Source organism: Rosa chinensis, chromosome 6 (genome assembly GCF_002994745.2).
Source record: "Rosa chinensis cultivar Old Blush chromosome 6, RchiOBHm-V2, whole genome shotgun sequence".
Taxonomy (NCBI): Eukaryota; Viridiplantae; Streptophyta; class Magnoliopsida; order Rosales; family Rosaceae; genus Rosa; species Rosa chinensis.
The window spans coordinates 59,164,513-59,225,460 of NC_037093.1; the positions used below are offsets into that span (position 1 = coordinate 59,164,513).

A 60,948-nucleotide genomic window follows, 5' to 3' on the forward strand; every position below is an offset into this window, starting at 1 on the left:
TCAGTGACTTGAGGTTAACAGTTACCTGGTCAGTGACTTGGCTAGTTACTTACTGACTTTGACAGTTAAATGGTCAGTGACATGTTCATGACTGTAACATGGCCAAAGACTTTGCAGTAATCACTTGAGGTTAACAGTTACCTGGTCAGTGACTTAGCCAGTGTCACGCCCCGAATTTTGAATAACAAATTCAAATCCGAAACATGAATAATAACCAAAACAAATAACGTCCTGAATTTTTTTCTTAACTAGCGTCTCGCAAACCATAAAACAAACCTCATAGCAAACTATCTCTCGAGTCAAATATTACAATACCACCATAAATAAAAGTTACGCTCAAAAGAGTCTACAACACACCAAAATAGGTTAAGTGCTGACGTCAACCCCGCTGCTCTACTCAGCTCGCTCTCCACCCTGATTATCCTGACCTGCAGGATTATCCGCTACACCGTTTGAATAGTATACCGGGATTGCAACAACACAAAACTCGGTAAGCTTTTTGCAAAGCTCGTGAGTAAAGAAGAAATGAACGGTTGATTTAATAAATCACAATTCTTTTAATTCAAGTAAAACAATCCAACAATCCGAACACACACAACAACCCCAACAATTTAATCACCAACCCAACTCACGTGACACAAAGTACTCACAATGCAATAACCTAGTTACCACCATGACCGTACTCCCACAACAGACTAGAGCTCTATCTGAATCGTTACTTGTCACCTTGGCCCAGGTGCAAGCATCCGATATACTTCGGTTAATACTATAACCGTCGAACTTTGGGCATTTCTACCCACTGAACAACATACTTCGTTTATCACAATGATAACCGTCGAACTTTGGACATTGCTGCCCTCAGAACAAAACACTCTGGTTATTATAACCATCGAACTTTGGACATTTCAGTCGGCAGAACGAAATATAAACAGAATCCCACCCGTTTCACAATATCACGTCTCCACCCAAATCATACTCACAACAATACCAATTATCATAATAATCATGGCAAATAAATCCTTCATTCAAGTATAAAAACGAAATCATAAAAAAAAACACATATTTCATTGTCACACCATTCCGTATAAAATCACGTAAATATATATATATACGTAATCATCCACTCAGGAATGACCACTAATACCAACTATAGTTCACACGTAGTAAAACCAAGAAATTCATTTTCCTATATACTTTAAATTTCATTTTCTTAAAACCATTTTCTCACACATAACAAATAATTGTGCAATAAGGAAATTCGGTTCGTAAATGAACCATGTGAGATTTACTCACCTCCAATCCCGCTACATCTTCTCAACAGCTTAAAATACGGTTTCCAATCGTCCACCAACTCAAACCGTCAATCACCTAACCAAATACGATAATTAACTTAGTGTACAATTCAAGAACGCACTTATATGAAGATCCAACAGTCGGATCTTCACCCGTGACCACACAAAGTCTTTGGGATAGTCCTACGATCATTATATCAAAACTATAAGTCTATCGGACGGTCCGAATCTTCACAGATCACAAATCGAACGATAGAAATAGAACGAAATCGTAAAATTCAAAACTAAATCATACGATATCCAAAATTCACATGCTATATATCGAAATGATTGTATGAACACGTAGACCATAAAAATGGGCAGAAACTACCCTTGGGATCCCCGGAGGTGGCCAGAAAAGGCCGCCGGAGTTAGGGACAGATCCTCCGTCGACCACCGCCTATGGTGTCAGGGCCGAGCTTTTCCTCTTCGTTTAATCATTTTGAGCAACTTTCATAACTAGCTCGAAGTCAGAAAATGAACGCAAGTGATCGAAAATACCTCAAACAGTCCAGTTTGGCCGGAAAATTTGCAGAAAACGGCGAAGCCTCCGACGAGCGTGAAATCGATCTCCCCAGGTCCGGACCTTCTTGGTGCTTGTTCAGAAAGTTTAGGCGAGTCTAATGAGCCAAGAATATCGAGTTTTGGTGGCCAGTAGCTCGAGATATTCACTTCGCACTCAAAACGGCCGGAAATGGAAACAAGCTTCCTGCCGCCGCTACAAGCGTTGCCACGGCGCAAGGCTGCCACAGGCAGCTGCGCAAGGTCAAGATGAAGCCGTGGGAGGTGGTTTGGTGTGGTTTGGTGGCCGGAGGAGGGAGAACGGAGCCGGAGACTCCTTGCTCTGTTTTCGGCTCGGGCTCGGGAGGGAGAGAGAGAGAAGAAAACGGTGCGGCTGTTAAAAATGGAAACCCTAGTTATTTTTTGGAAATTTCCAAAAATAGCTAGGTATATACCCAAAATGGAAATTTTTCCAAACGTGATAACTTCTTCGTATGAACTCTGATTCTTGCGTTCCGCATATGCACGAACTCGTATCGACGAGCTCTGCAACTTTCGTGAAGGAAGTTTTCCCAAATTCCGTACGTACAAAATGTCAATTTTAGTGACCCCCCCTAAATAACGTTTGTTTCGAAAATAAACTCATTCGAAACCAAATTTCTCATGCAACAACATACGAATCATGCCCAAAATTCATATATCATATAATTGAACAAATATTGAATTACGAAATATTTAACTGAGAATTTCGGGTCTTCACAGCTAGTTACTTACTGACTTTGACAGTTACATGATCAGTGACTTGTTCATGACTGTAACATGGCCAAAGATTTTCAGTAATCACTTGAGGTTAACAGTTACCTGGTCAGTGACTTGGCTAGTTACTTGAGGTTAATAGTTACATGATCAGTGATATGAGGTCAACAGTTACATGGTCAGTGACTTGAGGTTAACAGTTACCTGGTCAGTGACTTAGGTAGTTACTTACTGACTTTGATAGTTACATGGTCAGTGACATGTTCATGACTGTAACATGGCCAAAGACTTTGCAGTAATCACTTGAGGTTAACAGTTACCTGGTCAGTGGCTTGGCAAGTTACTTGAGGTTAATAGTTACCTGATCAGTGACATGAGGTTAACAGTTACATGGTCAGTGACTTGAGGTTAACAGTTACCTGGTCAGTGACTTGGCTAGTTACTTACTGACTTTGACAGTTACATGGTCAGTGATCATGTAACAGTTACCTGGTCAATTACATGGTCAAGTCACTGACCATGTAACAGTTACCTGGTCAGTTACATGGTCAAGTCACTAACCATGTAACTGACTTGAGGTTAACAGTTACATGTAACTGACCATGTACTTGAGGTTAACAATTACCTGGTCAGTGACTTGACTAGTTACTTGAGGTTAATAGTGACTTTTCTACTTACTAGTGATTAACACTGGAAATGGCCAGTGACCTGGCCAATGATAATGACTTGGCCAATTTATAAGATGCCTAAAACTTGAATTGTTACAAAAGATCTATAAAGGAATTTTTTTCTTAAGGAAAACTAAATATAACAGTGACGCCATAAAAAGATACAAAAAACTAATTAATTTAGTAATGTTCTTCATCACTCTTCCTAATTTTTTCTTTTATCATTGCTGGAACTTCTTCTTCTTCTTCTTCTTCTTCTCACTTTATTCCTTATGTTTTCTTTTATCCCGGCACGTCTTCTGTTTGTAAATCCTGTACAAAGTTGTGAAATAAGATCATCATCAGTGACTTTGACAGTGACATATTCATGACTGTGACATGACTATTGACTTGAGATTAATAGTAATCTGGTCAGTGACTTCACTAGACAGTGACATGGCCAGTGATTTAAGATTAACAATGACCTGGCCAGTGACATAGCTAGTGACTTGAGGTTAACAATGACTTGGCCAATGACATTATATGAAAACTGGTCAGCATATATTGGACCTCAACACCATCACATCTAGTTTAGCAAAGCATATATAAGACAACGTCACCAATATAAAACACCATCACATCTACTTTGCTCAAAGCATAGAAACTAAACATTAACTGTCACCTAAAAGGTGACCTCAAATGCCTATGTCACTAGCCAGTGGCCATGACTTCAAAATGTGACTTAATCAAACCAAAACCAACTACAAATTTACAAGTTATATGACATCTACAAAACCAACTATGTCATTGTAGGCTTTATGTCACCCAAAACAGAGCCAGCAATTCTTACCAAGTCACACTTGATTTAGCAACTGTTCTGGAATTCAAAAGAAACTGATATAAATACTTAAATAATCAAATGTGTAATTGACCAATGACAACTGATCTATATCTGCCAATGTTAATGCTCAAGTCCGGCGGTAGCCGACTCTTTGTTTAACGCGGGTCCGGTGGGCGGACCACTACTCCAAGGATTAGATGACTTCCGTTTACTGCAACACGAGAGACAGGGCGTCAGAGGGAGACCGTGTTGGGCGGTCTTCACTTCTCCGATACCTAAGTCAGTCACTGTATATGGGCAGCATGACAATAAATGAGTAGTAATTGCGTAATTAATGAGGAGAGAGGAGAGAACCTTTTATAGGTGAAGAAGAGGTTGATCTTCTTCTTGTTTCCGATGTGGGACTGATGTGCTTCGATTCCCAGCATCTGGAGCTTCTGATGCCATCTTGACGCGGCGCGTCAGCGGTGATCTGGGGGCGATCCAGGGCTCGAGCGGTAGCCCGCCTGGCCGTGCCTTCGTAAGTTACCCCCCTGGTGGGAGTCGGTACCTCTGGCGGTACCATGAGCATGGCTCATTATAGCTAATTATGCTCGTTCTGGCACATGTAGGTACAAGTCACCCAAGTCCCCAGTCAAGGAGGGCAATCTTGGTTGGGGAGTTGATTGGCGGTGTGAAGCGTTAGTTCCACTAGACTTGCAACAGCATTATTAGCGTCAGTGCGTTGTCAACCATGGATTTACTGAGCGAACGCTTTATACCCTTTCGGGTGGGCCCCTGCCAGGCCTGCCAGGGAGTCCCCCACTCCCTAGCCAAGACGGACCTCCGGATGGTCGGCACATTGTTTGTTGAGGGGAAGCTGCACGGAGCAGAGGGTGTTGGGCAGCGAGCCCAATCTTAGTACCCGGGTGACAGGGGTCAACGTACCTGATCAAGGTCGTTGTAGACTGTTGACAAGTCCCCATGTCCCGTAGGGACGATCTGACCGTAACGTCGCGTGGCGGTCGTTGTCAGAGTGAGGCGTAGCCTCGGGATTCACCGCTGGCGGATACCCCCCGCTGGATGTAGCAGGAAACAGCGTCGCGTAGACGTGTTTGGTGGTAGTTAGTGAGCAGAGTTGCACTCAGCAACGCACATGGTTTGCAAGATGGAGGGGGTTCTGCCGGCAGTGCCACGTATAGCTGAGGTTGCCCCTTGCGAATTGACAAGTAGAAGTTTTCTAGCGGGGATCCGCTCATAGGAGACTTCGACGAGTGTCAAGTGAGAGGTTCCACTGGCGGGGTTTCGCTCAGCGGTGATCTCGACACTTGGAAGATGACAAGTGAGAAGTTTCGCTGGCGCGGTTTCGCTCAGCGGACTTCGATACTTGGAAGATGACAAGTGAGAAGCTCCGCTGGCGGGGTTTCGCTCAGCGGGCTTCAACGCTTGGAAGATGACAAGTGAGAAGTTCCGCTGGCGGGGTTTCGCTGAGCAGACTTCGATACTTGGAAGATGACAAGTGAGAAGTTCCGCTGGCGGGGTTTCGCTCATCGGACTTCGATACTTGGAAGATGACAAGTGAGAAGTTCCGCTGGCGGGGTTTCGCTCAGCAGACTTCGATACTTGGAAGATGACAAGTGAGAAGTTCCGCTGGCGGGGTTTCGCTCATCGGACTTCGATACTTGGAAGATGACAAGTGAGAAGTTCCGCTGGCGGGGTTTCACTCAGCGGGCTTCGACACTTGGAAGATGACAAGTGAGAAGTTCCGCTGGCGGGTTTCGCTCAGCGGACTTCGCTGACTATTTTCCTCCCAAAAGTTGTGGCTTCTATCAGACGCTTCGTCTGATAGTGGTTGAGACGTGGCGAACCCCTAAAGGGTTAGCGTGCGGAGGCGTGCTTCCTCCGCCTAGCCGTCTCCTCGCCATTAATGTTAGTAATGATGGATTTCGTAACCGAGGCGACGTCTAGGTTAATCCGGAGATTAACTGTAGTTGTGGGACACGTGTACGGCTGACATTTGATGTCATTTTTCAATGGACGGCGTAGGACTGTTTTACGTTGACATAAAAGGGGGGGGGAGTTAGCATATTTGGCACTTTGCTCTAAACTTTGAACTGTACATCGTCGTCTTCAAGCTTTCTGCGTCTGAGATCGGAGAAGAAGGTTGAGGCGATACTGTTGAGTTTTCGTACGTGGAAGAACTGACGACCTCTGGCCCCGAAGACAAGTGCTTTCATCGCTATCAGAGACTCCATCGTTGAGGTTGGTATTTTGACCTATATCCCTGTTTCATTGGATGTCTGCCATGGTGATTTTTTGGGTTTTGGGTGTTCCTGTGGTATGTTCTTTGATGTCATGTGAGGGTGTGAGTGGGTTTGGGGATGGGTTGCTGTGTTTGACAGAATTGGGGTTTTTAGGGATTTTCTAGATGGTCGAATTTGAGTTGAGTGCGTTTGTTCTTGTTTTGGTATTTTCTGGGTTGAGTGTTGTTGATGTTCTTGGGCACTGACTGATATAGGGATAGGTTAGATCTTGTGTGAGCTAACTGATTTGGGTTTTAGGGTTTTGGGATGGGCGACGTCATAGAGATTTCGAGCAGTGAGGATTCCGGATCTGAAGTGTCGTTCAGCGCGGCGGATAGAAATTTTATTGACTCGTTGCGTCCGTCTGCCCGTGTAGGAACCTCACTGCCAGAACAGCTAGAGGTCGAGCAGCTACAGACCATTCCGTGGGTCGTAGTTATGGGTCGTGCATCGCGTCCGGAGAGTTCTAGGGTGGGGGAGGCTGGCGGGGGAGTTGTAGCGGGGGAGGATACCGAGTCGGCATGGGTGTTCGAGGACGGCACCCCTGTTGACCAGGTGGGAGGTAGGATGACCGCTGTTGCCGTCAACCGGCTGAAGCGGGTGTTCCGGTTGCCCGGCGTGGTGAAGCTGCATCCGCCGATGGTAGAGGAGAAGGCTTCGATCCTGCCAGTGGGCCACGCCGCGGTGCACGAGGCTATATTCCGAGAGGGAGTGACCTTCCTGCTGGTGCCCAACCTACAAATCCTGGTGTGCGAGTTCGGCATCGCCTTTGGGCAAGTGTGCCCCAAATGTGGCGGTTACTGCTGGCGCTGAACTCTTTGTGGCGGTTGACTGGTTGCGAAGGACCGACCGTGGCGGAGGTATTACATTTCTACAAATTGGTGTACGTGAAGCGCCAGGGTTGTAGAGGGCAAGTAAACCTCAGTCGTCGCCAAGGAGAGCCCAAGCTGATTGAGAACCTGAGGGACTCAATGTCGTACTGGCGAGGTTCCTTCTGCATTGCCACGGCGGGGTGGGAGTACCAAGCGGGGTCCAACGAGGGGGAGCCGACGTTTAGAATTAAGTCGGAGTTTCAGCCCATCCGAGGTTGTTTGTCGTTTCCGCTGAACATGATTGGCAGGGTTTCTGTTTTTTTTTTTTTTTGGTACTCTGTACTGATAATGACCTTTGCTGTGCAGCGGGGTTGCGGTACAACCTGACTCGTGAGGAAGAGTGCCGCGTAGCACGCATCAGGGGTTGCTGGCGGAATCGCAACTTGCTGGACTTCTGTCTCCTTACCGGGTGGGAGTTGTTGGTAGGTCAATAACTGACGTGTGCCGTTGGTAAGTACTCTCCTCCGCATCGCACCTTTTGTGAAGTTGCCTCATGCTGACTGGCTTGGCATTATATATTTTTTGTAGAGACTCCACCAGGAAACAAGGGGAGCCGTGACGCTTTTACAAAAGCTATGGACCGCGCTGAGATCGCCAATTTCCTGGAAGCCATGTACGCGTCTGGGTTGGCGGCTCAGAAGACGGTGGTGAACCCGGAGACGCTGGCGTTGAGCCCGTCCGAGGTTCCGGTGCAGCTGCCAATGCTGCACCACTCTCATCTTAGTGGTGACGGGCTGCCTACCGTTCAGGCGGGGACCGGTACGGTGAGTGAGCCTGCACCGCTGAAAGAGAGAGCGCCGGCAATATGGCGCGGGGTGCCGAAGAAGGCGGTGCCCCCAACGGAGGGTGTCACCATAGAGGGGTTGGAGCCGCCGACGGGGGGTTCGAGGCCTGCTACTGCTAGAAGCACGCGGGTGCTTCAGCGGAAACGCCGTCAACCCGGCTCGAGCTGGGAAGAGGAGGAAGTGGAGGTAACCGGGACCCGCGAGCAGCCGAAGAAGTCGAGGCAGGCTCCGCCCGAGGCTCCCGCTGACGTGGCGAAAGCGGTGGGTACAAGCGGCCTGGACTCATTTGCTGCTTACGCCGAGTTCCTCAACTACGGTGAACGGGACTTCCTGTATCATCTTTGCGAGCGGTTGGGGTTCGGTGGCCTGGAGGGTATTGTTCGGTCGACCGCCGTCAGCGAATCGCCCTTCAGCACAGCCTCTGGGCACGTCGCCGTTGGGCTAAATGAGATGTTCCAAGCGGCATCAAAACAGCCCTTGGTTGAGTAGGAGCTCAGGGAGGAGGTGGCGGTCCTACAGAGGGACTTGGGGAAGGCCCAGGAAAAGTTGGCTGATGTCGAGCGACGCTTGACAAAGGCCGACTGCGTTGCGGCAGACGCCCGTGGCTAGCTGAACGTTGCCATTGAGCGGCACTTGGAGCGGAACGAACAGTTCTCCAAGTTAGAGCAAGACATGTCCCTGCTGCGGGATCGGGTGGCCGCCAAGGATAAGAAGGTTGAGATTCTCCAGCGGGAGTCTGCTGCCAAACAGGCCGAGGTTAAGCGGCTAGAGGGTGAAGTTGCTCGCCTGGAGGCTGAGGGGAGCCGTGCTGCAGCCGCCGCTATTGAGTCATACAAGCAGTCGGCGGAGTACAAGAAGGCGCTGACCAAAGCAGCGAAGGCCGGTGCCCTGGCTAATGTGGAGATGCTGCAGCAGAAGGGCACCATCAACTGGGCGAAAGCGTCGATGTCGGTCGTCCAGCCATCGAAGGAAGCTCCGCCTACAACAAGCACCGTCCCTGGTCAGGTTGAAAGAGCCTGCTCGGGTAGCGGGGAGAGTGGCGAACTTTCGGAGGGCGACTCTCAGCGGACGCCTACCTAGTCCGAGGTGTCTCGTGCTGGATTCTTGGCGGCCCACACCCGGGCGGATGGCACAGTAGGGACCCCCAGTCCCACAGCCCGAGGGTCCGACCAGACGAGCAGTTCACATCCTCCACAGGCCGCCAGTGGAGATGCTGAAGGTAGCGGAGCCGACCTCGCCAACCCTGCCAACCCCGCCGACCCCTGAAGATAGGAGTAGGAAAGTTTTTGTAGCCGCTGAGGCATAAATATTTTATGTAATTCTCTTTGGGATATGAATGAAATTTTGGAACCTAAGCTCCTATGCTCTGTTTTTTTTTTCTTTTGTTTGTGATGATGTGTGTACTGCTAAGGGTCTTGACAATTTCGTTTTTGGCCATGAATGAAACATTAAAGGAATTAAAATTGGTCCAAGTGCACAATGTAGCCGACGTAGTCCGCTGACTGGCGTTGCCAGTTGCCCCCAGTGCTAGACTTGGTAACAATGGTTTGAATAATTCCTCATTTCATTGGTAGCTGTCTGAACAGCGTTTACAAAAGCGGGGTCGTACTCGTTGGGTAGCTTCCCTTAGCTAAATATTGAACAAAAATTTAGCTAAGTCAAGATGCTCTTGGGTAGCGGTATGACTATTTGTAGTAATACCGAAGGTGTTCGGTATTCCAAGGGTGGGTCGTTGTGGCGCCATCCTTGTCCATTAAGTAGAAGGTGCCTGGGCTAATGACCTCTACAATTTTGTATGGACCTTCCCAAGTTGGGCGGAGTTTTGTTGGCGGGGTTATGACTTCTTTCATTACCCAGTCCCCCAGTTGGAGGTTGCGGGCTTTGACCCTGGCGTTGTAGAAACGTGATACCCGTCGCTTGTTCTGGAGATTGCGCAAATGGGTTGCGTCTCGCTTTTCCTCTAGGAGATCTCTGTCGAGGTTGACGCCGTCGCTGTTGGTCTCGGGGCAATAGCCTTCGACTCTAGCGGTTGGTTGGGTTACCTCGATAGGCAGGACAGCCTCAGTTCCGAACATCATACAAAAGGGGGTTTCACCTGTGGAGGAAGTTGGGGTTGTTCTGATGGCCTATAGGACTTCCGGGAGCTTCTCCGCCCACAAACCCTTGGCCTTATCGAGCTTCTTCCGTAACAGCTTCTTGATTATCTTGTTTGCTACTTTGACCTGGCCGTTGGTTTGGGGGTGAGCGACTGATGCAAAACGCATCTTGGTGCCCAGGTTGGCGGTGAAAGAGATGAGTTCCTTATTCTTGAACTGTGTGCCGTTGTCTGTGATGATTGCATGCGAGACACCGTAGCGGCAGTAGATGTTCTTCCAGAGGAAGTGAATTACCTTGGCGGTAGTTATTGCCGTCAAAGGCTCCGCCTCTATCCATTTGCTGTTGTAGTCGATGGCGACAATGATGTATTTGAACTGACCTTTGGCGGTTTGGAATTTTCCCATCAAGTCCAGGCCCCACGTTGAGTGAATCCAGGGACTGACGATAACCGACAGAGGTTCCGCCGGGGCATGTGGAAGATCAGCATATTGTTGGCATTTGTGACAAGATTTTGATATCCGTCGGGCGTCATCACCAAGCGTAGGCCAAAAGTAGCCTAGTCGCATTGTACAATTAGCCAAGGATCTGGCGCCTGAATGATTTCCCCATTCCCCGCCATGTATTGTTGCCAGCACGACCTTTCCCTCCTCTGGGGTTAGACAGCGGAGGTTGGGGTGAGTGAATCCTTGGCGGTAAAGTTTGCCGCTCTACATGTTGTAACGGGTTGCTCTTCGCTGGAGCTGTCGCGCCTTGATCTTGTCTTGTACTGAATAATTTCGTCCATCCAGCTAGGATTGGCCTCAATGTTAAAGATCTCCGCTAGGGTTTTTGTGATACTTGGCCTGTCCAGAGACTGTACCCTTGTGTCCGCTGGACTCTGGTGTGGCTGGGCGGTTGCCAGTCTTGCCAGTGAATCAGCCTTGGCGTTCTTCTCCCTGGGGATTTGTGTGATGGTGTGGAACTAGAATTTTTTAAGCAGCGTCTTGGCATACCCTAAGTATGCCGCTAATTGCTGGTCCTTGGCCTGAAAGCTGTCGTTGACCTGGTTAACGACCAACTGAGAGTCGCTGAAGATGTTGACACTATCGGCCCCTGAATCAATGGCGAGGAGTAGGCCGGCAATGAGTGCCTCATATTCCGCCATGTTGTTGGAAGCTTTGAAGTTGAATTTCAACGCGTATTCGATGCTATGCCCCCTGGTCCTGTTAAGATGATTCCGGCGCCGCTGGCCTTGGAGCAAGCTAAACCGTCCACGTGTAGGTTCCAGTCTGATTGTTGGGGAGCCGGCTCCTCTGCTGCCACCATTTCCGTTCCGGGCGGTACATCTGTCTTGGATTCGGGCTGACGCTCGGTGAGCTCAGCAATGAAGTCTGCCACCGCCTGGCCCTTCATGGAGGTTCGTGGTTTGTAATCAATGTCAAACTCGCTAAGCTCGATGGCCCACTTGCTGAGGCGCCCCGAGTGTTCAGGGTTCTGCATTACTTGTCTCAGCGGTTGATTGGTTAACACTTGGATTGTATGGGCTTGGAAGTACTGGCGGAGGCATCTGGCGGCAACGATGAGTGCGAGAGCAAGCTGCTCCAAGGGAGGATACCGTGTTTCTGCTCCGTTCATGCCCCTGCCGGCATAGAAAACTGGGAGCTCGTCCTGGCCTTCCCGCCGGACGATGGCGCAGCTCACCGCTGACTGAGATACCGCTAGGTAAATGTATAATATTTCTCCTTGCACAGGAATGGAGAGGAGTGGAATTGCGGCCAGGTATTCCTTCAGGCCTTGGAACGCCACCTGGCACTCTTGGTTCCAATCGATGACCTTCTTGTGGGTTGTTTTAAGGACTTTGAAAAATAGGGCGCACCTGTCGGTCAGTCTGGAGATGAATCGAGACAGGGCGGTTAGCTTGCCCTGGAGGCATTGGACGTGCACCTTCCATTCCGGGTCCTTCAAGTTGAGGATGGCTTGCACCTTATCAGGGTTGGCCTCGATGCCTCGCTCACTGACAATATACCCCAGAAACTTGCTGGCGGTGACGCCAAAGAAACATTTTTCTGGGTTGAGGCGCATACCATAGGTCAGGAGGATGGCTACTATGATTTTTAGGTTTGCCACATGTCCGCTGGCTTTTATACTCTTGACCAACATGTCGTCTACGTAGACCTATTATCTTGCCCAGATGTTCCTCGAACATGGCGTTCATCAATCGCTGATAAGTTGCCCCTGCGTTCTTCAAACCGAAAGGCATCACATTGTAACAGTACAGGCCTTTGTCTGTAGTGAAGGTGGTGCACTCCTGGTCGTTGGGATGCATCCTGATCTGGTTATAGCCGGAGAACGCATCCATCATGCTGAGGAGTTCGTGTCCAGCGGTTGCATCGACGAGTTGATCGATGCGGGGTAGTGGGAAGCTGTCTTTCGGGCATGCCTTGTTAAGGTTTTTGAAGTCGACGCACATCCTCCACCTGCCGCTAGCCTTTTTGACCATAACCAGGTTGGAAATCCACTGGGGATAGATGACCTGGCGGATGAACCCAATGCCCTGGAGCTTGGCGACCTCTTCTCTTATAGCACGGTACTTCTCTTCGTCGAAGGCTCTGCGTTTTTGTTTGATAGGGTAGAAGGATGGTTTGATGCTCAACTTGTGTGAGATGATTTCAGGGGAGATACCTGGCATGTCTGCATATGACCAGGCAAAGACCGTAGCGTTGTCACGTAGGAACTGAGTGAGCTCCGCTGCCAGCTCTGGGTCTAATTGAGCGCTTATGCTGACTGTCCGCTCAGGGTGCTCGTCCGAGATGCTGACAACCCTCAATGATGTTTCTGGGTTGACCGGCTCCTTCTTTACGTACTTCTTTTCGTCTTCCCTGGGGTCCTCAAAAATGTTTGGTGGCGGTGCCTGACTGCCTACCGCTAGGATCTCATGGCGGCGGGTTGATTGTGCTATAGTAGTAGAATAACACTCGCGTGCCAACTGTTGACTTCCCTTGACACAGCCTATGCCATTGGGTGTGGGGAATTTCATGAGCAGCATGTACCCGGCGATGATGCACTTGAGTTTGTTAAGCGCTGGCTGACCAATGATGGCGTTGTATGAGCTGAAATAATCGAGTACCCGACGATGATGCACTTGAGTTTGTTGAGCGCTGGCTGACCAATGATGGCGTTATATGAGCTGAAACAATCGACAATTATGAACTCTGTATGTATTTCAGCCATACATGGACTGGTACCGATAACTAGCCGCATATAGTCAGAACCCAGAGGTTGCGTGACGTCACCGGAGAAGCTGAGTAGAGGTTCATGATCTTGGAGTAATTTTCTGTTCCGCTTCAGGTCGTTGTAACAACCACTGAATATAACGTTGATAGCGGGCCCGCTATCAACCAGGATTCTTCCCACTGACATTTTGCCGAGAATGGCGTCGATCAAGAAAGGATCGTCATGGGGCAGATGTACTCCGCGTTCCTCCTCTTCTGAGAAGGTAATGGGCTCCCAACCAGCCCTTGGGAGTTTGCTTGCGGATCTTTCATAGCGGATGTTGTAGACTTCCTTTGGGTGATTAGCTCGCGCATAACGCTTTCTAGCCCGGTGAGACATGTTGGTGATTGGAGCACCTCCGTCGATTGTGTTGATGCGGCCCATGGGCTCAATGTCGGCGATCACAGGTGGCGGTTGGCTCACCTTGAACTGCTCAAGCTTGCCGTCACGGTACAAGGTCTCAATGGCCGTTTTGAGGGCGTTGCAGCTGTTGGTATTATGACCGCTGTCTTTGTGGTATTTGCACCACCTGCCGGTGTTTCTTGGCTTTCTTGTTTTTGGGTACTTTCCCGGGGGCGGCTGTGGGATCTGATCCTTGCACTGATTGTATATTTCTTCATACGAGGCCGTGAGGACTGTAAACACTGCGTACCGCTGGGAAGACTCCGTATGTTTGTTGCGGTTGTCCCCATGGGATAGGCGGTTCCCCTTGTAGTGTTGGTCCTTCTGTCGCTTGTTTTGGTACTGGCCCTGCTGCCACTCCCTCTTTTTGTCAGTTGGCGGTTTGTTGGAGGTTTTGTTAGCGGTCCCCTGCTGACTGGAGGAGGGTTGTACCGACTTTGCCAATGCTGTTGGTGGCGGTGGGGTCTCCCCATATGTGATGAATTCTGCTTGGGCATGAATGACCGCCTCACTCATGAGGTGGTCGTATACCGCATTTGGATGATTGTAGTTTAGGTGATAGAGAAATGGCCCTTTGAGGAGTCCCTGCTTAAAAGCCGCCGAAGCCATTGTTTTATCAAGATCACGGCATTGAGATGCCGCCGCTCGCCACCTTGTGACAAACGCCTTCAGTGTTTCCTCCGTGCCCTGCTTGACGTTGAACAATTGGCTTGTATTGTGGTGCCCGGGGGACAGTAGGATGAACCGGGAAAGGAAAGCGTGCGATAATGCCTGGAATGAGTCAATGGATCCCGGCGGGCATTCGAAGAACCAATTCATTGCCTCATTGTCCAGCGTTTCACTGAACAAGTGGCACAGGGTGGCGTCATCGAATCCCTTGTTGTTGGTGACTTTCTTGAAGGTGTCCATATGGACGAAGGGATCAGTCTTACCGCTGTAATGTGACATTTTTGGAGTCTTTGCATACGCCGGTCTGACGGCCAGCAAAATTGCAGCGGTAAATGGTCCTGGCCTGGACGCGAAAAGTGGATTTGAAGTTGGTGCTGGGGTTCCTGATTCCGCCCGGATTAACCTTTGTTCCAATTGCTGCATCCTTTCCAATATTGTCAGCCCAATAGGTGGTTTCGATACCAAAATAATTTCCAAAATAAATTCCTTCACTTAAATTATCTTGCGGAAAAATCTTATTGGCGAAAAATTACTTTCGGAAATTAACTAAAATTTTCAGGGGCTCATACTCTACCCCCCTTAAAATAAATTTCGTCCTCGAAATTTGCCCAATGCATGAATGAGAGAGGTTACTTCTTTTCACCTCGGACTCGAGTGTGCACAAGATATGGTTTTACCTTCCTCTAATACTTTTTGAACTTTTACCTTTCACATGGTACATCTTACTTCTCTTACGGGGACGAGCTTTTCAAACTCCATAACCACTTGCTCTTGCAAATTGCAATTTTCCCTTCAATCACATTGTGTGTGTATAGGCATACATTTGATTTCATTGTCTCATCCAACTCCTCTTAGCTCAATACCATAGGCAATGGCGTTATTGCTTCAGCATTTCTGAAAAATTCAAAGAGCCTTAAAACAAATCGGGGACTAACACTTAGTCACCCAGAAATCTCAATAACAGCATACTACAAAGTAGTGGTAAGTCCACTTATCAACCTCGTTTCCACAAGTAGTTGACCAACATATTAGAGTAAGAATTTCTCAAGCATTACTTGTAAACAATTTGCCTGGAATGCCCCATCACGTATCAAGTTACGCAACATGATGACATTCGTAAAACTTCCACAATTTTGTGCCTCCATTAGCCACATATCCAAATTTCAGGGCTATTCTTTCCACTTCACCAAGTGTTCCTATTATACTTTTCATAGGATACACTTCTCTCCATGAATCATGATTCTTTTCGATAAGCAACTTGCTGAATAGCAACTTCGTTGCAGCCATGCGATAATAGCTTACTTTTCAAAATAAAACCGGAAACAAATTGATGTCTACACCAAACCTCCATTTCAACGAGAGTAGAAAAATTACTCGGAATTGTAACCTTAAATATGAGTAGCAACCAAGAAAGAAAACAAAGCTTTCTTTGCATGTCTAACATAAATAAGTTTCGTAGAACATCACTACGAATGACACGTCAACGATGTCATCACTGACGTCAGCCTCATAGTTATCAACGATCTTGGTCATCAACCTCAAACACCCTTATTCATAACTTAGCAGATGTTGTTTATTCCATGAACGAACAATTGTGACAGCTTGTCCATATGATGTAGAAACCAAGCACAGCATTCAGTAGGCTTGAGGTCACATTGTAAAATCACAATAACTAGGTATCTACTACACATCATGAGACATCAATCAATAGGTCGCTTGGCATTAACCGAACAAACCGTTCAATGCTCAAGGCGTCAAGTTGCAACAATACCTTTTGATAAGACTCAACGAAATTCGAGGATCACCAATCGAAGTTGGCTCCTCGGGATTTGTAAAGCTCGTAGCATTTCCATTCTCGAACTCGACCTTGAACTATCATTTTCACCCTACGAACTATTCGATGTCAAAACTCAGAAATCAAGTCATAGCGCTCCTTCGATTTTTGGTCAAGCCAAAGCAGTTGAATCGGTTACAAGCACTTTATTTTCTTGTGTCCTCGTCCGACAACAAGAAAAAGTAATTTCTAAATATTCTGTTCTAAAGTAACTCTTTACTTTCAGAATGAGTGTCCTGAGTAAATTCGTAGGTGAACAAACATTCTTCCAACCACCAGTTTTACATAAAAAGAATAACCAAAGAGAAAAGAAAACCACAACGGTTTAACATTTCAAGTTTCCAAGAAGTTGAAAAATAATTTTGGAGTTCACTACTAAAATTTTGGATAAGCAATTTCAACCAAATCCCTAGATTCAAATCTAGAAATGCTGACTGAGACCGTCGTCAAAATTTTAGAAATTTAAAAGTAGTAGAGGTCTGATAAAACTACATTTTAAGTAGCTGCAGAGACAAAATAGTAAAATTCTCTAAATTTCAATTTTACTTGAAAACAGATTAGGGAAATTTCCAACTTTTGTACTTTTCAAACGAGATTTGTTGGCAAGAACTTTTTGGTAGGTAAGGGAATAATTTCAAATGCATTTTGCTGAAACAGTCTTGAAGATAGTTTTGAGTTTGTTTTCAAAGTCTAGGCTACAGAACTTCTAAAGAACCTAAATTGTTCGGGCTTCGTAAAACAAAACACTTTAGTAAGGAAAACTCGATTGTTTAAGGAGTAGTCTCTTGACTTAGGAGGAAAACATTTTGAGTAATGCAAGAGACGAAAATCAACGTTTGTAGTAAGAGGCAAGAATGTAAAACAGGTAATGTAAACTCCTGGTGGGGAAGAAATGTTATGAATTCCTTGTTTCAAACACGAACACGTGAGGTAAATGTGTAAATGGTCACCTAGATTTCTGAACTCGTACTCATCTTCTACCTTTTCATGCCTCGAATCCCGGTGTAGTGGATTTCTCCCCAAGCAAAACTAGGAGATACATCAATCCGGGAGCTCTACTGTTGACTTGCGAGTTTTCTTTCAATTCGAGTCTACAAAGGTTCATACCTAGTTTCTTGATTATGGTGTACCTCTTTAAACGAACCCCACACCAAGGTATCGAACTGAAGCTTTAGGCTCATCCACGCTAATCATTGTCATCAAGAGGAAACTGACTCGAACTCCGATCCTTTAAGGTAACGAAACCTTTGGAACTGTTGTCCCAATAGTAGACTCATGAGCTCGCCAATCGCGCAAGTATTTACATTCAACTTTCCCCGACTTTTCCTGTTCTTGATGGCGATGCCGCGACATGTAAGTCTACATGTTACGTTGATCGCCTTCCTCCACACCCCTATAGAGTAAGGCATTAAATCAATTTTTGAATTTTCTAATACTCTTTGACGTCACCGTTTCAACTTCATTCTAACCATGTAATCAAAGTTGTCTTTCAAGAGTGTGCTACCAACTTGTCCACGTTCCGAAATTCGTAGCGTTATTTGACTTCAAAGCAATCAAAGATTCTTTGAAGTAAAGAAAACTGGCTGCTAAAGTTATAATCCTTTAAAGATCTTTTCTTGACCACTCTTAGAAACGTTGCTGGTACCGCAATCATTTATTTTCCCAACAATTTCTCTTATTAGGGAACACAATTTCTCAACTCTCTGCGGACCAATGGCAACCTAAGAATAGTTTATGTGACTCTACTAGTCGTTCCTCAATTTTGTGTGTTTCCCAACAAAATAATTTTGTCAACACAACAACACAATATTGGATTTTCCAAAGCAACAAAGCTTCATATCGTTCCACAATTTAACAACAAGATTGGGGAGATGCCGCCAAGCTCAAGCAATACTTAATTTCATGTTTGTGTTGCCATTATAAGTTTCCCTATCAGTCTACTACTTGGGATACACTTAAGAGGTGTCTACCTTACTCGAATGTCACACCTTCTTTCCGTAGAGCATCGATGGGGAACCGCTGCAGTCGGGCCATCGCTCGGAAGGAAGAAGAGGAAATCGAGCGAAAATATGAACACCATTGATCCAAATGACTACATAGGGGTCATTATCTCACTTTTTACTCAAATTTTCACTTTGATCCGCCCAACACTCTATATTTTTCAATACGTGCAACAATCTATGTAGTACAATAACTTTAATCCATCTATAAAATTTACTCTATAACACTAGCATGGGGGTACACAAATATTCCTTTCAACTTCACCTCTAACCTTCTTTTCCAAGAATCAACTCACCCAATATAACCTCGTAACTTCTTAATGCTCAATCCCCTAATAATTTATCCAACACTTTATCCAATCTTCACACTTACTACCTTTGGAGCGTTCTTGGTCGAGTGGCATCATGACGGCATTGGCAATTTTAAAACTTTAAACCAAACTTTAGAGCACAACAAAAAGACAAACTAAATAATAATTTTTTTTTTCCAAGGAATCACAAAGGTATCCTTACTTTTCAAATCCAATGGTAGGTCTTTGAACAACTCGAAAATAGCCTCAAGGAAAAATATTTGTAATTGAAATGAGGGAAAAGGTAATCAACCAAAGAGAGTAAAATAAAAGAAAGGGGTCAAAAACATATTTTTGCCAACATTTTTTTTTAAATGCCCAAGAAAACCGAGTATTTTGCTCAACCAAATTCGACACTTGAGAAATATGAGAAGGGTTGCTAGTTTTTGCAAAAATGATTTCAAAAGTACTTCGAAACCTAGAGCTCTGATACCACTTTACTGTGGTGACCCGAGAGGGGGGTCCCACAGCGTCGTGACTCCGATCCAATGAGGAACCGACATGTCACGAAGGACATCCCAATAACTCATCAACCCGAAATCGCAAGGCCTTTTGGGTTCAGACTATTGGTTTACAAAACACTTTCTTGGACAAGTCGTTCTAGCAACCAAGCAACACATTTTCAAAAGCAGAATTTGAAATGGGCTAAGAGTTTTGGGCTTGCAATCGGAGCCCAATTGGAAAATAAAACAAAACACTAGGTAATTACAAGCATGGGAGACGCGCCCCAGGGTTACGGGTCTCCCGGAATTTTTGTAAACGATTAAGAAATAAATAAATAGAAAGTAACCAAACAAGTGATTTCAAGACCCAACAAGGGGTCAAAACCTCCTTTCAACAGAGTCAAAGAGAAGTGCGCCAAGCCGGACCATGTGCCTCCCAAGTACGCTTCCTGACCACACGCTCGAAACCTGCACACTATTGTAGGGGTGAGCTTTCGTCCTCGCATGCCCAATAGGGGCCGACCCAACCATGCTAGGTTTGGAAATAATAATATGCTTGAAAATATTTACTACATAATATTGTGCACGTTTATCGAAAATACTTTATAAAGAGGCAACCACAAACATTTATTTCTTTTATAAAGCATATGCAGTATGCTTCACACAATTTGGAGCTCCGAGATACTTACCTGCCGGCTAAACTCAAACAAATCAGTGACCAACCTGGTTCGTCATCCTTCGAGAACCGACCAACTACTCTGTAGTCTTTGTGACTACAAGTAGCGAAAGTGTCCATTTCCTGGCCCTGAGTCTCCTATGACTGGTTCACTGTCTGTACTCACTCTTCCTCGACAAACATAGGAGCACGGCCTCCTCCGGAGGTTCACGGTTATCGACACCGTGGGATCCCTAGGAATCTACGCGTCTAGGTCCCATTCACTTTCAGGTCACAAGTACAAACATACAAGGGTACAGTATCTCAACATGCAAGTCTAGCCTCGGTTTTCGTAATTATCAATTATAAGTTCTGAAAACACATATACCACGAGGAATCGACTAATGAACAACCAAAAACGTTCTTACATGAAACATACTATTTTACTAGTGCATTCCACACACAAAAAAGCCTCTAACAAGGAAGGGACAACTCACCCTACCTGGAATCGGAGGGCTCGCCCAACTCGGCTTCGTTTCTAACTTTCGATACTTCTTCCAATTTCATGTGCACACGCTCGAGTCCTTTAACAAAAATCATACCGATAAGTAATTGATTCATAACTCTCTTTAAAATTCACCAAGTAACCCATGATCGATAATTATTAAAAACCATTCCCGAACAATTCACTTAGAAAAGTAAGCTCATTCGGGATATGGTAATCATACTTCTTTCGATAATATAGTTCGGATTAAATATTTAATTCCATTGTCTAGCATTCCCTTTCTTAAGCAACAAATATACTTACCATTCCCAAATAATCCAAATGATCATTATTGCATTTGAATCATTCGGAATATGGTGATTATACTTGGCACTTTCACCTTTATTTGTTTAGCACTTCTACTTTAAGAAAACAAAAGATAGTTACCATTCCCGAAGGATTACGATTTTGGGATATGATAACTTTAAAATACTTCACTTTTAATTGTTTCCTTAACCATTATTAAAAATCCTTCTTTAACTTAATGGCATAAAGTCCACTATTCACCATCAGTCCATCACCAATTTCCGCTTAATATTGTTATTACTCAAACTCCTTACTTATTACCAACTCCTTTCAAAAGCTTGCTAAATAAGCCATTCACCTTCTCATTTTGCATTATAACCATTTCAACATTGATAACAGATTCACTCCCCATAATTCTCAAGACAACTCTCCTTAATACAACAAACCGATTCATACTTATTCATGCCAAGTTTCCAATATAACAAACCAGTACAACCATATCTCATTCTATTTACTCAACATAACCACACATTTTCGACCACTACAAAGAACATAGCCAAACAGATCCAAGATGCAGTCCCTTACCATTCTTCTATCCAAAACTAGAAGTCGATTTAACATGGCTGCACCAAAACACCATCAACCATTCGAACCCCTAACATGTAGAACAAAATCAATAATCAACCCATCACCAACTTTCGTATCCAAAACAGAAACTGCAGAGTGTCCTTACCATTTCTTCTTCAAGGGTGACTCAATCGAAACCTCAGCTCCAAGCTCTCCTCTTCAAACCCAAAAACGCAGATTCTCCAAACCTCACACAATCCAATTTGAACAATAGAAATTAGGGTTTTTAGTCTAAATCGGAATAGAGGCTTCAACCCAGTCTAGGATGACGTAAATTACCTAACAGAGACGATCTGAAGGCTCAGCGACCGTGAGCGGCGGACCTACGGTGGTCCACGCGCCTGTGACGGCGCGTGAGGTGCGTGTAATAGTTCTGGGCGGAACCAGAGATCGGAACCATAAGGTTCCGGCGAACAAGAACACGTTGACTCCATTTATGGTGGTGGGTTGGCTCAATCGTGGCCGGAAGTTGGAGATCGGAGGCAAGCAATGACGGGACTCTGATGTGAGGTGTGTTCGGTGGTCTTCCTGCATCAGACGATGCAAAGGCTTCGGGTTTTGGACGAGTGGCTTGTTCTGAATCAATTTGTGGTGGCGATGAGTGGAGAAAGTGATCGGAGGTAGCCTTTCCGGCTAGGCATGGGGGCGGGAACTGTGGTGGTTGGATGCGGTAGCTGGAAGTAGTGCTTGCCGGTAATTCTTGCTGGGTTTAGGTCGAAATTGGGTCCTGGTTCGACAGATGGTGGCGATGACGTGAGGTGGTAACCGAAAGCTGGGTTTCCCGGCGATGGCAGAGAGAAGGAGAGTGGAAGGGAGAGGTCGGGGTCGATGCATGGAGTCGATCTCTTATGGGTTTAGGTCGGATTGAGGTGGTGCTTCGATTGGTGGTAGCGGTGATGTGAGGCGGTGGCCGGACGATGTGGTTCCGGCGATGGCAGAGGGAGAGGACGAGAGAGTGAGGTCGGGGAGAGAGAGTGTGTGCGGCCGAGAGTGAGGGAGAAATGGTTTTTGGGGTGTTAGGGTTTCCAAGTATTCTATTTATACTCATGTACGAGAAATGTCAAATTTGCCCCTTCGACGAATTACACAATTCTCCTAGCTGATTGCTTTCGGTTTTGGGCTCGTGACTTTTCTTTTATTCGTCTTTCGTCGGAAACTTTCTAAGCTATTTCTCAACTTCGTCATAGGCCCAAAACTTGATCTCGTAAACACCCAAAATCCAAAACTTTGTTACAACTCAATTTATCGTGTTCGAAACTTTAACAAACGGTCGCCTCACTAAACTTTGATAACCTTCTAGGCCCAAATGGAAGAATCTCGGCCCAAACTTAAATTGTCAGCCCAATAGGTGGTTTCGATACCAAAATAATTTCCAAAATAAATTCCTTCACTTAAATTATCTTGCGGAAAAATCTTATTGGCGAAAAATTACTTTCGGAAATTAACTAAAATTTTCAGGGGCTCACACTCTCCCTCTGCAAATCCCTTAATGAAAACACCGTCGTCGTTTCCTGCTGGCTGGCCCTTCTCGACTCGGCCGTCGAAGACCTCCCCGATCTCCACAAAAAAATCGCTGATCTTTCTAGAGACATGAAGCAATCTCAATTCAAAGCTCTGTTAATCAATTTCTCACTGTTCTTCGAAATTGAACTTCAGTATTGAAATTTAGGTCACAGAGAACGAAGAGAGAGTTCACCATACGCTTCAGAAAGAAGGAGAAGTGATGCAGACGAAGACCAGCAAAGCCGTTGAGATCGCGATTATCATGGATTTGGCTCGAGCTCTCGGAATTGAGCCTGAAAATCACTCCGAGTTGTCCAAGCAAATCAAGATCCTGAGAAATGACGTCGCAGGCTCAAATTCGGCGTCGGAACGCTGGATTTTGGTGTCATTGGAAAGGATTGTGGGGAATTGGGTAGTGCATCGCGATTTCACGAAGGGCTTGGAGTTCGAAGACGACACTCAAATATCTCCATTCAAGAATTTTCTCTGTCCTTTGACGAAGCAAGTGATGAGAAACCCGGTGGTGCTCCAGTAGTCGCAGACGTACGAGCGTTCAGCCATTCGGTACTGATTTGACCAATGTTTGGACGACGGCCGAGAACCGACTTGTCCGATCACCGGTCAAGTGCTTCAGTCAATGTAGATGAAACCGAACAATGGACTAGCCGGACCCATTGAGGAGTGGGTGAATAGGAAGTCAAGATTCTGGTCAAAATTGGGGTTCAAAAGCTCAGCGAAGAGCCTTTAATGGTGGAGTCGGGTGAGGAGGTGGAACAGGTAAAATGAGAGAGAAGAGAGAGAGAGAGAGGAAAAAAATAAAAAAATAAAAAGGAAGTGAGGGGTAAAATGGTCATTTTGACCAAATTGTATGAGATTTGAATGTCTGGGGAGTTATTTGTTAAAATTAAGATGTTAGAGACTGAACTGTCGACGCACCCAAAGTACAGGAGGGGACCAGTAATTTTCCCAAAAAAAAAAAAATAATAAAAAAACAGAATAGTTCATGGCATTTTCTTATTGATTAGACATTAATTTTTGAAACTCAAGTTTGATTAAGAAATGTATATTTAGTTAAGATTTATAGAGTGATTAAATCATTGAAATGACTAAATTTTTATTTTAAAGATAATAATTTGTTTGCAAATTATATGAGTGAGGTTATTTGAGGAAGTTTAGTGAGGTTTAGTGAGTAAATTTAGTATTTGAAAATTTGATAAGAGGTGTAAAAAGCATAGAGGTGATGAGTAAATTTGGAGGTTCCAATAGAAAAACTCTTAAAGATAATAGTTTGTTTGCAAATTATATGAGTGAGGTTATTTGAGGAAATTCAATGAGGTTTAGTGAGTAAATTTAGTATTAGAAAATTTGATAGGAGGTGTAAAAGCATAGGAGGTCAAGTGAGTAAATTAATTTGGAGGTTCCAATAGAAAAACTCAATGAATACGAGGAAAGAAAAGAATTAGTATACATTTCTTGGTTAAACTATTAATTATTGAGGTTTTTGAATATAAGTCGAATTTCATTTCAATCATAATGAATGCAGTCCATAGGTAATTTTATTATCAATCTATGTCCATTGACTTTTGTCATTATATTTTCATGCCCATTTTGTGTGCTTGAGTTAAATATAGAAACAAATTAATTGCTTTTAACCATTAATTTATTTATTTTTTTACAATTTAAATTTTGAACTCATGGTGAACCTGCAATAATTCAAAATATAATTAGTATTATAAAATTACCAAATTATTATTCTTCAACTGTGGAATTTCTGCATGTACGTGTTACAATGAAAGAAAAATTCAGATTTCAACTCCAATAATCACTTTTGAAAGCTCTAAACGCTTGATTAAGACCCTTGATTCTGATCATGATTAACAAGGAATAGAAACAGAGCTAGCAGGAATGCAGGATATATATGGAAAGCAAAATCCCAAGCGTAGGAGAACTCCATCAGATGCTAAGGAGGCGACCTTGATGAGTACTAGATAAGTGATAACATCTTGCTGCGACAGTATTGAAGGACTCACTGGCTCTACATTCTGAAATGCCTTGCAGGTCACTTTTATATTGGCTTGAGCACACTTGCAGAGTTGCAGGTGTTGGTCACCACCACGTTCCATTCGGGTTTGCCTTATTGAAACACCTTTCCACTTTCGGTAGTAACGATCTTAATGTTGTTATTAGCGCAAATATCGCATAATCCTGCAATGAGCCCAGATTAAGATAGATTTAAAGCTCGATGCCTCCATCCCTTCCAATAACAAAAAAATTTGAAAGAACCTACGTATCACTGTACTGATTACATGACTAGCTAATATATATGAGAGATATTGCATATGCTCGGAGCAAAAGTGTAAGTGAAGAATGCACTATGCTACTTTACCTTGGCTAATGAGACTGAAGAAAGCAATAATGACAATATATAAGAGACCTGGCGATTTAGGTATACCTCATTAGCAAAATAAACTCTTAAATCAGTATTGATATCAATAGAAAATCCAACACCGAACCGATTAACACTAGGAATGTCTATTTTGCTTGTTTTGTAAGTATGCAGCTTAGTTATTGTAATACTTGACGAATATTGATAGTCCACATTAAGTCTTACACTTTTATGCATCAAATTTTAGTGTCTTGCACTTTATATTTCTAAGTTAAATTTATAAACACGCATATACTTCTTGCTGGGAGATCATATAGGAATATGCATAACTTATAAGTGGGTGGATCTCACTCAATTGTACCGAGGCCTTTTGTGATTAAAACCCAACACCTATCGGGTGGTTAAGTTGGGACAGTATCGGTACAATGGTGGGCCACAGGCCACGCTTGTCGTTGTTTAACATATCTTGGATAAAACCATTAATTAAGATGTTAATCATGCAAAAATCACAACTTGAGTTGCCATATATTAATGAACGTCTGCATGTATTACAATGAAATTGACGAACTTCAACATTCACTTATTCAAAACCTTAAAACTCCAACAATCACTTATTCAAAACCTTAAACTAATGCTTAATTAGCAAGGAATAGAAACAGAGTCAGCAGGCAATATACTGGAAGGAGAATCCCAAGCATAGGAGAACTTGACAAAAGCACCAGGAGCCAAGCTATCGCCGTTGATGAGTTGATATGTGTCAACACCTACCTCCGATAGGATCGAAGAACTGACCGGCTCTACAGTCTGAAATCCCTTGCAACTCAGTTTAATCATGGCTTGAGAGCACTTGCAGTTGTTAGTCACCACCACGTTCCATTCGGGTTTGCCTTGAACCACCTTCCCACTCCGTGTCGTAACGATCTGAATGTCCTTATTGGTGCAAATAACGCATAACCCTGCAATATAACATGATCGATGATAGATTCAGAGTTCGATCCATTTCAATATAAAACCAAAAAGGGAAAAAGGAAAAAAAAAAAAAATCGAAGCACATATCATTGTATTGAATAAAAGACCGATCACTTTCACGAATAATGATTACGTGACTAGCTATATTGTGAGAGATGTTGCATATACTTGGAGCAAAAGTTTACCATGGCTAATGAGACTGAAGAGGACAATGACAATGAGAGAGTTGGCGATGGTGGCCATTGTTAACTAAGAATGCTTTAGATCTTTAGTTGTGGTAAATCAATCTTAATTTGGTGGAGGTAGATGGTGCCCTGATGGTCTTATTTATATTGATCTGCCTAATGAATGCTAGTTGATAATTCTGTGTACATTCCTTTTCATGATGAATACATGCATGGATTCTATTGTTTGATTTTCGTGATAAAGGGGATGATCATGCAAGAGAAAATTAGATATAAATCTAAAAAATAAAGCTTATAAAATTAGGAAAAATACACCCATATATATATATATATATATATATTGTTTTAATATACACTTAATTGACATAATTGTCCTTCTTTATAGGGTAGATGTCTATAATTTTTCATGTTTTTTCTTAACTATTTTGCCATTCTAATTAAAAGGAGTTTCTATCCATACCTCCAATATTAGTATTTGGACCTCTCCATTTTTTCAAATAATAGTTGACTTTGTCAACTCATGTCAAATTACTAATAAAGACATAAATAAGGGGAAAAAAAATTTCTCTTCTTATCTCTACGAACAGTAATACTTTTCAACTTGGAAAAAACTTTCTCCTCTAATATAAACGCTAAAATATATATCGTCAAACGTTATTTAACGTTGTAGTCAAAATTTTCAGAATTTGACTTTGTCCTTGTAAAGTGATAGACTTCCTTGCTCACACAGCTGACTATTTACAAGATCTATCACTGCGCTATTAAAAAAATAAAACATAAAAGGAGAGAAAATGGAAAATACAAAGACACCTCAGTTGATGAAGCCCTACTCATTCTGAATGCAAACAAACATGTGAACGAGTGGCGACAAAAAACAGTACTCCAGCATGTTTATATGATAAATGCAACAATGGGTAGTTGTCCACAAGATCGATCTTCCCGCACATCATCAATCAGAGCAATTTTATGTGGAACTATTCTATAGATATGATGAAAAATTCAACCTTATGATATAAATCTATAGAGAATGCACTAGACTCATGGTTGATTATTGTAATTTCCTCCACTATCCCATACATATCTAAAACAAAAGAACCATGTTCATTTCAAGTTGCTATTGAATCATTTTAGGGATAATGATGTAAAACTTAATTACAAAACAAGCTCACACATACAAGTCCATCTTCACTATCAGAGGATTCAAAACATACCATTTATGTCCAAGGTCGAGGCCATTGTTGCAGCTGCAGAAACAAGGATGAAGGCAAGGTTGAAGTCTTCTGCTATTCACCAACTGAAGCTTCTGAATGGGCAAAACACAATGCTTGTAGACGGTGATGATAATAGGGACCCTAACCTCTTATTTATACAAGTACTAGTCCTAAGAATCCTCCCATAAAGGTTTTCCTGAAGGATCAAGTCTTGTATGTAAGAATCCTAATGCATCATAGTTTAGGACTTTCTTGTAGTCCAAATAATGGATTCCTAATCCAATGCTAAATACACTATCACATTAGATATCTAGGTTGATTCTTTTCCAGATCCATGTTGTATTCGACTTAATGTTTTAATGGTTTCCTAGTTGCTTTAGGATAACTTGTGATGAGTCCACTTTTGATCTAACAAATGACACCTAAATGCAATGAAAATAATACTTGGAAAACATATTTGTACAAGATGATGAGCAAACATGGTATTGTTGCCTACGCTAACCAAGAGTCAACAATTCATTAAAAAAGTGCTAGCACCTCTGTAACTCGTATATGGAGGATGAACTTCCAAAAATGAAAAAAGAAAAATTGCTGCAATTCCAAATCTTCAAAAATTAAAGGAGGTCCAACTAATGATTTTTGAAAGTATGAATAGAATCTTTTAAAAAAGAGCTTTTATTGATTTTATTGAACGATGGGCATTTTAGGAAGATTAGAGAGGTGTAGATAGCAAAATGGTTATTTGTAAAAGTAAGTTGGAGGTCTATTAAGTGGGGAGGTCCAAATGCCAAATTTAGAGGTATAAATAGAAGCTCCCCTAATTAAATAGGATGTTAACTAAATGTAATATTTGTGGACTTGAATTATGACGTCAGTTATAAACACAAATTTAGAATTTATTACAATCAATTTATTCCTTTGATATTTTTCTTATTTAAAATAATTAATTGCCCTTATATTCATTCTTTCTAATGTGAGCTATATATTTGTTTTTTTGGTAAATCTATGTGTCATCATATATTTACTGAAGGTATAATACATTCCCTTTTTCCTTTTTTTTTTTTTTTTGAGAGAAGTCAGACATAGCTTACATATTACAAATTTCAGCTGCTAATGCAGCTTGTAAAAAGGAAGGAGAAGAAAAGTTAAAGGTTTCCTCAGGGAGAGAACTAGAATGAGCTGCCATGAGATGAGCCACACTCTGTTTGCACTTCTCTTGGTATGAACCACCCGCATATTAGTATGAGTCTCCAAAATCACCTCCAAATCATCATAGATACGTCCCAGAATGGACATATTATTGCCCTCTCTACTCACCAATTGTCTATGAACCAATTGGGAGTCCGTCCCCACTATAGCTGGGAGAAGCATATTTGTTATCACAAATTTAAAGGCCTTTTTACATGCCACTGCCTCAGCTATGTTCAGGTGATAGCAGACCACGCAGAGGCTTACCACCGCCTGCCAACATAGTACCCCTGCCAATCTGTTGCAACGAAACCAGCACTGCCCTTCTTTGTTGCTCATCAACATTCATTTTAAAACATCCAACCGGATCGAGCAGTCTATCTAACTGCTTGTGCCATACGAGCTCCACTGCTACCAGATTTCAAATTAAGGAACATTCCTTTTTCATCGTTGGTCTATGTACATTAATTCTCTTCCTAAATTGATTGACTACGTAAAACTAATCTATGGTAGTTGAGGCCTGAGCTTGTCGGTTGGCATGCAAGGTAGTAGTGGATAACAATTTGGGGCCAGTCATGTTTGAGGCTGATTGTCTACAAGTTCTGCAAGCTATTTGCGCTGAAGGTGAGGATACTTCAGATTTTGTCATAATTATTGATGATATCTCTTCTTTATTATCTTCTCTAGCAGGATCATTCTTTTCTCATGTTTATAGGGAATCGAATAAACTAGCACATAAGGTGGCTAAGTATGCTCTGTTGTTTGGTGCACAAGCTTCATGGAGTGGGCATGTCCCTCCAGAACTTGATGGATTTTTTTCTACTTCATGTACAAGTTAATTCATCAATAAAGTTTGTCGTCCTTTGTTTCCAAAAAAAAAAGAAATCTATGTATTCGATGATTAATTTCTGACGTTTAGACTAGTCGGTCTCTGAATTTACTTCGAATCGATCTCATTTACTTTGAAAACTAAAGTTCTCACACATATACTTCATGAAAGTAGTTCTCACTACAAGGTGGGGAAACAAAGGCACTTAAACCTAAATCATACATCAAAATGCGAAAGTACTACATTAAGAACAATTAGATTCAGGAGCAAGCAATTTGGGAGGAGATTGGATTGAAAGAAAATGAAGTGTCCCAAGCATAGATGAAGTTGAAACCTCCATTGGCATAGACAGGTTGGCCATTCTTGACCAGACACTCACCACCAGATACACTTAAAATGGAAGGATCAATGTCTTCAACAGTTTGAAATCCATCGCAGGCTAGTTTAACATTCAGTTGAGAACACGAGCAACCATTCGCGATCGTCACATTCCATTCTGGCTTGTTTTGGACCGACTTTCCCGTCTGAGATTGTTCAATTGAGATATCCTTCACAGAGCAACCAAAGCACTGGCCTGCACAGAAACTTGGATTAAGTACTGACGATGCATATATAAATTACTCGCTAGGCCTTAAAAATGCCAAGAGATTACCTCCAACAATGAGACCGAAGAGGAAAACTGCGCATAGAGCTTCATGATTTATTATTTTAATTTTTTTATCATCTATTATAAGCTTTTTTATTTTTCAAGGAGGTGCCCTAACACTATAGATTCAGAGTTCGATCCATTTCAATATAAAACCAAAAAGGGAAAAAGCAAAAAAAAAATGAAAATCGAAGCACAATAAAATGATATGAATAAAAGAACGATCACTTTCACGAATAATGATTACGTGACTAGCTATTGTGAGAGGTGTTGCATATACTTGGAGCAAAAGTTTACCATGACTAATGAGACTGAAGAGGACAATGACAGTGAGAGAGTTGGCGATGGTGGCCATTGTTAACTAAGAATGCTTTAGATCTTTAGTTGTGGTAAATCAATCTTTGGTGGAGGTAGATGGTGCCCTGATGGTCTTATTTATATTGATCTGCCTAATGAATGCTAGTTGATAATTCTGTGTACATTCCTTTTCATGATGAATACATGCATGGATTCTATTGTTTGATTTTCGTGATAAAGGGGATGATCATGCAAGAGAAAATTAGATATAAATCTAAAAAATAAAGCTTATAAAATTAGGAAAAATACACCCATATATATATATATTGTTTTAATATACACTTAATTGACATAATTGTCCTTCTTTATAGGGTAGATGTCTATAATTTTTCATGTTTTTCTTAACTATTTTGCCATTCTAATTAAATAGGATGTTAACTAAATAAAACCTTTCTTAAATGTAATATTTGTGGGAGAGTTTCTATTGGGACCTCCAAATCTGCTCACTTGACCTCACTCTATTATGAATTATTAAATGACATATATAACCTACTATAAAATGACTATTAAGGACAATAATTATACCAAAAAAATATTATATTTATTTTATGTAGACTTTCCAATTCAATAATATTAGATTGTATTCCTTATTATTTTCCTTATCTATTTTTATTTTCCAATTTCACTACATACTCATTAAAGCATTCATATATATTTAATAAGAATTTAAAATATGGTTAAAATCATGTGACATAAAAATATATGATATATATGTTGAACGCATAATGATGAGGGAAAAAAAATAAATCCTCTTATGATTTATGACCTAAATCTAAGTGATCCATTATATTTGCAAAAAAAAAAAACTAAAAATATTTAAATAATTAATCATGTGGTATAAAAAATACAGAAAAAAATAAACATTAAAAAACGAATGATTTTTTTTTTTGAGAATAAAAACAAATGATTTTTTTTTTTGCACAGCTAAAATAGAAAAAAAAAAACATAATAGTTCATGGCATTTTCTTATTGATTAGACATTAATTTTGAAACTCAAGTTTGATTAAGAAATGTATATTTAGTTAATATTTATAGAGTGATTAAATCATTAAAATGACTAAATTTTTTATTTTAAAGACAATAATTTGTTTTCAAATTATATAAGTGAGGTTATTTGAGGAAATTTAGTGAGGTTTAGTGAGTAAATTTAGTATTTGAAAATTTGATAAGAGGTGTAAAAAGCATAGAGGTCAAGTGAGTAAATTTGGAGTTTCCAATAGAAAAACTCTATTTGTGGACTTGAATTATTTCCTTTAGTTATAAACACAAATTTAGAATTTATTACAATCAATTTATTCCTTTGATTTTTTTCTTATTTAAAATAATTAATTGCCCTTATTTTCATTCTTTCTAATGTGAGCTATATATTTGTTTTTTTCGTAAATCTACGTGTCATCAGTGAAATATGCACACCCAATTTTACATTCTACACTCCCTTGATAATGATTTTACGAAACTACCCTCCACACTTCGTCATCGGTCGAGTCTCAAAACTCCACATCTTCTTATGTCTTCCTCTCCTATCTTCATTTTCTCCTTCTACTTGTTTTAAATCTTCTTCATATCAATTGAATTTCTACATCTTCCTTATATCTCGTCCTAAATTGATATGCCCAGTATCAAATAGATCTTTGTCTTTGGGTAATTAGAGATTAAAGTCTGTATCTGCAATATCAATTCTTTCATCACTCAAACGTCTCATTCTCCCTCTCTCACATAGATTGCAGTCTCATTCTCTCTCTCTCTGTTCTTCTGCGTTTCTCCTGATCTGTTTTGCTCTCTCACATTTCTTGTTCTCTATGAAGAAACCAGATAAAGGTGAACTGATGAAATTTCGAATAAAAGGAAGATATATGACTGATATCCTTTGGGTGGAGATAAGAGCTGCCAAACTCTTCTTTCTCATGATGTTGGGTTTCTCAAATAGAGAGAATCAAGGTGCATATAAATTTAGTCGTCATACTTAGTTGAATCCAATCTCCTCACTAATTTCCATCTCTTCTTTACCATCTATGCTATTCACTCCAACCCAATCTCTTCCACCCTAAATAACTTCATCAATCTCTCCATCAAATCCAAAGGAAACCATAAATAAGAAATCAAACACACCCAGAAATCCAAACTAATCTTATTTGGATTTCTAGCGTTTGTGACCAATATCAAAATTTCCAATTTCCAGAAAGTGAACCCCTAAAACCATCTTCTCCTCTCAATTTAAAATCGAATTTGCATTTCAAACAAATTAATTTGTTAGAGAAAATTGTTCCCTTTCGCACGGCTATAGCCAAAAGGGTACTTGGCAATTTGGATTATCCTATCTCTTTCTAATTGCAAGTCTGGGAATCATGAGAGAGAAGTTGGTGTGATGGGAAGACAGGTAAAGAAGTGAGGGTAATTGTGGAAGAGAATTGAGAGTACTAAATAAAATAATATTAAATAATTCAAAGGGAGTATAGTTTGTAAAAATGGGTGTGCAAATTTCAGTCCCCTATATTTGCTGAAGGTATAATACATTCCCTTTTTCCTTTTTTTTTTTTTTTTGAGAGAAATTAAGGAGATCAGACATAGCTTACATATTACAAATTTCAGCTGCTAATGCAGCTTATTGTAAAAAGGAAGGAGAAGAAAAGTTAAAGGTTTCCTCAGGGAGAGAACTAGAATGAGCTGCCATGAGATGAGCCACACTCTGTTTGCACTTCTCTTGGTATGAACCACCCGCATATTAGTATGAGTCTCCAAAATCACCTCCAAATCATCATAGATACGTCCCAGAATGGACATATTATTGCCCTCTCTACTCACCAATTGTCTATGAACCAATTGGGAGTCCGTCCCCACTATAGCTGGGAGAAGCATATTTGTTATCACAAATTTAAAGGCCTTTTTACATGCCACTGCCTCAGCTATGTTCAGGTGATAGCAGACCACGCAGAGGCTTACCACCCCCTGCCAACATAGTACCCCTGCCAATCTCTTGCAACGAAACCAGCAATGCCCTTCTTTGTTGCTCATCAACATTTATTTTAAAATATCCAACCGGATCGAGCAGTCTATCTAACTGCTTGTGCCATACGAGCTCCACTGCTACCAGATTTCAAATTAAGGAACATTCCCTTTTTCATCGTTGGTCTATGTACATTAATTCTCTTCCTAAATTGATTGACTACGTAAAACTAATCTATGGTAGTTGAGGCCTCGGCTTGTCGGTTGGCATGCAAGGTAGTAGTGGATAACAATTTGGGGCCAGTCATGTTTGAGGCTGATTGTCTACAAGTTGTGCAAGCTATTTGCGCTAAATTAGGTGAGGATACTTCAGATTTTCGCAGAATAATTGATGATATCTCTTCTTTATTATCTTCTCTAGCAGGATCATTCTTTTCTCATGTTTATAGGGAATCGAATAAACTAGCACATAAGGTGGCTAAGTATGCTCTGTTGTTTGGTGCACAAGCTTCATGGAGTGGGCATGTCCCTCCAGAACTTGATGGATTTTTTTCTACTTCATGTACAAGTTAATTCATCAATAAAGTTTGTCGTCTTTTGTTTCCAAAAAAAAAAAAAATCTATGTATTCGATGATTAATTTCTGACGTTTAGACTAGTCGGTCTCTGAATTTACTTCGAATCGATCTCATTTACTTTGAAAACTAAAGTTCTCACACATATACTTCATGAAAGTAGTTCTCACTACAAGGTGGGGAAACAAAGGCACTTAAACCTAAATCATACATCAAAATGCGAAAGTACGTACTACATTAAGAACAATTAGATTCAGGAGCAAGCAATTTGGGAGGAGATTGGATTGAAAGAAAATGAAGTGTCCCAAGCATAGAAGAAGTTGAAACCTCCATTGGCATAGACAGGTTGGCCATTCTTGACTAGACACTCACCACCAGATACACTTAAAATGGAAGGATCAATGTCTTCAACAGTTTGAAATCCATCGCAGGCTAGTTTAACATTCAGTTGAGAACACGAGCAACCATTCGCGATCGTCACATTCCATTCTGGCTTGTTTTTGACCGACTTTCCCGTCTGAGATTGTTCAATTGAGATATCCTTCACAGAGCAACCAAAGCACTGGCCTGCACAGAAACTTGGATTAAGTACTGACGATGCATATATAAATTACTCGCTAGGCCTTAAAAATGCCAAGAGATTACCTCCAACATTGAGACCGAAGAGGAAAACTGCGCAGAGAAACTGCTTCATGATGTATAGCTGCTGCTGCTGCATTTGAACACAGAACTTCATGTTTGCATAACCTGCTCAACTAATAGAAATTGAGAGAATAACCTTTCATATGCTAAATTTGTGGCACTTTTTCATGTCACGTCTTCATTATGTGTGTGTTCATTGGAGGGGTTGACATCAAAAGTGCCACAAATTTAGCATGAAAACTGCCACAAATTTGGCCAAGTGGTCGTTTTTGAGTGTGAAACTTGGAGAAAGTTAAGAATAAAAAAAAAAAAAAACTTAGGGAACCGAACTTCACATCAAAAACTGCTTTTCCTTGGAAGGAAGTAACATGGGAGGCAAATATTGTTTTAGGGATGTCTAGGTTTCAAAGGACTTGGCAGATTGTAAAATGTTTCCAAATGAGTGAGATGTGTTGGTTGGACTGGAGGAAGGTCAAATTGGACAGAAAACAGGGGAAGTGCTATGTTTCTTGAAGATCAGTTGCTTTTGGAGCAGCACAGTTTATTACTTTAATGGAATTTGGGAGATAATTTTATATGGATGCAAAGGATGGAACATGGAAGTGTCTAGTTTGATTTCCAACTGGAATCACCTTCATTGGGCACCTATAACTTGATGGGAGACAATATTTATATGGACGCATCAAAGAATCTTTGTTTTCCCAAAAAAAAAAAATAGATTGCATCTAAGAAGCTTTAGTTTGAGTATTTATATCTCAATCCTTCATCATGTAGAGACAGCTGTAACACAAGATAGATCAAGGTTTCAGGAACTATATTGAATACAGTTTAAATCCCAACAAAAGACATGACAAACCAACTTTTCAGTTTATTGATATACAGAACACAAAATACATGTATTTGGTCAAAATAATAATAATACATGTACACAGAGATTTCCTACAATAAATGATGTCAATTTTGTTCCCTCTGCCAACTCCATCTAGGAGCTAATAGGGGACCAATGCGAACGATAGATTTTGATATGAACATACAAGCCACCAGATCCAATCAAACTTTAGTATGGAAAAGAAACACTTAAATGGTTGCTGATGCAACTCAGAGGAAAGCTCACTTACCTACCTGAACAATAGATACATTCAATCTACCAAATGTACAGGTAGAAGTGGTGATTCCAAGTAAGCATGCCAATACCGTCTGTGGTTCAGCAAATTAGGGAGCATACAGGGTGATCGAAGAGTGGAAGAAATCGGCATTGTTCAAGAATCTGGGAATCGGTTGTCAAGAGCTTTTACCAAAGTGTCGGGTGTCTTTGTTCATTCGCCCGTGTTCAATATCTTGAGTGGTTCGGTCACTTCGGTGGCCTTTACTACTGGAGGTAGATTGGTGCAGGCCAAAATCAGTGCTGAGCCCACTGGTCTCACTACTTCCTTGATCTGGCTCTTGGCTTTCTACTAGTTTCTAATGCTAACTTTCTAAATTTCAACATTTCTTCCTTGTATTCACGAGTGTGTATTGTGTGCTTTCAGAGGAACTGTATATCATACTTTGACCTGGGATAATTCCTTCATTTAATTCATCTGGAGAAAGATTGCCTTCCAAACCTCGAACTACCCTGCTTTTGATCAAATATTAGAATAAAATGCCAAAGGCTGAAGTATGGTGTTTATATGTATCAGTTTCATACATAATCAGCATTTGGAAAGTCACATGATATTATTGTGTATATAGTCAAGCATTGTTCAAGTTTTGCCGTTAAATGAGATAACCGTTTTTCCTACTATAAAGTCATAAACAAGAATGCAACATCTGAGTGGAAGAGGGTTTCCTTTTACACCATAATTTATCAAATACCTCCACGGATACAGTAACCACACATCTTGACTACCATTTGTAACTTCTTTGAAAGTTTGGAGGCTCTTATGTTATGGCTATTCCTAAGTGCTAATAGTTTGAACTACTCAAGTAAAAGCCAACCATAAAACCAAGAGAACCTACCAGGGATTGATGGTTTGGTCCTAGGCCTCCCGTCTGATTTTTTTTTTTTTAGAGAGGAAAATTCCCCCCAAATTTATTTAAAAAGAAGAAAGAAAGAAAAAAAAAAAAAAACCTTACTAGATAGTAAGAAAATCGAAAGACATCTGACCAAACAACCAAGCAAAAACTACTGAAAGCGAAAATTAGGAAGCCCCATAAAATCTCTATTGTAAAAAGAAGCAACAAAATCCGGGGGCGAGTCCCACCAAACCATAGTATCTGAAGTGAGACCAAAGTTTGCAAGAGCATCTGCAACTTGATTCCCTTCCCGAAATATATGAGAGCATTAGAATTGTATTTGAGAGATGCAGTGTAAGCAATCACCCCATTCCACTCGAATTTGCCAAGGCACCAAATTGGGTGATTTAAGAAAATGAAGACTAGTGTTGAGTCAACCTCCAACCACACATGTTTCCAATCTAAATCCAAGCTAGTCCAATTGCTTTAATAACTACCATTATCTCAGCTGCCATTGTCAGTTGGTCTCGACTGAGGTAAAACAAAAACTAAACGGGTCGTTTTAGAGGAAGACAATTTCAAAGATGATCTAAAACAGACGCTTGAACCATCCTTCCAAAGTAATAGCCTGGCATAGCTTATGATACACTTAAACAAAGACAAAATTTTAACAAACACACCAAATATAATGTATATATTTATATATAAAGAGGGGTCCTACGAGACTCCATACTCACAGAAAGATATTTGAATTGTAAAGAAAAAGGAGGATGTAAACAAGACAAATACACCTATCGCATCAGCTCAAACTAACTTCGGAACTTTGTAAGATTACCTGGCTCATTCTTGGCCGACGGCAGGCAGAATGACGCACACAAGCAGCAGCGCTGGCAACCATACAAGCCATTTCGCTGGAGTTGTAATCATTCTGCAACCTTGCATCAACAAGACCATCAAAGTTTCCCTTTTCCAATGCTTGCGCAAGCAAAGGCCTTGCCTGAAATTCTATAACAGTGTCTATAATCTTTCCGTGCCATTCAAGCTTCATAGTTACAAAAAGTTTCACAGGCAGAGAGCAGAGCAGAGAATTCTCCATGAAAGCATATAGCAAGATTTGACGAAAGAAGGCCATAACAGTAAAACGGATGGGTCATGAAGCAACTACGTTATCTTTTAATAAGATACAGCCATGCATATTACCACAAACTGATGCAGATGAACTGCCAAGAATTAGTAGTGAAAATATTGTATACGCACCCACTCAACCATGCTATCATCAGTGAAGGAATGAGTTTTCTCAATGGGTTGGCGACCAGTAATCAACTCCAATAGCACATTCAAGCGAACCACATGTGGAGAGCATAGCTCCAATAGGATCTGCAGGTAATGTCCATGTTTCGACTAGTAACAGTTTTGAGATCCTTGCTCAAGTGCAACAAGAGCCTATTGTTGCAAATGAACAAGAGATAGTTGGACTCCCCTTAAACACTTTGGTTGACAATGAGGATTCTGCTTTAGTGAAACATAGTGTTCAAAAGTTTTGCAGGGGTGATTTGGAAAATGAAGAACCTCTTGGTCATACAATTTATGCTCAATCTGAGATCAATTATGAAACTTGGTTTGATGAGGGTGAAGCAGCTTTAGATGAGAATACACTTCGCGCTCTCCCAAAGTCTCAACACAAAAAATCCAAGGCAAAATGTCAAACGAGTTCAAGATATCCTGCACGCAATCGGACACCTACGATGCGTCTCAACCTTTAGTCGTTTGGATTTTGGTTAATCTTCAACCATTTTCATGGTTTGATAATGTTCTTTGCATTCTTATTCCTTATAAGGGTTTTGGTCTCATGTCCCCCCTTTTGATGTTGATCTCTCTTTCATTTAATAAAATTTAACTTCTTTTGGAGCCAAAAAAAAAAAAAAAAAACTCCAATAGCACAACCCCGAATGAGAAGACATCTGATTTATCACTGAGCTTTCCACTGGATGCATATTCAGGAGCTAAGTATCTGAATATTTACAAACATGTAACAGATAATACACTGTTATTAGTAAATCAATCACTACAACCTTTCAGTACAAACTTAGACTGCATGGAACCTATAAATCAGTGTTGAATAATGCAGACTATATCGATCTTGTTGAAGGAATATCGATTTAGTGTGCCTTATCAAACTAGGAGTAGCAATAGGAGAGAAGGTTCTAGATTTCCCAATCCTACACGGATTGGTATTCCTTGTAACATTAGAACTAGCACTTTGTAATCCCTATATATAGGGCTCCTATTCTCAATAATAAGAACACATCTCTCTCATCAATCTCTCTCAAATACATTATACTTAAACACGTTATCAGCACGACTCTAACCACAAAACAGAAAACCAAAACTCATTCACAAATCAGCCCCTAGCCCGAGCTAGCCGAGCCTTCGCTGCAGCCCGAGCGCCCGTGCGCTTGCAACCTTGCACAGCAGCCCCTGCTGCCCCCTCCCTGCAGCCCTGCGTTCCAGCCTGCTGCCACCGAAGCATCCCTGCTGCGCAAACAAGCCAACGCACACCCACTGCATCTTTTTCCCGTTCCTGTGCACATCCGTCTTCTTGCAAGCCTCGAAACGTCTAGTTCGGAAGCTCAGATCGAAAAACTTTCTTCATCAAAGTTGTTCGTCTCTGGCTCTTCCATCTAACCTCCGAATTTCAGCCTTATCGGAGTCATATTGAGATCTGTACACCAATCGAGGTACAAGCTGTTCAGAACAGAATCTACTCGGATTGCTTCGCTCCATCACGCCTGCATCGACACGCGCGTGATCCAAATACAAGTAAGTATTCAAAAGAGTAAGTTTTGAAGTTCCTATAATTTCAGAATTTATATTTCTTCTTCTTTTCTCGGGGACTTGAAAACCTCCCTTCTTCTACATCCCACTTTTCTTATAACGTGGGTTCGATCTTTGAGAAAAGCGGAATCGTGGGGATTCACGCAATTAACGAACTAAGAGCGTTCGTAAGACTTCGGACTAAGAGCGTCCGTAAGCATCGATTAACGAACTAAGAGCGTTCGTAAGACTTCGGACTAAGAGCGTCCGTAAGCATCGATTAACGACCATATAAACATCATTGTTTCGGTCTAATCCAATTATTCTTGGAAATCGATTTCTTGGTAGCATAGCTCGGAAATCTTATTATTTAGTTGTCGTGGAAGCATTGGCTCTGAAACTAACTTGTCCCTATTTCATCTCTCGGGATGTCAAACACGAACAAACTCGATTTTGTTCCATTGGATTATGCAGGCAAAGGATATTTATACTGGGCCATTGACATTGCGACCCATCTTACTGCCCAAGATTTATTGCACACAATCCAAGAGCTTTGTCCTATAGAAACAGCTCCAGACCCTCAAACTGAGAAAGATAATTCCAAGGCACTTGCCTTTATGAAACGTCACATGGATAATGACCTCCAGTTTGAGTTCATAAATGAGGATAGCGCTATAAAGCTTTGGCAAGCGCTTCACGAACGATATGGCAATATTCGTGACTCCATCCTTCCGAATACAGAAGCAGAATGGAACGATCTTCGCTTCTATGAATTTGACACTGTCATGCAATTTTATTTGGAAGCTCTCAGCATCAAAGCAATGATGCGTCTCTGTGGAAAAACAATCACAGAAGACCAATTGATTGAGAAAACCCTCAATACCTTCCCCGTCTATGCTATGAGGTCCTCTGACTTATTCCGGACTCATGTAAATGCAAGACGGATCACAAGTTTCCAACAGCTTATTGCAGCTATGGCCACTGCTGAAAGACATGGCAATGAACTTGTGAAAAGAGAAATTGATAGGCTTCAAGATAGCTATCAAGAGCATCGTCCTATGGCTAGAAAAAGTCGCCATCGACGTCATGATCCATACGATCGAAATGCTCAAGAAGGTAATCGCTCAAGGCGACAATCCCACGACCGTAGGAGGCGTGATTTTGAGGGAAATAGGGTTGGAAACCATGGAGCCAACGTTGGCCATGAGCACCACTTTCCAACGCCACCAGTCCTAGGGACTATGCATATTGCGCCAATGCGCCTCAATCAAGGGAGAATCCTCTTTATGGTGTCTATTTCTGATATGGAACGTCTGATCAATGGACCTGAATTTGCAATGTACCTACGAAGGTAGTCGCATCATGGTGATCAAGACTTCGAGTTCACAAAGACTTTAAATCTGGCGATGAAGACAAAATACCGCAGATTTTTATTTATAGTCTTTTATTTTTCCAAGAATTATGTCATGGCAATCATGCCTTATATCAATAAAATGACTTATTGTATTAACTCTTTCCCTCTAGGCGTACTCAAGAGTACTTGTGATGTCTAGGCAAGGTTTGATCTGAGAGAACGGTTTTAAAAGTGAGCAACGCTCCACCAAAATCTCGCCTTACCTTACCTGGTCACAACTAAATTGAAATTGCCGAACGGATAGAGTGACTACGATTTGTCTACGATTTGATTTTTATATTGGATTAGATTATGGTCACGAAACTTTGGTGTCATCATTGGATATTATTAATAAAGTATCGATTTATTTTATCTCATGTCGTAGACATGTTTTTCGAACTTTATTATTTTAAAGATATAAGAGCCAATGGTTTTCATGTGGAAACACATTGTGAGAATGGACAAGAGTTCCTTTGCATCACCTCTAATGACTACGGACATAAACGAGTATTAGAGAAACTTATGTGTCGCTCTAGTGGGTTGTATGCAACCACTATTCGAGTCATTGAATCCAACCATGTCATGAGAGATGATTTATGGGATTCCGACACGTATAGGCTTTGGCACGACCGTTTGGGACACCCAGGTCGTGACATGATGATCCGTATATTAAAGACTTCACACGGACATCCCTTTTTCAGAACGAAAGGAAGTAAAACTCGAAATTTGGATCAAGGAGGAGCACCTGCGCCTCACGGCGCCTTTCCCCCTCAAGTCCGGCCATCCCCGGTCGGCGCCGCCATCCCCCTGCGGCCCAAGGGTGGCTTTGACGCCACCCCTGCTCCCTTGACTCCCATTTTTACTTCTAAGGTCCATTGTGATTTCATGGCTCAACCAAAATCCTCATTGGTTGTTTCCAAAGCCCATCATTCGTTCTGCAAAGCCTGCTCTTTAGCAAAGTTAGGATCGAGACCATCCTATGCAAAGGACACCAAAGAAAATATACCATTCTTGCAAAGAATCCAAGGTGATATTTGTGGACCTATTCAACCACCATGCGGACCATTTAGATATTTTATGGTGTTGGTTGATGCATCGACACGCTGGTCACATGTCATGCTATTGTCCACAAGGAACGCTGCATTTGCTAAACTCCTAGCACAAATAATTAAGTTACGGGCTCACCACCCTGATCATCCCATTAAGTCTATAAGATTAGACAATGCTGGGGAGTTTACATCAAAGACTTTTGATGATTATTGCATGTCCATTGGGATTGATGTTGAACATCCTGTTCCTCATGTTCATACCCAAAATGGTCTCACAGAAGCCACCATTAAACGACTACAAATGGTTGCTCGAGCATTGGTGATGCGCACCAATCTCCCTATTTCTGCTTGGGGCTATGCAATATTGCATGCAGCTGTGCTTATTCGTCTGAGGCCCACTGCCACTCAACCCTTCTCTGCGTCCCAGATGATTACTGGGTATGAGCCTGATGTCTCACACTTACGCATATTTGGGTGTGCAGTCTATGTGCCTATTGCGCCGCCACAGCGCACCAAAATGGGTCCTCAAAGACGATTAGGCCTTTATGTTGGATATGATTCTCCAACGATTATCCGCTACATAGAACCCTTGACAGGCGATCTCTTTACCGCTAGATTTGCGGATTGTCACTTCGATGAGACAGTCTTCCCGTCGTTAGGGGGAGATAAGAACATCAATGTTCAACAGGAACGACAGGAATTGTCATGGTCTGTCCCCACTCTGTCTCATCTTGATCCCCGAACCGCATAGTCAGAAATTGAAGTGCGGAGAATTCTCGATCTTCAGAACGTAGCAGATTCGATGCCTGATGCGTTTTCTGATATCGCTAAAGTGACGAGATCACACATACCTGCTGCAAACATGCCTGCAAGGATTGATGTCCCTAAAAGTAGAGGACATGACGCCAACTTAAGAATGCATGAGCATGGCGCCAACGTCCCATCTCTCAATGATGGTGACGTTGTGGCTAGGCCCACGGCTCCCGCCAAGAAGCGCGGGAGGCCCATAGGTTCGATGGATTCTCGCCCAAGAAAGAAAGCGAGTTCGGCACAAAATAATCCATTAATCATCGATGTAAATAATCCATCTCATGAGAATATTCCGGATTATGGTTATGTCCAAGAGACATCATTGGGGGACGCTCCAATGTCAGAACCAACTCCAGAGAATAGAGAGATCTCCATAAATTACACTAGTGTACATGAGATGATGGATAGAAATTCTATGGCGATTGATGATGCATTTGCATATCATATTGCAAAAGGAATTATAGAATATGATGATATCGAACCTCGCTCTGTTGAAGAATGTCAACAAAGAGCGGATTGGCCTAAATGGAAAGATGCAATCCAGGTTGAATTGGATTCACTAACAAAGAGACAGGTATTTGGGCCTGTAACGCAGACACCCCCAAGTGTAAAGCCTGTTGGCCATAAATGGGTCTTTGTTAGAAAGCGTAATGAGAAAAACGAGGTTGTTAGATACAAAGCCCGCCTTGTGGCGCAAGGTTTCTCACAACGCCCTGGAATTGACTACGAGGAGACATATTCTCCCGTAATGGACGTTATAACGTTCCGCTACCTTGTCAGTTTGGTAGTTTCCGAAAAACTTGACATGCAGCTTATGGATGTGGTTACAGCATATCTCTATGGGGATCTAGATTCAGAGATATATATGAAGGTTCCAGATGGACTTCAATTACCCAAATCAAGTGGCTCTAAACCACGGAGTGCGTTTTCAATAAGATTAAAACGCTCACTATATGGATTAAAACAATCCGGACGGATGTGGTATAACCGTCTAAGTGACTACTTGATTGGGAAGGGATATATTAACAATGAAATATGCCCATGCGTGTTCATTAAAAGAACAAGTTCCGGATTTGCAATCGTAGCAGTTTATGTCGATGACATGAACCTAATTGGAACTCTAGATGAGTTGAAGGAAACTGCTAAATACTTGAAATCCGAATTTGAGATGAAAGATCTTGGGAAAACACGGTTTTGTCTCGGTTTAGAACTCGAGCACCGTAGTGATGAAATCTTGATCCATCAGTCTGCATATACTCAGAAAATCCTAAGGCGCTTTAATGAAGATAAAGCAAAGCCTACGAGTACTCCCATGATCGGCCGTAGTCTTGAGCCCGGAAAAGATCCGTTTCGTCCAAGGGATGAGGACGAAGAACCATTAGAGGCCGAGGTGCCCTATTTGAGTGCAATAGGCGCATTATTGTACTTAGCTCAATGCACAAGACCGGATATCTCATTCGCAGTGAACTTGTTAGCTCGACATAGCTCTGCGCCAACACGCCGCCATTGGATTGGTATAAAGACAATCTTTCGATACCTAAGAGGTACGATTGATATGGGCCTATTCTATCCCTACAGAGAGAAAAGGAATGACGGAAAATTGGGATTGGACCCCAAAAGGCAAAACGCCCCCGTCCATGGAATGGCCGTCGGCCATGTTGCCGCCGCCGGCGCCGCCACCGCTCATGGTGGCCGGCGTTCTCCTATCTCCCTCCATCAAAACGACAATGATGTCTTGATGGGTTTTGCTGATGCAGGGTACCTCTCTGACCCTCACAAAGGTCGCTCCCAAACTGGTTATGTCTTTACCATGGGAAGCACTGCGATATCTTGGAGGTCTACAAAACAGACCCTTGTTGCTACTTCCTCAAATCATGCAGAGATTATTGCTCTACATGAAGCTGTACATGAATGTGTATGGCTAAGGTCCGTAATTCGACACATTCAAGGAAGTTGTGGTTTGAAGTCTACCACAAATGAACCTACATGCATTTATGAGGATAATGCAGCTTGTATTGAACAAATGAAGTTAGGTTTCATCAAGGGCGACAACACCAAGCATATATCGCCTAAGTTCTTTTATAATCAGCAACAACAATCACTTCTAAAGATTGAAGTGAATCAAATCCGATCAGAGGATAATGTAGCAGACTTATTCACTAAGTCGTTACCTAAATCCACCTTCGAGAAACATGTGAAGAGCATCGGATTGAGAAAGTTATCCGAACTCCCACGATTATAGCAATCAGGGGGAGATATCGACATCAGGGGGAGTTATGATGTCTACATGTTCGATCTCGAAGAGTGAAGGACGTGTTGTGCTCTTTTTGTCCTTCGACCAGGGTTATTTTTATCCCACAGGGTTTTTGTTACCTGGCAAGGTTTTTAACGAGGCAACAGATGAAGCGTCACCACCAAGTTTGAAGCGGCACAAGGGGGAGTGTTGAAGGAATATCGATTTAGTGTGCCTTATCAAACTAGGAGTAGCAATAGGAGAGAAGGTTCTAGATTTCCCAATCCTACACGGATTGGTATTCCTTGTAACATTAGAACTAGCACTTTGTAATCCCTATATATAGGGCTCCTATTCTCAATAATAAGAACACATCTCTCTCATCAATCTCTCTCAAATACATTATACTTAAACAGATCTTACCCAAAAGTTCCCATAACACTTGTGGAGATATGAGTATGTATCTAAGGCCAACTTGGCAAGTCCAAAGTCTGCAACCTGAAAAAAGAATACATACAATACATTATATATGTTAATATTATCTGCATCTGATAAGAAATGCAAAATATATTCAATAACTCCTCTTAAGAGTATATTGTCTTGTTTGAAAACAAAGCAGTATTAATAGGAAAATTTTACATTTAAAGTTATCCCATAATAGCCAACTAACACAGATTTCTTTGCTTTTGACATGGGCAGTGGCAGAGGAAGGAAAACGAAGTCACCAAGGATCCCGATTTTGGTGATATAGTAACAACTCTGGTTTCTCTCCTTTTCTATTTCAATTGCAGTTATAAGCAAAACAAAGTCATCAAAGATTTTCATCCCATTACCAAATTGACCATCATGTCTTCAAATTAAGTGTCTAATTTTTTTACATAAAGGGTTTGTTTTTCAGACCTAGTGTTTATGAGATTACTTTAGTCATCAAGCTTTATAGCTTTGTGACCAACTATGCAGCAACAACATCATGAGCTTTATACATTTGAAGTGTATGATGAATCATATCAAAATGTGAAAGCTATTACAACCTACCTTTGCCTCAAAGTTGTCATCAATAAGAATATTGGCAGCCTTGATGTCACGGTGTATGATCTTGGGATGACCTGAAGATATTGCTCAAGAGTAGGCAACTTGCATGGCAAATAGCAGCCGAGAAAAAGGCAGTTGGGCGAATGCAAGCCTCTAAGCTAATAAATGTCACAATCATACCTGCATAAAAGGTTTTAATAAAGTACAAAACATCAGGGAGAAATTAAGGCCAAAGCGGGTAGATTACATCACTATATGGCAAAAACAGAGACTTAATTCATAAGCTGCAAGTAGAGAAGCTGCATCAGTGTGATAGAAGCAAAAATGGCCCTACTGTTGTCCGGTGTTGCTAAATTTCGTTGTAATAAGCTGACTTTTCACATGCAATGAACAGATTTAAATAGTAAGGTGCAAAATGAAAATATAGCGAATACAATTTTCATTGAAAATAAACGAGTGAATTACTCACTATAATATCACAAAAAACTGCATTGCATTAACTTTTGTAATGTGGGCTTTCTAAGGATGCTACAGAAGCTCAGTCAGATCCAATAATCACATGACAAAAGATGTATATTTTCACCAGTGAAACAAGTACACTGCCTGCTCTCATCATCCTTCGCATTGTTAAGACTTAAGAGTGATTCAAGGGGGGCAAAAAAAAAAAAACCAGCAGTGGGTGAGTGTGACGACAAACTGTTTAGGAAACCGACAGCACACTAGTGATTGTTTAGTCTCTCTCTAATTTGGACTCGTAGTACGAGGACTGTTTGAAATAGCAGTAAGAGCAATGCTAAAAAAGAATATCTGTAGTGTACCAAACGTGGATCACACTGTAGTGTGCCAAATGAAAAGTTCACTATGTTGTATATCTAGCTGAACTTCGTTTCCTGAAAATACAAAACATAAGAAAGAAAAATAAGAGAAACATCTATAGAGTAAATATATACCAGTGTGACTCCAAAGCGTCAAACACTGCAATACAAAATGGCCAAGCACCCATGTAAATAATGTAATAGGAAGATGAATATAAGGGAATTCTGTATGTAGGAAATTTTATAGAGCAATACATTGTAATAAAGTAAACAACAAATCAAGTACGAATTCTTCGATTGGAAACATGATTTTCATTTAATTAGACTGAAGCAAATACAGATTGTTTCTGGTCAAACCTCAACAAACCAAAACCTGATCTTACTCTTGTGTCTAACTTCACCACTACAGGGCTATTTAGAACTTAGTTTTCATTGATCATTAGTATAACTATAACATCATCGCTTGCCAGCAGTCTTTGTAATGGGACGAGCCCTGTCCACATGAGCATCAATATCTCCATCTTCCCACATGCCTCGCCGATAGGTCCTTGCTTCATCCTGGAATTCTCTCAAGGTTTCGGAAGACTTCCAAAATTTCTTCTCTTTGTCCAGGCTAGCAAGTCCCTCTCGAACCATGGCAGCATTTATACTCATCTCATCATCACCTGCCTCAAGAGTTACCATAAGAGCTGGTCCGGTTCCCTGCCCTTTAACAACTTTTCCTTCAGAAAGATCCCTTCCCTCAATCAAGGCCCTGAACTTTATGGAACTGCTCAAAGTTTGCTCACTCAAGTACTCCGCTGCTTCTTCACCAAAATTATCCTCCAAGCTTGGGACCTTAACATATGCAAGGCTGCACAGTTGGGCGAGGCCAGGTGCAGTGGCAAGAGAAGAGTCGAGAGGCCGTAACTGACTGAAAGGGACAACCTCTTGATTACCGTAATCAATGTAGAACACTTCATACTCGTCTTGAGAGGATTCTACAGCTGCTCTAGGAGCATTGACAATCATTGCACGGTTCCAAGAATTGTCTGCACTAAACTGAGCAAGGACAATGTCACCCTTCGTAGGCTTGAAATCAGTATCGGTTACAGGATCAGATTCTTGAAGATTCAAAGAAGCAAGCTGTTGCTGAATAGAGGCAGTTGTTTGGTCCTCAGTTGTCTGAACATAAAATTTACCGCTGTCCAAAATCTCTGTAACTACAACATTTAGCACCTTTTTCTGTTTCTTGGAAACTTCCTGTCCTTGATCATAGTTCTCCCAGATTTTCAATTTCTGCTGTTTGGCAGATTTTTGAGCTTGTTCAAGAAGGTGAGCATCCAGAATCCTATCGCTGTTGCCAAAGGGAGTATATTTTGCAAGGCCAGCTCCAACGAGAGCAATTGACATATTGGTCCCCGATTCCCATAAAGTTCCCAAGAAAGTTCCAGTTTTGTCAACACTCTCCACCTCAATCTCAACTTCTCTCTGCATTATTTTTCGCCTCATGACTGCAATTGCTTCATCCGAAAAGGGCTCCTCACGACGGGGACATCTCACACCTGAGAAAGAGAAGGCAATGCTGCATGTTTCCTTGGGAAGAAATAGCTTAAAACGATGACCACTAAGGACATATTCCACAATGGCAGGAATTTTCCTATTTCGCTGCAAGAATGGCAAGAACTCGCTTGCTTTCTTGGCAGGTTCAGTTGTCAAGTCTCTTGTGTGCATGACTGGGGCTTCCTTGGAAGAATGTATTCCTTTCTTGCCGGCAATAGCACGCGACTCAGCAGCAAGAAGAGCATCATAATAGTGCGATCTCTCCTCAAAATCTCGATGTTTAACAACGGTGCCAAGGCCACGTGCAACCATGAGCTCAGCAACATTCCCCCCAACCTGCCCACTTGCATCTTTCTCCACAGCCTTCACAAAGACTGATCCAAAATCCATTGCACCTCCTTGGCCAGCCTTCCTAGAATACTCCAATTGAACACTCACTTGGCTACCAATAAGGCGTGTCCTCAGCAACTCCTTTGCTTCGCGTGCATATGGAGCCGGCTTTTCATCTCTACGAGGATTGTGCATCTTCGGAAACCAAATACTAGAAAGATTGACTCTCCTCTCTGCTAGTGGACTGCCAGATGGAAGAGAATCATCAGCCACAATGATGCAGTCCCCACTCACAACCTCCACAACCTTTCCTGTGAAATTCTTGTCATGAATTGGCTTTGAACCTGTAGCTGGGGGTACGTAATTTGTCCACATCCTCAACTTGCTTTTCTTAGCTTCAAGCTCTGCAGCCTTGAGCTGTTTCTTTGCATCTTCCTCCATCAGGTTTGCACTCGATTCGACATATTTTGCATAACCATTCTCCACAAGCTCCAGCCCCAAGTCCTTTTCGGATTCTCCATCGGGGTAATACACTGACCAAATCAAATTTCTGAACTTGTCAACACCTTGCAGAACAATATGCACATCCCTGTTCAACACACGAGCTTCTGTAAAGAATTTAGATTCCAATGCAAACGCTTCAGCAACTGCAACAGTTTCTTTTGTTCCATGGCTACTTTTCATGGAGGGGGCCCGAGTTCCTGCAACGAATACACGGACAAACTGAAACTCCGGAAGCAAGTATACACCCAATGTGCTGCCATCACGAACTTGCTCCACAATAGCCTCCATGGGCTGGCCCTTGTTCTCTGCTAACAGACTCATTGCATCAAAGTTGTTGTTGGGAGGTAGACACCTAATAGATTCCTCAGCAGCACCCGGAACCTTGGTCCAGCAACCAAGACCTTCAGTCTTTGCTTTCTCTTCGAGGCTAAGAAGTTCTTCAAGGTAAGGACTAACTTCTACTATCTGTTTCTGTTGGCCCTGTCTCGGACCTGTTGGCTGACTCTGTGGCTCCCTGACCTTTGCCCAGCCTTGAGAAACAACAAGCTTTGCGACATTATCGTTGCTCTTGGCAAGGAAGACAGAACCGAAATCCCGGCCTATGGATTTTATAACATAGTCCACCTTGAAGACAACCTCCTCTCCTAAGCAGAGCTGCCTCAGAAACTCTCTACTGTACCATGCAAAGGGCTCATCAACACCATCTCTTCGGGCCAGCCTGGGCGCCATAAGTGAGGACAGAGTGATGGTTTTTTCTCGTGGGATTCCGGTCTTGTCTGGGTTGAGGGCCATGATCACAAGGGTATCCCCTGAAGTTACCGCCTTCACTTTTCCTTTCAACCATCCTGCTGATGAGGCCATCGAAACTAATCAAATATTGAGAGAGTGTTTGTTTACAATCAAAATTAGTGTTTTTTTTTTTTTTATGCATTGCTTGTGGAGTGATCGAGGTATTTATAGAGGGACAAGGGAGTCCGTAGACCTTGTACGGTAAGGACTAAAAATCATATCTTGGTATGGAAACTTTGGAAGAGAAGCAAAACCAATTAAGGACAGCAATTCTGAATTCCTGATCATAGTTAGATACTGATCATTGTGAATAAAAGACTTCCCGACTATTTTGAGATTCACTCCAGAAGTCTTTTCGAACAAGGAAACACATTTTTTGTTTTTTTTGTTTTTCAGTCGATTCCAAATGTAAATATGATTTCTTTGCAACAAAAACAGAAAATACCAACGCTTTGTTTTTGGTGATAAAGAAAAGAGAACATTCCAATTCCTATGGCTATATATGGGAATTGATGAAGAACCTGAAGAATTTTGCAATGAATGAATCTGCAGTGGTGGACGAGTTCGCCCACATCTGATGCGGTGAAGGCTTCTGTTCCGGCGACGGTGGTGCCGTCTTTCACATGACTGATTCCGCCGGTTCTCCTGAGACAGCCGCGCGCGTGCCCTCCTCCCTCCATTTTTTAAGTTTTTAAAGTTGATTCGTGGGTTATGTGATCAAATTAGTGAATTACAGTGAAAGATGTGGGCTTAAGCCAGATACTGGGCCGGATATTATTTTTCTTTCGTTTTACTTTATCTGAATATAGCTAAAAATATAGTAAAATCTCAGGAAAAAAGATTAAAACAATATTGCATTGCTCAAGAAAATATGTTTTTGTCCGAGAATTGTATTTGTTTGGATTGCCAATTTCCTGTTCTTAAGTCTGTGCATTCGTTCTTAATTTTGATTGAAATTATCAGATTTTATAATTTTGAGATTCATTGATGATTTTTTTTAAAGAGATTAAAAAATTAGGACCGAGGTAATATCTTTCAAACTCTCACTCTCGATCTTTACTCTTTGAAGGAAATACCGAGTTTAATCTCCATTGGAAAGGTAATTTCTCTGCTTATAAGTTTTTGGGTGGAGTACTTTGGATTTTGGAATATCTTGATTCCAATTTTAGCAAAATTATTCTACTAACTTGTGTTGTCGGAATGAAAGGAATTGAAATGAGTATTCAAACTTCTATAATATTATTCACTAAAATTTGAAACTCTTTATAAATCAAATTAAGAACAAAGAACTTGAGAGAAAATTGGCTCAAAGGGAAAGATAGTGTCCCAAGCATATGTGAAGCTAAAACTCTGATGCCCAGCTATTACGTTACCACTGTTCAGGTAACAAATGGCACCAGATGGCCCCAGGATTGAAGGATCTAGGGTTAAAATCACCTGCCCCAGTTTTCTATACCTATTATATCTCCATATTGTGATTGGTTCTCATAGATTAAAAAATAGAACAAAAGATTAAGGAAATGTTTTTTTAATTCATGAGAACCAATCACAACATGGGGACATGATTGTGATAGAAAAACTAGGATAGGTGATTTCGTCCCCAGGATCAACGTCTTCAACAGTTTGAAACCCATTACAGCTGAGTTGAATGGCCAGTTGAGAACAAGTGCAGGTATTCGTGATGGTTACTTTCCACTCTGGCTTATTTTCGACTAGCTATCCAGTTTTCGTCTGCATAAGCTGAAGCTTCTAAGAGTTGCAATCATCGCATTCACCCGCGATATATATTGCACATAACATTAAATATAGCTACAACATGTTATACTCCTCTCTACAACAATTTTAACATGCAAATGCAATCTTATGTATTTATCAGAGGATCTATAAAAGTTAGAAATTAACATATATATGCGAAGGTGGAATACTTCACCTCCTAGAATGAGACTGCAAAGCAAGGCCAAGATAAGAAACTTCACAAGATCTGCCATATCGAGTGCAACTCGAACGGAGTGGACAAGTACTACTAATTTTTCTTGGTCTTGCACTTTTTGTAACCCGTGGGATGATTATAAGGATTCTGTGATAGTACAAACGGTACGTCATATTTTAGTTGTTTAGGAAATTGAAACGGACTGCTTTTAACAAGAAATTTATTGTAATAGAGGATAGAAACAAATTAAGTAAATACAAACGAAGAAATGAATATTTGTTTACTAAAAAACACAAGAAGAAGAAAAAATTGCTTACTAATAATAAATTCAAAAAATATATTAATTGGAAGAAAAAAATCTCCAAATCTGTCTTAGAAACGTGTACTAGTCAATACACGGTTATTACCATTTCCCTTGTATTAATTAATGATTTTTTTCGTAACATCTGATTCCTCCTGTATTGGCATTAATTATGCCTCTTCCTGCCAGCTTGTGTAATTTTAAAAAAACCTTGTTTACAGAAAAAAGAAGAAGATCGTTTCGGATTTAAAACTTCACTCATCTTAGGGCACTGTCCTTCAAGCAATTGTTAACAAGCAAACCATTTTATCATTTTAACACTATCTTTGAGTGTTAACAATGAATCAACTGTTTCAGGATGATAAAAAAAATTTCCTACACTAAGTTTGAGTAGTGTTACCAATTAATATCGTTTATAATCCAACACTTAACTCATCTTTGATTTAAACTTCACTCATCTTTGACTGATGTAAAGTGTCAAATTATTATGGTTTTGTTATTATCAAGTTTTCATGAGAGAAAAAACAATACATTCTAAGTCATTACAATGTTACACTTCTTGCAAAACTCCGCTTCATTTAAGTTGAGAAGGCTGGTTCGAAAGTAAGCGGAGTCGCCCAAGCATAGATGAAACTGAAATTCTCATGCTCGTAGATAGGTTTACCAGCATTAACGAGATATTCATTGCCAGATTTGCTCAGGATAGAAGAATCAATTTGTTCCATAGTTTGAAAGTCGGAATCGATCGAAGAACTTATTTTGACACAAAGTCGAGTACAGAAACAATCATTGGTGATTGTTACCTTCCACTTTGGTTTATTTTTGGACCAACTTCCCCCAGAGAGAGAGAGAGAGAGAGAGAGAGAGAGGCTAGGAGAAGTTAATGATATTTGAAGCTCATGTGTGATGGAGATAGAAAGGAAAAATTAAGGATATTTGAAGCTCACGTGTGAGTGTCAATGGGTCGTATCGGGTCAAGGTATTTGTCGTGTCGCAAGATATAAACTCAAACTCAATTCATTTAATAATCATGTCAAAAATTTAAACTCAAACCCAACCTGTTTATTAAACGGGTTACCCGTTTTCAACCCGCTTAACCCATTTAATAAATAAGTCGTGCCTAAAAAAATGAGACGTGCCTAATAACCCATTTAATAAATAACCCGTTAGACAATTAAGCTTTAACAATGAGACCCATTTAACTAAAAAAATGCATAAATTAATTAAATTCACTAAAAACTCCACAAAACGAAGAATACAAATAATTATATATAATTCATAAATAATTAAATCCAATAATTAAAAAGTGAAATATTTCAAATTGTCTAATATTATGATCAAATACTCCGAACGTCCAAAATTTCAAGAAGAAACATAGCACAATCGGGTTAGACGGGTTCACTTTGTGTTGGCAGGTTGACCCGTGGCCGACCCATTTATTAAATAGGTCATGGCGGGTTAACCCACCACCGACCCGCTTTTTAATCGTGCGGGGTCAACCAGCTTTATTTCGTGCGGGTTTCGAGTCGTGTTATCGGGTTGTGTCGGAATTGACAGCCCTACGTGTGATGTATTAGACTATTAGTACATGTTAATATAGACCGACAACATGGTATATTGATGTAAAATGCCATATTATTATGGACTTCTTATTATTAAGTTTTCATGTGACACAATATAATACTCATGTAAGCAAATTATCAAAATGTAATACTTTTGCCTGCTTCAATACTTTCCTTCAGCTGAACAAGCAACTGTGGAGTCTGATAGTTTGAAAGTATACTGAGTGGCCCAAGCATAGGTGAAACTGAAATTCTCATACGCATAGATAGGTTTACCACTATTAACAAGATAGTCGTTACCGGATTTGCTCAAGATTGAAGATGCCATTGGCTCCACAGTTTGAAACCCAGGAGAACTAATCTTAACATTGAGTTGAGTACATGAGCAGTCATTCGTGATTGTTACTTTCCACTCTGGCCGACTCTGAACAGACTTTCCAGTTGTTGATTGTGTAATTTTGAGATTATTTAGGTTGCAATGTTGAGACTCGCCTAGAAGACAAATAACATAAACACAAAATTCTTTGAACACATTGAAATTTAACTTGTGAAATTAAAGGAATACTAGGACCAATTAGATAGAGATAATCAAAAATTTACCTCCCATAATGAGACTGCAAATTAGTACCGCGATGTAAAGGAATTTCATAATAGCTGCCATTGAAAACAATATAGCACTAAATTTTGTTTTTTTCTTAAGTCTTGTTTGATTTTTTTTTTTTTCTTTCTTGAGTCTTGTTTGATGAAAAAATGGGATAAATCGATCCCAATTTATAGGAGGAGCTTATGAGTGACATAATGGTAAAGAAATTAATGCATAGTTATTTGATTAGAAATTTAAAAAGCAATTTTGTTTAAAAATTATTGAATATACATCGCCGTGTTTATGGAAAGATTTAAATACAAAGATGAATTTCAAGCGAGTAGTTGTGCTTGCTTTGACCAACTCTTTAGACTTTCTATATATGTTTATGCATTGATTCACTCAAATTGTACTAAGTTAGCGATTAATTAAGGATTGTGACAAAATTGTTCTGGCTGCTCAATCATGGTTTCACCTCACCGAACTCAATTCACCCTCGAGATTTTAGTAAAGCTTTTTTTAGTTGAGGTCCAATATTTAAGTTGGCAGCAGAGGTGCTGATGCGATCATCTGCTCTGCTCTTTCTTTAGATCTGAGATTGTCAATTTTGGAGACTTCGTCTATGTGTTGTGATTAATTTTTGTTCGATGATTTGGTTACGATATCTAGACCCCGTGTTTGATGGAAATTTTAAGTTTCAGGGCTTCGGCGTCCATTTCAAAAAGAAGAAGCTAGAATATGAAATTCTGGAGCAACCATAAATGTTTAATCAGCATGGATACTTGACCATTGGTGAGGGAGTGAGGACACACAGTTTAGTTGATGCAGAACGGATGACAGCCCAATTCGAAGAACAGTTGGATCGTGCTAAAGGAGAAAAACGAAAAGTGACTAGTAGACACGAAAATAGCTTCGCCATGAGCTGTGGCCTTTTTCGGGCTTTCGGGGTCGTTTAGGGCCTCAAAACTGCATTTTTCTATTTTCCCCGTTTTTGGTTTTTCTAGTTATTTTTGGGTTGTTTTCGTTTTTACCCATGGGCTTTAGGGTTTCATTGTTAGTCGCCCTAGAGTTACTTTTCTCTTATTTAAGCAGCCGCAAGCGGCTGCATAACATATCTTTCAACTTTTAATCAATAAAATAGAGAATTTCTCTTTTATCTCTGGTGAACTCCAGAACCCTTTTGTTAGGTTTATTGCTGATAAACCTAGTTATCAATCCGACTGCGTCATTAGTTTAATTTTCAATAGATCACACAAGCAGCAGCTATATTAGTGAGGGAAAAAACTAAACTCAGGATTCTGAACTACCCTTTCAGTTGAAGAATATTGCCTAAGATATTAATCACGATCTAGATGATGTACAATATGTGTAAGAATATGTTATGTAGATCATCACACCAATAGTACTGACCATCGAAACCTACAACAGTATTGAGGATGTAGCTCACAAATATAGGTCGAGGTAAAAATTGACCTCTAACAATAAGACTACAAAGTACAAGCACGCAGAGGAACTTCATGATAGATTAACTACCATTAGTAGCTTTGTCTTGGCCTTAATCCCCACTAGAGGGTAAATCATTGCCAATAGTAAATCGATCATGACATATCATTGAGAAATAGGAATCCATGTTATCATAGAGTATTCTAGTATTGGCAATGCATTGAATACATTGTATCCTCACATTGAAATAATCAAAAGTTAATGGGAACTAAATCATGTTTTCATGAAACCATACAATACTTGCTTATAAATCTCTAGAACACTGAACTTTAGCTTCCAGACTTCCCTCAAGAACAAGCAACTTGAGAGAGCAGCGTTTTGAAAGGAAACGAATTGCTCCACGCATAGGTGAAACTGAAATTGCTATGCCCATAGATAGGTTCGCCACTGTTGACAAGACACAAGCTACCAGATTTGCTCAAGATTGTAGGATCAATCTCTTCCACAGTTTGAAAGCCATCACAACTCAACTTAACACTCAATTGAGAACAAATGCAGTTGTTAGTGATCTTTAATTCCATTCTGGCTAATTTTGAACCAACTTTCCCGTTGCTGACTGTATAATAATCAAATTCTTCTCAGAGCAAGGTTGACAATCGCCTGCATATATGGCATATATAACCAAAAGTATAAGCACAAAATTAACAACCAAACACAAAATAAGAACTATACTAAAAAGTATGAAATCAGAAGAATTCGGACAAATTACATAGAGGTAAAAGTTTACCTCCCATAATGAGGCTGCAAAGGATGGCAATGCAGAGGAATTTCATTGTAGCTGCCATTAGAAACGATATAGAATTAGATGTTGTTTTTACTTTTTCTTGCCTCGATATTTGATGAAGCAGAACGATAAATCGAACAGAATTTATAAAAGGTTGTGTGTTGTAAATAGTTATGGCTAATATCATGTAAATAGATGGAGAGTCATATATGCCTTTCACTATAGATTAGTGATTGATAGGATTGTGAATAGGAGTAATTGACGTTGGTATTAAACGTTGCCTATTTGTATACATCATGTATTCCTATATAAACCCCCTCATGGTGAGATGAGTAGACACTCTATCTCCATGCGCCCAAACTCTCTCTTTTTCTGAAATACTTTTGCTTTCATTTTACAACATTGTGGAATATTTACTGTTATATAATTAATGCATAATTATTGGTTAAACGTATGTAATGTCCAAACATTACGATGCATAATTAGTAAACGATTTCGCATTCCCATTTATACGGAAAGATATTTATTTAGTCATGGGTATTGACCTAATCTTTCATTAATTTTTGGCTTCTCTCATAATTTAGATTTACTCAAATTAATTGAATAATACATTTCTATATTTTATCACACATTTCAACGGAGCTCGGTGGCTTTTGCAAGATTGAGTCTTTCTAGGATCCCGACGTTTCAGGTGGGAGGTCGGTGTCGGGTTCTAGATTGCAGCTCTGAGGCTATGGAGGCCGCGAGCACAGGTCCCATGGTTTGGGATGGTTTCGATTTCCTCTAGGCTTATTTCAAACTCTGGTGGCGGCGTGAAGAGGGAAGCAGGGCCGGTCCTGAGTCTTTTAAGACCCCGGGCGAGAATTATCTCGGGGCCCCTAACTTGCATATTAATATAAGTCTTGTAAATAGTCTTTGATTCACAAGACTTGTCAAAAATCGAGTGCAATAAGATCTATATAAAATTCATGTTTCAAAATTTATTGAGGATTAACACAACTATATATAAATAAAATATATATTTCAATGGAAGTATCAGACCCTACTGCAAAATTTCAGCAACCAAAAAAACCTCTACTGCAAAACTGAGCAAAATTATAAACAAAACGTGCATTAGTATGGAGGGTTAACCAAACTCATCAAAAAAAAAAAAACATAATCTCTTTCTAGAAAAGTAGAAGACATACCTCTTATTATTATTATTTCAAAAACCCTAATTTCTAGAGATTGCAGCAAAGAGAGAATAAAAAAATTCAGAAGAAAAAATAATAGGGAAGAATATATGATGAGGCAATGACTCGATGAACTTGTGAGGGAAGAGGGATTGAGAGAGATATGGAGGGAAAAATTGAGAAAAGAGAAAGTATTTTCTTATTTTATGGAAGAGAGAAAGAGGTTGTAAAAAAAAAGAAAAATGCCTAGAAGAGAGAACCTACTTTAATTAGAGTTTCCTTGGTTCTTGATCAGTTTTTTTGTTTTTCATGTCTCTGTCATTGCAAAAATGGCATCATATCACACACACACACACACAAACACACACATATACACACACACACACACACACACACTAAAATAAATTGGGATTTTAAATTTGGTGCCCCCTTGGATCTGCAGCCCTGGGCTTTTGCCAATGCTGCCCAGCAGCAAGGCCGGGCCTGTAGGGAAGTCGATGGCTTGGGGTGCTGTGGATTTGCATCCGAGGGGATCTGGGTTCGTGCTTTGGTATGCCGGGTCTCTCTCGGACTAGGGCTGGGCATTTTAGCCCGAAAGCCCGGAAGACCGGCCCAACCAGTACGGTTTGGGCCCTAAATTTTTTTCATGCAAAACGGTTCGGTCCGGGCCTGAATTAGATGAAGACGGTCCGGGCCCGGGCCTGGGCCTGGTGTTTTCAGACAAAAAAGCCGGTCAGGCTCGTATATACCATTATTAGGTATTTTATTAATTATTTTATTCTCCTTATCTCCTTGTTCTTCTCCCCACGCGTCCTTAACTCCTTATTCTTACCCCCCCCCCCCCCCCCCCCACGCGTCGATACTCTCCTCCTCCTTCTCAAAAAAAACTCTCTCCTTCTCCTTTAGTTCTTTCTTCTTCCTCCTCCTCTTTACTTCTTCGGATCTACCTTTTCCGCTAGACGACTTCGCCATCAAATCCTCACATTCGCTCTTCTTCAAGACCCTCCAATCTCGAAGCTTCGACCTCGATTTCAAGCTCGCCGACGATCCCAAGATCGGGTTACAGAGGTACAGCCAGCTCACCTATGATGCCTCGATTTCAAGCTCGCCGACGATCGCAAGATTGGGTTTTTGCAGAAGATACGGACCTAATTCTCAAATCTGTAATTTCTCTCTGAAATTGCAGATTCCGAGCACCACCCAATTCAAGATTTGAGGTCTGTAATTGGAGGCTTTGATTTCTCTGTAACTGGTGGCTTTGATTCAATGGATCGATGATTGCTTTTACTGATTGTTTGATGCATGTTTTGATTTTGAATCTTGGTGTAGTTTATGTTGAAATCTGAAGGAAGTAATTTTATGTTCTTGGTGTATTGAGAAGAATTTTGATTGATTTGACTCTGATAACGTTTTGATTCATATTGAAGTACTGTAAATTCATGTTCTTGGTTTTCTTGATTGAAGAAAGTGAGTTTGAAGTGAATTGCAAAAAACAAGTATTTGGGCCCGAAAGCCCGAAAGTCCGGCCCGAAATAAAACGGGCCGGTTCCTATTGGGTGCAAAACGGGCTTTGGGCCCGAACCGTAAAAAAAGGGCCGGTCCCGAGCCCAGCAAAAATTTAGTTGAACCCAGCCCGTGCCCAGCCCTATCTCGAACTCTTGGAGCGTCGTTGAGGTGGTCAAACGCTGGGGTGTGCTTCACTGGTGGTGGCGGTTGTGGCAGGGGTGGCGGTCGCTTTTTACAGCTGTGCAGCGTCTGCCCTAGCAGAGGAGGTGGTGTCTGGGCCTGAGATGGGCTTTTCCCGTTTTGGACCCTGGCTTGGCTTTTCTTTTTGGGCTCAACAATTGCTTTTATGGTTTCTGTTTTTTATTTGTCCAATAACTCTCTCTTTTGGGGGAAGATAGTGGGCTTCGGCCCTAGTTAGGTTGGCTAGGTTTTAGTTAGCATAAGTCTGCACGGGTATGGTTTCTTTTTACACCAAGTTAATGAATCTCCTGGAGTACCACAATTGAGTGCATTGACGAAGGGAGATTCAAGGTAGTTTTCTTAGTATAAGCTGAGATTTGTAGTTGTGTAGCCTCTTGAATATTTGAGCGACAATGTACTAATGGATGGTACACTTTTTCCCTTACCTGCTTGACCACTGATGTAGGGTACAGGCATATGGGGATTACTTGTAAGTGTCGTTCTGGCTTTGGGATTGAATGAAATCTCTATTACTCTGTCCCAAAAAAAAAAAAAAAAAAAAAAAATCTTATACCAAAACCTTTCAAAAAAGAAAATCATACATAAAAAAAAAAATGCGAGCCTCGTCATTTTAATTCGGCTAGAACCCTCAAAATTTTAGACTCGGTCCTATTGTAATCTCAAACAATATGTATCTTAGTAATGTTAGAAGATATTGAATAAATTACAATGTATATATTAGTTGTACTTTTTTTTTTTTTTTGAAATAGGACGTCAAGCCTTTCATATATCAAATATAAGTGATTACACAACATGACTTACCCTCGAAAGGGCCACGTCAATATCAAGCCATGCAGGCTACCCTAGAGCAACCAAATGAAATCACTATGGTAATAGGACCAAGAACCAAAACCTAGACAATGTTAGGGCAAGAAAAGAAAAGAAAAACCCTAACTTATTCAACAGAACCCAGGACCTCCCTACTCAGAGGGGGCATCCCCATGATCCACAGTAACCAAACACAATGAGGTGTCCTCCTCCACGGCAGCCTCAGTCACCGCCGTAACCTCTACCATTGCCAAAGCTCTTATACCACCAAGAGCTGAAACCCAAGGCCTACGGCCAAACACCAAGGCCCAAAACCCAACACCAAAAACTGTAGCCTTAAGCCCATATCCACCAAAAGGATCCAGACCCGAACCGGTCTCAGCATTACTCAGATCAAGAGCTGCGGCAGCACCATAGCCCTTCCCCGACAAGGGATCAACTGCACCATTGCCGACATCTGCAAAATCTGTTGATCCACCATTGTGCAATCTCGACGTGGTAGCACTACTACCTCCAGCAACCTCTGAGCAGCCTGCAAAGTCCTCAAGACCGGCTCACAGGCCTCCGCCACCGCCATGAGAAGCACCGCCAAGACAGCCACCATCAAGACCCAACACCATGATCAATAGATCTAGACCCGCCTCAGATTCATCACCGCCAAACACAATCGTCGTACCGCTTACGACCCAAGCAGCACAACCAGCATTAGACGACATCCTCCCAATCAAGAACTGATCAGACCACCCCGATGTAATTAATATTCTTAAATTCACACTATTAATTACT

At 41.2% G+C, this 60,948-nt stretch overlaps 4 protein-coding genes and 1 pseudogene across 4 annotated transcripts; all 5 read right to left on the reverse strand.

Moving 5' to 3' along the window:
• Window positions 1-25,662: 25,662 nt before the first annotated feature.
• LOC112171675 lies at window positions 25,663-26,235 on the reverse strand. The gene is made up of 2 exons (XM_024308822.1): window positions 26,178-26,235; window positions 25,663-25,979 (listed from the first exon to the last, which is right to left on the reverse strand). The coding sequence occupies exons 1-2, from the start codon at window positions 26,233-26,235 to the stop codon at window positions 25,663-25,665; spliced, it is 375 nt and encodes a 124-aa protein (XP_024164590.1).
• Window positions 26,236-29,665: 3,430 nt separating this feature from the next.
• Window positions 29,666-30,406, reverse strand: LOC112171676. The gene is made up of 2 exons (XM_024308823.1): window positions 30,349-30,406; window positions 29,666-29,979 (listed from the first exon to the last, which is right to left on the reverse strand). Exons 1-2 carry the CDS (start codon window positions 30,404-30,406, stop codon window positions 29,666-29,668), a joined length of 372 nt encoding a protein of 123 aa, XP_024164591.1.
• A 3,705-nt stretch (window positions 30,407-34,111) lies between these two features.
• On the reverse strand, window positions 34,112-34,708 carry LOC121048897. Its single transcript, XM_040508132.1, has 2 exons — window positions 34,571-34,708; window positions 34,112-34,492 (listed from the first exon to the last, which is right to left on the reverse strand). Exons 1-2 carry the CDS (start codon window positions 34,659-34,661, stop codon window positions 34,179-34,181), a joined length of 405 nt encoding a protein of 134 aa, XP_040364066.1. The 5' UTR covers window positions 34,662-34,708; the 3' UTR covers window positions 34,112-34,178.
• Window positions 34,709-35,643: 935 nt separating this feature from the next.
• LOC112171677 lies at window positions 35,644-47,344 on the reverse strand (annotated as a pseudogene).
• LOC112171678 (ribonuclease TUDOR 1) lies at window positions 47,243-49,945 on the reverse strand. Its single transcript, XM_040507986.1, has 2 exons — window positions 47,546-49,945; window positions 47,243-47,430 (listed from the first exon to the last, which is right to left on the reverse strand). Exons 1-2 carry the CDS (start codon window positions 49,943-49,945, stop codon window positions 47,386-47,388), a joined length of 2,445 nt encoding a protein of 814 aa, XP_040363920.1. The 3' UTR covers window positions 47,243-47,385.
• Between the last annotated feature and the right edge of the window lie 11,003 nt (window positions 49,946-60,948).

Excerpts from the sequence above, each read along its gene's own strand:
- LOC112171678 (XM_040507986.1), bottom strand. The coding sequence starts at position 49,945 with ATGGCCTCATCAGCAGGATGGTTGAAAGGAAAAGTGAAGGCGGTAACT. Across the intron at positions 47,431-47,545 it reads GCAGCCTTGCATATGTTAAG|GAAAAGTTGTTAAAGGGCAG; the intron begins GTCCCAAGCTTG and ends ATCTTTCTGAAG.
- LOC121048897 (XM_040508132.1), bottom strand. The coding sequence starts at position 34,661 with ATGAAGTTCTGTGTTCAAATGCAGCAGCAGCAGCTATACATCATGAAG. Across the intron at positions 34,493-34,570 it reads CTTCGGTCTCAATGTTGGAG|GCCAGTGCTTTGGTTGCTCT; the intron begins GTAATCTCTTGG and ends GTTTCTGTGCAG.
- LOC112171675 (XM_024308822.1), bottom strand. The coding sequence starts at position 26,235 with ATGGCCACCATCGCCAACTCTCTCATTGTCATTGTCCTCTTCAGTCTC. Across the intron at positions 25,980-26,177 it reads CTTCAGTCTCATTAGCCATG|GGTTATGCGTTATTTGCACC; the intron begins GTAAACTTTTGC and ends GTTATATTGCAG.
- LOC112171676 (XM_024308823.1), bottom strand. The coding sequence starts at position 30,406 with ATGGCCACCATCGCCAACTCTCTCACTGTCATTGTCCTCTTCAGTCTC. Across the intron at positions 29,980-30,348 it reads CTTCAGTCTCATTAGTCATG|GCCAGTGCTTTGGTTGCTCT; the intron begins GTAAACTTTTGC and ends GTTTCTGTGCAG.